Source organism: Meles meles, chromosome 21, assembly GCF_922984935.1.
Source record: "Meles meles chromosome 21, mMelMel3.1 paternal haplotype, whole genome shotgun sequence".
Lineage (NCBI taxonomy): Eukaryota > Metazoa > Chordata > Mammalia > Carnivora > Mustelidae > Meles > Meles meles.
This window is the reverse complement of record NC_060086.1, coordinates 26,477,454-26,544,936: the sequence shown is the minus strand read 5'-3', so window position 1 is coordinate 26,544,936 and position 67,483 is coordinate 26,477,454. Positions and strand designations below refer to the sequence as shown.

Below are 67,483 nucleotides of genomic sequence, written 5' to 3'. Positions count from 1 at the left end.
TGTCTCCTACTCCCACTCCCCCTGTTTGTATTGCCTCTCTCACTCTCTTTCTCTCTGTGTCAAATAAATAAAGAAAATCTTTAAAAAAAAAAAAAGAAAGAAAAGAAAAGAAAAGAAAGGAAGTTCCCAAAAGTATCCTGGGGAGAAAAGAAGTCACAAAAATGGATTAGGAGTCACAGGGCCTTTGAAGTCCTTATCAGTTATGCCGGAAGCTGTATTACGGGCCATGTCTGCAAGTGTGAGTGAAAATAATTTCCAACCTAAGATTCTGTACCCAAAACATAAATCAAGTATGGGGTGGAGTGAGAACATTCTTGATACTGTAGGCTCTCAAAAAAATGTACCTCTTCATGCAGCCCTTCCCAAGAATCTGCTAAAGCATGTGCCCTTCACTCTGAGCGAGGCAGCCAACCTGGAAAGAGAAAGATACAGGATGAAGACACAATGACCCGCTGCAGTGAGAGGGTGAGGAAAACCCCCGGATGGCAGTGAAGAAGCTTGCAGGGTGAGAGCTGTGTGGCTGGCCTAGTGGACAACCAATTTTTATAGGAGATTTATCAGAAGAAAAGATAAAACTGAAAGACCACTTGATTCATTTGAATAGACTGAGGAGAGATTTATATTTTTTGGTAATCCTTAGGACCTGAAACACTTTTACAAATAAGTCAGTTATTAATTCCAGGGAAACCAAAATTTTACAGGTAAAAGAATCCTAATATACCGAATGGCTTGATTTTGAACTACAGATGTAAAGACATAATGATGTCTCTCAACATCCTTCTTTTTTTTTTTTTTGAAGTAAGCTTTACACCCAACATGGGACTTGAACTCATAACCCCGAGACCCTGAGATCGAGTCGCATGTCCTACCTACTGAGCCAGCCAGGAGCTCCAAGACACAATGCCCACACCATTTCAATGTAGCCTGAGGGGGAACTTCTGTTTGGAGGGAGGACATACGTGTGTGGGGCTGGGGTGGGGAGGGAGACGAGGAACTGAAGTCAGTAGTAGCTAATACTTGACATTGAAAACTCAAGGTAAGAGTTCACTTTTTTTTTTTTGCCTTTTTAAATTTTTTTAAAATTTTAAAAAATTTATTTTTTCTCTTTTTAATTTATTTTTTTATTACATTTTAAAATCTTTTTATAAACATATAATGTATTTTTATCCCCAGGGGTACAGGTCTGTGAATCGCCAGGTTCACACACTTCACAGCACTCACCATAGTTCACTTTTTTTTTTTAAAGAGTCACTTTTCTTTTTTTTTTAACGATTTTATTTATTTATTTGACAGAGAGAGATCACAAGTAGGCAGAGAAGCAGGCAGAGAGAGTGAGAGGGAAGCAGGCTCCCTGCCAAGCAGAGAGCCTGATGCGGGACTCGATCCCAGGACCCTGAGATCATGACCTGAGCCGAAGGCAGCAGCTTAAACCACTGAGCCACCCAGGCGCCCCATAGTTCACTTTTTATATTCAAGTTTTTGTTTTGTTTTTAAAGAAAGAACTAGGAGAGTTGGAATTGTTGCATCGGAAGAACTGGAGTCAGGGTGCAGTGGGGTTGAGGTAGGAGGCTCAAGCATTTTATGTCAAGGAGAACTCTATGGCTTTTTAAGCGACGTAGGGCTTTGTTAGAAATAAAAGCAGAACACATTTTAAAAGCCTGCAAACTAAGGATGCCTATTATGATCTGAGAACCGGAGTGAAAAGCTAACCCCCACACTAGCTGACGGAAATGCCGAGGTGGTAGGAGGAGGGAGAACTGGGCTAGTTTTACACTTGCAGGTAACGCTAAATGCCTGAAGGCAATGGAACTCTGTTTTACTGGCATTTTTATTGCCAGTGACATTTAACCTTTTCAAATGTCAATTGGCCATTTGTATTCTGTGTAATAGTTGAGTTTGTAATTTTTAAAAATTGTAGAGGGGAGAAAGAGTTGCTATTTTAAAGAATTGCCTGCAGCTTCTTCTGCTCTCTAATGGTATAATTCATCACGGAGGGGGGGGGGTGTGTTTCTTTTCTCAGAAAAGTACTGTAAAAGATGGAGTGGCTATGGTGTAGGACAGAAAAGAAGTAGACATTGAACACAGGTAAGTGAGAGGATGTGATGTATTCTGAGGGAAATGTCATAAAACGTAATGAAGACTGAGACTCTACCATAGTGAGATCCGAAGAGAACAATCAGCACCAGGAATAAATGTCAGGGAATCAGAAAGGAGCAGACCAAGATAAACCACATCTCACAAGCATTATCAGAAATATTGGGGAAGATCTTGGGTTGCCAGTTGACTGGCCAGCTTGAAAAAATAAAGACCTAATCTGTTAAAGAGAAGTTGATCCTAGGAAAAGGAAGACTGACCAAACACTTGGGTTATGTAAAATAAAACTGTGGATAAAAAGATTGACTCCATCTAGAATTTTCAGGTGTGAAAAAGTTTTTCTCTAAATGGTAATCCAGTTTTCTCAAAGCTACTTACTGAAAAATGGAACTTTTTCGTGTTTACTTATGCTGAAACTGTCATCAAACATTTTTATTTGGGCCAATTTCTTTTTTTTTTTTTTTAAGATTTTATTTATTTATTTGACAGAGAAAGAGAGAGATCACAAGTAGGCAGAGAGGCAGAGAGAGGGGGAAGCAGGCTCCCTGCTTGATCCCAGGACCCTGGAATCATGACTCAAGCGGAAGGCAGAGGCTTTAACCCCCTGAGCCACCCAGGCGCCCCTATTTGGTCGGTTCTGGAGTTTCATTCAAATTCCACAATTTGTCTACCTGTTCTAGTAGAGACACTATCATGATTTGAAAATTGTGTATCTTCCCCACACCCCCTCCCCCCACCAAACTGTAATAGCCAGGGGAACGAGGCTTCTTGTTGTTTGACCTCCTTCCTGGCATGAGACCACATACAGCAAATCTGTTTTTGGATGGAAGCTTCCTCTATCCCCATCAACGTTGTAGCTTATGCTTCAGGTTTCCTTTGTGCAATTTCCATCATATTGAAATGACCACAATGGGAGTATTCCTTGTGTGCCTCATAACCTACCATTGTCCCTCCAGAGCATGAGGCGTTCATATTGCCCAAGGTCGTCTATTTGTACTTCCCAAGCGGCCAGTTCCTTTCTCAAGGAAGAGAATTCTGGGCATCTGTCTTTAGTTCTTAAAAGCAAACACAAAAACAAAAACACAACTTTTAAGATGTGGCATTGCGGCAAAATTCCACATTTCTGGCTGTCTCCCCCTCCCATCCTTTCCCTGGACTCTAGCACTGATACAGTTTCCTCCCATGTTCACTTTTCATCTAACTTCTTTTTATTAGTTTTAAGTTTCAGGACATGAAAAGGAATCAGTCTACCAGATCTATTTACAGGTCATTAAGCCAAGGTTAAAACAGATTTATAAATATTTACCAAAAATCTAAAGTATCAGTGTTTCTGCAAACACTATTTTGAATTCTAAAGGTATGTCCATTCTTTTGCTAGTGTCTCTTACTACTCTAGACTTTAAAAACAAAGAACTAAATTATAAAAGATCCACACTGGCCAAGCCAGCTTCGTAGCAAATTACTAAGTAGCCACATTTCTGGGTGGAAAAGCAAGATTCATTCTGGTGTGGATTTTCAAATGGGATCACTGTCGAGCAACCAGTAGTTTTTTGGTTTTGTTTCTGAACTATATAAATTAGCAATAGCTATTCTTTAAAAGCCCTTTTAACATGATCTTAAAAAATCTCAGAAGCCTGTCACAAAGGGAAGCCTTGAGGGAGTGTTTAGACTACATTACTGAAAGGAATTCTCATGAAATCTCTGAACATTCCTGTTAACCCCATTTTTCATATTAATGTGCTGAACCGCTAGTCACACACAGCAAAGCCACGTTACCCTTTAAGAATTAAGTGGCTTACTTTATTCAACTTTTTCATGATCATTTGCAATTCTTAAAACTAATGAAAAACGTTAATGCCAAAAGGACCTGTTTGTGATATATAAAAAGAGAAAGCAGAGCACACTATATATACACGTACCTATGTATTAGTGAGACTTTGTTAAGAGACCAGCTGAAATTGGCTTACATAAATAGCAGTAGTATAAAAGGGCTCAGAGAAGAAAGAGCTTGCTTCAAACCAGAGGTTTTGTTCCATGTAGTTTTGTACAGTAGAACAGCATTCATTAAAGGAGTTAAAGACAGGAAAAAGTGGACAAAACAGATGGGGACACTTGCACAAATCAGGATGAATAAACCGTTAACTAGCTTTCTAACTCTGAAATCCCAGGCTTACAAATTTTGGAGGGGATTTAGCGCTCTTCATTTGGCATGCTGAGACTAGCAGAGGAGTTATTCTTAGGTCCCTGATTGTAAGGCGTTGCAATATCCCTGGCACACTGAAGCATCTGGTTACTGGAAGGATACTATCTTCCAAGTCTATAGTAGCTCAAAAATTATTTTCCTCCCTTAAAAATGTTGACATAATGCTGGTTTCCAGGAAGTTTGCAAAATTTAATTTCAGGCTAAAAAAAGTTCCTTCATCTTATCAATTCAAACATTATATGCAAGGCGTGGTTTGGCTTCTGGAATGCAAACCCCACATTGGTTTTGAGGCTCTTCAGTCCATTGAACAAGAAAACCAGAGCCCACAGAAAACAACTGGAGTGTCCTCACAGCACATTCAGTGATGCTATTCCATCTCGGCTGTGTATGGATGGGGATGGCAGGCACTGTGAGGGAATAGTTAAAAAAAAAAAAAGGCAAGGTAATTCTTGAACAGTGGGTAGGAAACCGAGACAGGCAGAGGAAGAAACTCCAGCCAGACAAAACCAGCCAAGTGTAGAAGACATGTAGATAGACAGCACTTCTGGGGTCCAGCAGAAGTGAGTGAGTCTCAACATGTTATGTCCCACTCCTCTCTATGTGGCAGGGGTGAGGTGGACTAGTTAGGCACCCAAGGCTGGACTGAACCTTTATAGGCAGTGGAATTCCCTGCTCAAAGTAGTATCAGATATCAAAAGCTAGAGTTTTTGAGGATCAAATAAATATAAGCACCTAGGGGCGCCTGGGTGGCTCAGTGGTTTGAGCCTCTGTCTTTGGCTCGGGTCATGATCTCAGGGTCCTGGGATCGAGCCCCGCGTCGGGCTCTGCTCAGTGAGGAGCCTGTTTCTCCCTCTCTGCCTGCCTCTCTGCCTACTTGTGACCTCTCTGTCAAATAAATAAAATATTAAAAAAAATATATATAAGCACCTAGCACAGTGCCTGGCAGTTACTTCTTAAAATTTCTTTCAAGGCTTTAATTTCACTAAGCAGCCCATTCAGCCCCCTTATTGAGGTTTGGGAGTTAAGCTTCAGGAAGATGGAGAAGGGGGAGCAGGTCTGGGGTGTCTTACGGTGGAAATGATGGGGTTCAGGCAATCACAGAAAGGAAAAGGCGGTAGGAAGAGTGAGGAAGGAGTTAAAACCTCAGGCCTAAGTAATGCCAGTAGAGGATGGAGCTGGGAGACCAGGCTGTAGATGAAAGATTGATTTTAAACTTAAGAGCCAAATGGCCACAGATGACGAACTCTGGAAAACTGTCATAGGAGTGGACTGCTGTTAAAGTGAAGTCCATTGAGATTAAGATTAGAGACCAGGGGGCGCCTGGGTGGCTCAGTGGGTTAAGGCCTCTGCCTTCAGCTCAGCTGGGATCGAGCCCCACATCCGGCTCTCCGCTCAGCAGGAAGCCTGCTTCCTCCTCTCTCTGCCTGTTTTTCTGCCTACTTGTGATCTCTGTCAAATAAATAAAATCTTTAAAAAAAAAAAATTTGGCAACAAAAAAAAAAAAACAAAAACAAGATTAGAGACCAGGAGCCTACCTAGGGAAGGAAACTGACCTCACCTGATGAAGTTAATGCTAGAGTCCTGGGGGCTAAAATCCTCAGTGAATGTGGGAGATACAATCTGTATCTGGGGTCTTAGGGTAGCCTAGCTGGAGTACCTCTAGAGAAGTGGTCGTTATGTGTTGTGTGGGGTGTGGTGTGGCGGGGCCACAGGAGGGGCACAACAGACGCCTTCATCCCCAGTGACAGAGCCCTCTAAAGGAAAGTTGTTTCATTTAACTTACTTTAACACTTATTTTGACAAACATAAAACAAACTTAACTCGGTCCTGGATGGCTTTCATGAGGTCAACACTTATGACACCCACATTAATCTCTTTAAATCACTTTTCTTTTAAATATTAAAAATTGCATTAAAAACTCTCAATATTTTTGTACACTGTCCACATGGCCCAGTCTGGAAATCCCGACAAGGCATGGACACAGGAGATTCATAGAGGCAAGTTGCTAATGTAGACCCCCTTCCTCTTCCACTAACAGTCCAGGGGTACCTAGGACCACCCTCAGACTGGACCTGGTCTCTTTTCCTCCTCCTGCTGTCATCTTGATTGCTGTTTATACAGCTGTTTCTGAGATACCATTCTTACCCAAACGTCCCAAACCCTTCCAGTAGCTTTTCAATGCCTACAATAACTTCTGAACCCCAGCCACAAAGGAAGAGCCCATCAGTTGAACCTAGTGCTCCTGGACCTGCTGCTGCTTGCTCTTGTCAATGCGGCAGACCAGACGCTCAAGGCTGTTTTAGCTGGCATTTTATCAAGGAATTTAACACTCATTTATCAGGGTTTCAAGACGACAGAACCATAAATCACAATTCCTCACGGCTAAAATTTAAGTCCAAACTTTGAATTACTCTATGTATTTACGACCCTTGATTTTTTCCAACCAATTCTCTAACTAATCCTGATTTATTTCTGATCACCTGCCACCAGCCCACTGATGAAGTTTATCTACCATGTTTACTTCCTAATTTTGTTTATTTGCTGCAACATATACTACAGACTCAAAGGCTATTTTAAATGAGGAAATGGAAGGGGGAAGAGACATGACACACTTCCTTCAAAAAAAAACCACAAATATTCGACATTTGAAAAGTTTACTGAAAACTTTTATTGTAATCAAAAAGTGACATAACGGGGTTGTAATGAATTCAGCAAATCATTCTGCTGATATTTTAGAACTGATACCAGCTTTTGCCAGGCAATTAAAAAAATTCAAATGTGAAAATTTCACAGTACAGTAAACTCCACCCCAACTAATTAATGGTGGTTAAAAATAATAGGCCCTAGCAAAACCTCTCATGTTACATGGTCACAACTCACAATTCTGTACAAAAGTTCGTGTTATAAAGCTCTGATGTAAAAATCAAATAATCAAGCAGCAATATTTTAAGTGCAGCACAGGGTCTTCCATATCATTATTTACAAGGCTTGAATCTCTTTACATTATAACAAAATTTAATACAGATGACTTAGTAATTAAGTCAATTTTTAAAATCTGTCCTTTTATACAGGGACAGATTTCGCTTTTTGGTCATCTTTCTCCTTCTCTTTTTCTTTATCTTTGCTCTTCTTTGACTTCTTTTTCTTGTGTTTGTGTTTTTGGCTTTTTTCCAATTCTACTTCAGTGCCCGCATGCTTCTTATGCTTCTTATGTTTTTTATGCTTCTTGTGCTTTTTCTTTTCCTTTTTTTTCTTCTTCTTCTTGCTGTCCTGACTCTCTGCAGAGCTGGCACTACTGCTGTGGCTTCGGGTCTGGCTTCCAGAAGGGCTATGACTTCGACTTGGACTAACACTAGGGCTGCTTTGGCTCTGGCTCCTGGCTGTGCCTATCTGGCCGCCTGCTGCCGGGTCCAGGCTGTCTTTTGCTTTCTCCACGACTTTCTCCTTCACTTCCTTAGGAACTTTTCCCGAAGTTTCCTCCTCTTTCACAGACACATTGCTTTCACTGTCACTTTCATTATAGTCTGGTTCAAAAGCAGCTTCATCAGTCTCTCTCGTTAAGTCGGAGGAAAGTCGGGAGGAGTGACTTAACTGCGGTTTCGGCTTCACCGCATTCTTGTCAGTCTGCCCAGGAACTTGCTCTTTTTCAGTCTGTGGGTCTGGTGGGTTAAGCACATATGGTAATTTATTGCCACTTGACTCTTTATTGTTCCTTGCTTCTAATGTGTGCTTCTCACGATCTTTACAAGGATTTTTATCTACAGGTTTTGTCTCTTCACTTGGGCGTTTTGTATCATAAGTGGCTTTGTGATCATGAGGTTTTTTCTCTCTTGAGGGACTGGAATTGCTCTTTTTGGAATCTCCTGTTCCTTTTTTGGGCAACTCTCTCTCCTCCCTTGGCTTACTTTTCTGTCCAGATGCAGAATCTTTACTTCGAGAAGGAGAGTCTTTCCTTCTTGTTAATTCATTTCTTTCCTCTCTACGTTTGGAACTTGAGTATTCTCTGTTGTCATAGTCAGTTTTTTTGTCTCTGTTGGGGGTAAAGTCTTTAGTTGAAGAACCTCGAACGGAATCATGCTTATCTGAAGTTCTTGTCTCTTTGGAAGATTGAGACAGACTTTTAAAATTTCCTTGTTCATTCAGACGGTCCACGTTACTATCCTTCTCTGGCTGAGTGCTGTTCTTCTTCTTCTCAGGGTTTTCCTTCTCCAACACTGAATGATCTCGATCTTTGGTCTTCCCCTTTTCACTGGATGCAGAGTTTTTTGAACTTTTGATCTCATGCTGTGTAAGTTCATGGCTCACTTCCTTGGTGAGCTTCTGAATTTTCTCTGATGACTCACTTTCTTTTTCAGTATACTTGACTGTATTTAACGGTTTAGTGCTGACATTTTTAATAACACTGGCAGGTTTTCCTACACTTGACACAGGCTGTGTGGTCTTAACATCTTCTTCTTCAGATTCAAAGTCATCTTTATCCCATTTGGACTGAGGAACCTGAATCATAATAATAACATCTTCAGCAGGAGCGGTATTGTCATTATTATATTCTTCCATAGTTTTAATGACAGTTCGTTTTGTATCTGTTTTCTCTTCAGATTTCCGCACAGGACTGCCTCCAGTTGAGCTCGTACTAAAAAAAAAATTAAAATGCTGTTAATCTGTGATGAATTTAGTGAAGAATTTACCTACTACTGAACTAAGTGTAAAAAGGCTAACTTAACCATAGATGTCCTTTTAATGCTCAAAAGCCAATCCCCTTATTCTGATAAGAGATTAAATGATTTAAATGCAGGATTGTGTAAAAAAAAAATGTGGCTCATCCACAAAATTTAACCACCTTCAACTCCTTTCTTTAAAGACAGGAATTAACCAGCCTAACCCCTTCTTAATTAACATATTATGCTTCAGAAGTACAAGCACTGATAAAATTAAATTCTTTCCCAAAATAAGCATCCACACCCAACCACCCATAATCAGTTACCTGGTATAATCCACAAGCGTTGAGCTTGATCCCTCGGCTCCAGCTACTTTTCGTCTGACCTTTCCTTTGACTTTTTCTTGTTTAACTTTGCTAGATGTTGATTCCAATTTTTCAGAGGGTTCTTTTGTATTAGATACATTTTCTGTACTTCCAATTTTCTTACCAGTTTCTCTGTTGAGCTTGATTTTTTTGGCTGGGGCAGTTGATGATGAAATTTTGTCTTTCTCAGGGGTCCTATCCATCTTTTCAATATCAGGTTCCATTTTACGCTTTGGTGACGGTTTCACTATTTCAGTTACTTCTAGTTTAGAGATTTTCGTTGAAGAGGATTCAAAATCTTTATCTGTACCCTTTTCTTCAGTTTTTCTTTTTCTTTTTTCTCCCTTGCTGTCAGGTGGCTTACTTTTTTCACTAGGCTTCTTGGTCTTTTCTTCCTTATTAGTGAGCTTTTCTGATTTGACATCTTTGGAGTAATCCTTCTTTACTTTTTCCTCTTTGACTGGTTTTGTCTCTTGGTGTTCTTTTGCCGACTTAGAGTGAGCTTTCCTGGGGGTACCAATGATCTTTTCATCTTTTTGGGAGGAAGATGATGATTTAGCATTGTCAGTCTTTGGAGTCTCCTCTTTGGCTTTTTTAAGTGGAGGTTCAGATCGAGGAGATTTTTCACGCTCTCCGTCTAGTTTTTCTTGAGGTCCCTTAGCAGGTTTTGCAATGTTTTCCTTTTTTGACACAGTAGAACCATCATTTTTTCGTTTGGTCTTATCACCTTTTGCTTTTGGTTTGTCTTTCTCCCTCTTGTCTTTTTCAGACACCGATTTAAAAGTGATAGATTCGGCATCCATTGGTTCATCTCTAACAGGTGTAGCATCATCTCGACTTGGGAGAACAAACAATGAGTCTGTTTTATTTTCTTCACCACTTGTAGGTTCTCTCGATTTTCTAGAAGTTTCTAATAACTCAGGGTTTAGAAAGCCTTCGCTTTCCTCCCCCTTTCTTCTTTTCCTATGTTTCTTATGTTTGTTTCCTTTACCATCTCCTGGAGCATTTTCACTCTCTTTCTCTTTTGACTTTGTGTTGTCCTTCTGATTGTGACTGTCTCTTGTTGAAAGCTTTTCTGGATAGTTGCCACCTAAATTTCGACTTCTATGACTTTGTCCACCAGCATAATCTTCCCTGCGGCCTCTTGTGAAGGGAGAATTCCTGATATTAAGAGGCAAAAACCTCTCTGGAGAAAAGTTCTCTCTATTTGCTGATGGTCTAGGCTGTGCTCCAGTAGCATAACCTATTTTATAATACTTTTCATACCACTCTCTATATTTTCTCTCCCATTCTCGGTAACGCTCTTTTTCAAATGGGTCTCTAAAGTCAACACTCCTCCCATAATAAGCTTTCATGTCATAAGGTGGCGGAACTTCTCTGTATCTATTAAAATATTCACGTTCGGTTTCCCCTTGAGGCACATTACGTTTATTGGGAGATTGTCCCCTAAATGCTTGAGGAGATCTTGACCGTGAATGATATCGTCTATATGGGGGTGACCTTGACCTAGATCGATGATATCCATGAGATCTAGACCGTGAACGGTAATTTCGGCTCTTGCCTCTGCCTCTTCTGGGGTATGGAGGTGATCGTGAATAGGAACGAGAGTGTGAGCGGCTAAATGATCGAGAATAAGAACGTGAACGTGTTGAACCAGATCTTGACTTAGAGTAAGTATATGAACTTCTTGAGTATGATGAACCACTATAGGGAGATTTAGACCTAAAAACAAAAACAAAACAATAGTTGATAGTTGAGAAATATATACAAAATAAAATACAGACTCAGATTCTAGCATGCTATCCTCACGGTTCCATCTTTCTTTATATCAAATTTCATCTTAGATGATTAAAGAGGCACAGTGACCTCTACTGGAATGGAATAAAGTACACAAAGATCAGAGCAATCACTTGTTACAAAACAAAAGTGAAATCTTGACAATTAGAGAGTGAAGCGCATTAATGTACCGTGAGTTATATGAGCCAATTAACTTAACATTAAACGAAATGCCAATTAAGTTTAAATTTTACTTCCTATCTGATTATTTAAGTAGGAGTACTTTCTTTGTCCTATGTTGGCCAGTAGTCTAGCTTTGAAAGGAACCACATTTTAAATGTAAGCTTAAAAAATAAAGTCTTTTAAAAACAAACTTCCAGGGAATTTTTATAATTCAGTTTTTCTATTGGTAAATCAATTTGTATTCTACCACTACTTCATTAATTACACAGGTTAATGTTCCAGCAAGAAGCTGTCGCCTCAGGTAAAAGGGTCCTCGGAAATATCCTTCGGCTATTTCTCTCTTTCCTTCCACAAACATTTCCCAATTATTTCATGCTACAAATAACTTTGAGGGACAAGGGTGATTTAATCCCCGTAACTGCTAGTTCTACACAATAGAATTTACATTGAGACATTTTAATAAACAGATATTGGGAAATAAGCTACATGTCCATTTCTAAAAACCTAGACCGAATCAGAAAAATTCCGTAAGTGCAATGTTATTTATATCCATAGCTAATCCCTGGATATTCAAAGTCCCATTTGTAATTCTGTTGTGAAGGCTTGCAAAACACTAACCTGGAAAATGAGCGCCTACGCTCCTTTTGAATCTTTTTGTATTCCATCAATTCCTTAGCAAAATCATTTGTAAACTCATCTAGCTTGGACTTTTTCTTTTCCCTAGTAAAATAAAGTTAAAGAGTGAAAGTTAACAAAAACCATTTAAGAAAACTAACAAGACAAATGTAATTAGATCATGAATGAAATGAATGAAATTGCCATTAGTTTTCCACTTTAAAACTATAAATAACTAAGAATCCCTGAGGAAGTTGCTTGTATGGCTTTGGTTTAATTTGTAGGTGATTTTTCTTGTACTAACTGGAAACACTAGAAAATGTTTCCAAAGATACCTGGTTTAATGTTACATCAGAAAATGAAAGTGCATGAGAATTTCAAATTAAAACACTCACTCTTCTTTTAGCCGTCGTTGCTCTCTATAGAATTCTTCCCTGGACAACGGGGGTGCTTGTGTTGTTGGGATGGTATTTGAGTGAGCTGTCTGCACTCCTGACGATACCCAAGTTGTCGATAAATTGGCCGGAGCTGGAGGAAAGCCTGGAGGAGGGACACTATAGCCAGCAGGTGGCGGCTGGCCGGGAGGAAACTGAGGAGAGAACTGTGGAGGAGGCACACCTGGAGGGAGAGGAAGTGTATGGGGTGGGGGCGGGTACAGAGGAGGGGGTGGCACAGGCACAAAAACTGGAGTTGCTGGTAGCGACGGGCCTTGAGTTCTCTGTGATCTTTCGCTGTGGTGTCGTCCGCGGTTTATACTTCTGGAGAAACAAATTCCAAGATATTATTCCTTCAAACGAAAATCACCTGAGAAAGACAAGTAAGCCTGTCTTTTCTGTCCATAATTATCTTCAAACTTACAAATGATGGGACAGGAACAACTATTCAAAATAAGCATAGGAACTTATTTATATGAAAACATAATTAAGGTCACTTGGGGACCCAGATGATACAAGTTTACAGGGCCGTCTCCCTATGGAGACACTACATTTAGAAGTTCTCTTTTATGAAGTTCAGATTCATTATCACTCCACAATGATCTTTTGTGACTTCCTAATCTGTCATTTCAAGGAACTGACAAGGTTAATGCCTCTCTGACCTAGACCATTCCAGAATGCCTTTCAGACCAAAACTTTCAATGAAGAAAAACCACTTCCTATAATCCTTTGAGACAGGAAGTGTGGAAAGGATCCTTCTAAGTAGTACTTCAAAAATACCTTTGATATTTATGATTTCATATTTCACCTGACATTATATATACCATGAACATTTCTCAATGTCACTAAAATGTCTTTAGAAACACAGTTTTAAATGGTTTCATGGTTTTTTTGTTTTGTTTTGGATTTAAAGCACTTTCCATTAACTGGTTACATTTTTTAAAAACCGGAGGTAGAGCTGACACGCTAGGTTTCTTTAGTTCCAGGTGTGCAACACAGCGATTCAGTAAGTCTGTACCTTATGTGAGGCTAACAGTGTAACCTACTATCTGTCACCATAACCCACCATCACTATACCATTGATTATACTCCCTATGCTCTACCTTTCATCTTTAAGAAAATAAGTATGACTCATGACATTTGTAATTAACAACTAGAAATCTCCATGTTTTATTTCTAAGGGTTGGGCGAAAGTAACAGTGCTAGCCAAAGTTTCTGAATTGTCCCTCATTGAGGAAATAGTGGCTTCTTTAAAAGGTGGGCTTCTTTCCGTCAAGTTAAAGGTTTTTTAAAATTATAAATAACAGCAGCAGCAGGGGTTTAGATTTTAAGCCTCTTTTCAGAGTCTGAATTAGTAAATATTATCTTCTATTAACAAATGATCTAGTAACAAAGTTATTACTTAGCAATTCTCAACAGAGCACTAGAAGATACCCTTAATATATTCTTGTTATAGAGTTAATTTAGAGGCCCTTTACCCTGGTGGCGAGTGTGACCTAGATATTAAGACCAAGGGCTTACTTCCGCAGAATAACATTGCTTTTGTCTGTCTTGGGAAAGAGCCCTGAACAATCTCTTTGTCTCTTCTTTTAGAAAAGAGAAGGTGGGAGAAGATTCACACAATGGAGTCTAGAAGAGAAATAAATTCAAGTCTTCTTCACGCTTGGGAGGTTAACTAGTTAACTTTCATCTTAAATTAAACTGGCACCTTAAATATTGTCTGGGCCTTAATGACTCCCTTCGACCCTCAAAAGAGTAAATGTAAGCTAATACTCTGCTGTGTGCTGGGAGAAAATAGTCAATGGGAAGGAGTATTAAAGATGTAGCCTAAAACCATCATTTAAAAGACTAAATATAATCTGTTCTTCTCTAGGCCTCAAGGGCAACTCCTGAGGACTTACGTGAGATAAGCACAGACCAAATGACCTCCCTCCCCTGCCACTGCTGTGCTTTAATTTCTTTGAGTCATATTTTTCAGCGGGTCATCAGATTACAGTTTTTCAAGATGTTTAACAAGCCTACCTGTAGCAGCTTCTCTCCCCCCTTCTAATTTGCTGCGGTGGAGAAACCAGATATCCAAGCTTATTGGAACTGTGTGGAAAGATAAAATGGGCTTGAGTATAACACATGATCTCTCAATGTGTAGACTTTAAGACACATATTTTAACTATTTTAGAAACTTTCTCCTCTCCCTGATCCTCATTCTGAAATCTGTTCCAGATAGAGGAGATATGGGCAAGTATGACATCTACTTAAACTATTTTTTTCATTAACTAACTATTGTGATAATAATTAAACCTCAACGTACAGTATTTTTCATAATATGGTATTCCATTTAGCATTCTACAAGTGACTGTGAACTTGCTACAGAAGAGAAATAGAGCCCTTTTATCTGCTGGGCACTGCACAACTGAGGAGTAAAACTGCATGGCCCAAGGTCATGTAGCTGTTAAGTGCAGGGGCTGGGATTCCAACCCAAGCCTACCTGTCTCCAAATCCTGTATTCCTTCTACTGACACAATCTGCTAAGTCCCTCACTTAGCATACTTTTGAAAATGAAAAATCTAACTTACCTTTCAAACAAATAGATCTAAGTTTTAGATTATAAGCCAGTTTACATATAAATATATCAGTCTGTTTATATAGATTATAGAAACAGAAATGATTATATACATAAAGACCATTCATAAGTAAATACACTAATTTTTAATGCCACAGACCATCATCAAATACAAAGATCAAAATTCTACAGATTTTAATATGCAATAAAATTTCACAAACACAGACCATTCAAAATGAGAAATTCTGTGTTTGGTAGCCTTAGTATGTGTTTACTCAAATCAAATTTCAAAAATCCATATTAAGGTTAAGAAAAAGTTTAATCTATTAGCACAAGTGATTTACTATTTAAAATATGCTTTCAAAAGAAATACTTTCTTTTTCCTTTTCTCTCTTTTTTTTTTAAAGATTTTATTTATTTGACAGAGAGAGATCACAAGTAGACAGAGAGGCAGGCAGAGAGAGAGAGAGGGAAGCAGGCTTGCTGCCGAGCAGAGAGCCCGATGCAGGACTCGATCCCAGGACCCTGAGATCATGACCTGAGCCGAAGGCAGCGGCTTAACCCACTGAGCCACCCAGGCGCCCCCAAAAGAAATACTTTCAATTACTTCTTATCATTCATTAACTGAGATTCTGTCAAGATCACCATTTGGTAAGACATGAAAGTAACAAGAATTGGTAAGATTTTATATTTTACCATTTTAAGAGGAGAATTACTCATTCTTTTAGAAAATAGTTTACCTAATCTTGAATTTATGACACTTTACATAAAAACTATGTTAATATGGCACACAAAAGAGGAGTTTTTTGTTTTTTTTTAAATCTATTTATTTGACAGAGAGAGATCACAAGTAGACAGAGAGGCAGGCAGAGAGAGAGAGAGGGAAGCAGGCTCGCCACCGAGCAGAGAGCCCGATGCGGGACTCAGTCCCAGGACCCTGAGATCATGACCTGAGCCAAAGGCAGCGGCTCAACCCACTGAGCCACCCAGGCGCCCAAAAGAGGAGTTTATAATAAAAAATATTATCAACATGCTAGATTCTAATTCCCAACACCTAGTTCAAAAGCAATCATCTGGAGATTTTTAAACATATACTTACTGTTCCCAACCTGGTCGACCACCACCTGGACGGGCAGTATTTATTCTTACTGGACCTTGGAAACAAAAACAATAGGTAAATATGAAACCGCATGTTAAGTTACAACTGTTTTGAAAGAAAAAAATGTTCAAACCAGAATTTTACTTACCAGTTGTGGGGATCAACTGTCCATGCAATAATGACTGTCCAAGCAAAGATGGGGTTCCAAGTACAGGCACCTGGTAACCCTGCAGGAAAAAAACATGAATAAAATGAAACAGTTAAAGACCCAACAACAGACCCAGAACAACAACAGTAAGACAAATCTCCAAATTTAAAAGCCAACCAAACCTACCTTTTCCTCCATAAGAGCAGTAATTGCAATTGAAGAGGCCCCCTTTGAGTGCTCGGGTGCAAGGGCTGCAGCGGGCAGTATTTTACTATCAGAGTCCCTAGAAAATAATGTAGTTTGCAATATATTAAGAAGTCATCAGAAATGGAGGATTATGAGTAAAAAAATTACATATTATTACTAAGTCTGTTTGCCCACCACCTACATTAAGGTGAGTTAAATCAAAGTTGATGAGAACTTTTGAGGAAAGTGAGAGGACTGGACCTTTACAGAGTTCCTCGAACACACAGTGGTAAGTAAAAAAAAGGAAATCTCCATAAGCAGTCCCATCTATGATAGCTATGATAGAAACCAGTTCGGTTGTAAGAATAACAAAAGCTTAAAAAACAAAAAACAAACAAACAAAAAACCCCAGAAAGTCAAAGTGTGGGACCTAAAGAAGACAGGATTAAGAGTAAATTCTATTTCCAGCTCCACTAGTGAATCAAAGGGGTGATCTTAGAAAAGCCAATGAACCCTGAGACTCATTCCCACTGTTAGTCACAGAAAATCAGTGAGAAGTCTTCCACGTACATGTAAAGGACCCAGTCCTCAAGATTTTTACTTCAGGAGGTCTGTACAGACCCCTGGCATCTATTTTTTTTTTTTTTTTTAAAAGGTGGTTGCTTCTTTAAGAATTTATAAGCCATTGGACTACATGGTCAAAGGTCCTTTTTGTGTCTGAAATGGTAGGATTTAAGTGAGTTTTCATTGGTCTTCTACCTAATTTTGCTCCAAAACAATTCTACCGCCACCAATGTTTTATCCCCTCTACCGATCCAAACTGTGCTTAGTTCTGCTCAAATCGACTCTTTCTAATACCACCATTATGACCACAAGTGAAATCTCTTTATGATTTGACATTTAATAAGGGTTGTTAGCAACTTGTACAGTCCTTCACCTTGGGATGCTTAATCATTTACCGAGTGAATCTCTTTCATTTGCCTGTTCCTCCAATAAGAGTAGGTCATCTGTTACAAGGAAACCTTTAGAAGAGGGTTACTTTTTTGAGTCCCCCACCTTACTGAGCATGGTGATTCACAAGGACGACACATACTGCAGGCCACTACAAGTGCTAGAGCAACATACAATAAAAAAACTGTACTACTGATCTCACTTGTTTCTGAATCATGAGAGCTGCACACAGACTTACCGGAAAGGTCCATCTGATTTTTCTGAGTGGACTGATATGGACACTGTTGCAGTTATATCAGGTACAGGAGCTGGGGCAGAAGATGAATTTCCAGGCACAGGAGGGGCCAAGGAAGATGGGTTAGAAGTTAATGAAGACATAGAAGGAGCTGGGTGAGTTGATGAAGATGTCACTGGAATCATAAGAGGATCCTGTTGTCTTGATATTGGAGATCTCATCAGAGGTTGTAGGTTCCGCTGGATGAGTGGTCTCGGAGATGGTCCTGGGGGTGGTGGTGGAGGTAACTGTTTTCGTAGTCTTTTCGTATAACCAGTTTCATTCTTGAAGTTATTAACCGCCTATAGATACCAAACAGAAAAATGCAGGAAAATGTAAGGCTGTATTTACTCAAGTACAGTTTAAACAATCAAAAATTCTTAAAAATTTTTCAGAAAAGGGATATGAAAATAGTTACCTGTCTTAAGAATTTATTGGCAATTAAAGCATCAGGAGAGACATCATTCTGATGGCAGGTTGGACATGTATGATCATCTGATTCCAAGAGTGCTGTTCTTATACCTATGTCAAATATTTTAAGTATTAATAAAAGCAGAGTACAAACTCAGTGTTTAGAGAATGAATTACGAAGACCACTTATAGCTAATCGGTTACATTTCTGTTTCCAAGTACATATCACTAATAATTTCTGAGATTAAGAAACTTAGAAGTAAAACCTCTTGCCTAATAGCACTCCTTTTCTCTAACTTCTACCTTAAAAACAGAAGTCATGAATATAATTTCAACAAACATTTAAAGTGAGAAAAAAAAGCACTCATTCCTTAATACTATTCTCTTTGTTTAGCCAGTAGTTGGAATACTATAGGGGAAAATAACAGAAATAAGGTATGGTCTAGAAAGAGAAAAACTTTACATGGCTAAGAGGCTTTTTAAAAAGCCTCACGAGGAAAGTACAGGATAAAAACCAGAAGTGTTATACAGGCAAGGAGGTCAGCGACACCTCCAGCACAATACACATAAATAATGCTAAATTACAGATTCACTGACTATGCTTTAGTGTAGTAAAAAAATCCAGTAATAAGTGGTTTGTTAATCTAAGACACACCCTGAAACAAATTGTAAGTGACCTCTTCTTTACCTTGGTCTTCACTAAAGAGGACCCCACATAAAGATTTTTGTTCCAAAGCTATGTTTAGAAATGAAAAAGGCCAGAGGAGAGCACGCCACAGAGAAGCAGTGAAATTTTCAGAGGATGCCATTTTCATCTGGGTTAAGAAGGGGCAAATTTAGAGTAAGTGGCCGAAAAAAACCCAAATGCTAATATAAATGATCAGAAAAAAAAAGTCAGGGACGCCTGGGGTGGCTCAGTCGGTTAAGCCACTGCCTTCGGCCCAGGTCATGATCCCAGGGTCCTGGGATCGAGTCCTGCATCAGGCTCCTTGCTCAGCGGGGAGCCTGCTTCTCTCTCTGCCTCTGCCTGCCTCTCTGCCTGCTTGTGCTCTCTCTCTCTGACAAATAAATAAATAAAATCTTTAAAAAGAAAAAAAAAGTCACAAGTCACCACATGGCAAATGCAGGTGAGATCTCAATCACACTTAGGAATTTTAGAATAAGAAATAAGCTATTTTTCACAATCCTCCAGGAAAGGGATTTAAGTACCATTTAAAAGTACTTTCAGAATATCTAAGGCCCAAAAAGCATTCAAAATTTTGCATACCATTTAAAATGTACAGGCAACAAAAATCCTACATTTCATAAAACCCCAGTACAGTTACCCTGATGAAGGTACAAGAGGTGGTCCATTCTAATAATTAATAGGACAAAGAGATTGTTGTTTAAAAAAAATGCAGCAACAAAAATGGTTCTTGCTATTAAATGCTTACTTATGAACTGACCAATTACTGACATTTCCTACTTCATTATTAAAACCTATAATGTTGCTTAGAGCCTCTCCAAGTAAATACACATATTATAAGATCTATGTCTTTGAAAGTTCAACGTTTCTTACATTCATCGCAATAACTGTTTCCACAGCAGGGAATGACAACAGCATCAGTCATAATATCTTTGCAGATGAGACACAACAATTCATCTGGGATAGGATCATCTTCTTCTGAAGAAGAAGATGGCTCCTCTGGTAAGAAAGGTGGTTTTTCTTTCTTCCCAATTGCATATGCTTCTCTGTAAAAGAAGGTTTCTCTGTTTTAACACTGTTAAGAAGGCAAAGTATTTCCAAGATATGAACATGTTCTACTATACCATAATGGGAACTTATAATTCAGTTCGATGCTACATTTGTTTACACAAGTATAATACCTTCCAAAATAACGGAGTATTATGAACATCCTCCCTCTAAACAGCAAAAAGACATAAAACAAAGTCCTAAACAAGTATAACAAAAAGAAACAAACACTATAAAGCTGGCTAACAGAATCTTTAAGAATCCACAACTCTAGAACGGAGGACTGGAAAATAAAGGGACATATTCGGTGCCACAGAATGATGTTTAAGTGGCAGAGACAGGATTTGAACTTAGACACGACAACACCCTAACCACAATGTTCTCTGTCCTACCACGTTACTTGAAAAACAAACAAACGAAATTTCCCCTCCACGGTCCAACAGTACCCAGAACATGTGACGGTATTAGAGCGAATGCCATACCACAGGAAATAGAAATTGGTGCTGACATTACACAATTAAGGGGGATACCTCAAGGGAAACAGGACGCTACCAACCATACCAGTATCTAGAAGTAGACTACAAAACCAGTGATCTACTTATAATCAGCATTTTAAAAGAGAGACTTATCTATTTATAGCCAACTAAGAAATATTAATGACTTAAGTGATCAAAGTATGTGTTACAAAAACATAAAGTAACACTTCAATCATTTGGGGTCCATTTTTTGGTAGAAGTGCATTCTGCAGAAATGTTGTATATTTAATATATCAAAAAGAAAAAAAACAATACATTATTCTCAAACTTGTCACTATTTCGAACACCCCCATCTTCTCTGTAATCAGGCATATTTATAAAACACAGGAATGCCTACATAAATTCTTTCTACCTCATTTAGGAACAGAGTGTGTCAGTCTCAATGCTGGAAATGAAAGAATCTCAGCTGTACGGAGTAGGGTACCTTAGGTATGTTATTTGTGTTGCAGTTGCTCCATAGACATCACCACGATTCCAGAAATAAGTATCAATTTGCTTATGCCCCATTGTTCCCAATTTGTGAAAGAGGAGTCTCCCACTGCCCAAAAGAGAGAAAAGAAAGAAAAAAAAAAAAAAGAGGAGAACAGAGGATAGAAAAAGAAACAGAAGAAGAGTCTGAGTTGCTTATCAGTGGTGTTAGTGGAGAGGGTGAAAGCTTCATTTAAAATATTTGGGCTCCCATTTTCCCCAGTATCTGCTGTGTGTTTGGCACAAATGGGCTTTTGTATTCCAGCATTCAAAAAGCAATGAAGTTAATTATTAGTTAGGGTTCACAAGGGTGGTGTTATTCCAACACAAATTTCTATTTAAATACTTTTACTTGTATATATATTAAGATGAAGCAGTCTGCTCTTCAACTGTGTCTGTAAAAATCATCCATTTCAACCTAAGTTGTTTGGAAATATGTATGAAATGTCTGAATTAGAAACAGAATAACAACAGACTGCTCTAAGATGAACCACAAAACACAGGATGGTGACGGAGAAAAAATAGATGGGGGTGAAACTGAGAAAGTGAACAGGGTTGGGAGTTTAGGAGAACATTCATTCCTATCCGTGAACTAAAACGAGGCACGTATTACTGAAGCGCATACTTGAAACCACTCTGTCTGCTCCATACCATTTCCACAGCATGGCCATCTTTCTCCCATCACCCTCACCTGCTCACTACACTGCATTTCAACAGGACGGCATGAAGCTGAAGAAAACTGTTCTGCATTTTCCCTGTATCACTACGAATATTGCCAGCTGTTCTCTAAATTGACGTTTCTCAAGATATGTCCTGAGGACATGCTCACTTCATAACCCACTAGAGGAGTGGTTAGAGAATGCAATCCAAAGGAACAATTAATACCGTGTTCTGTATTACATGATTTCTCAGCTGCCCAGGGCAGCCAAAAATGTACTTATCAGTAAGAGCAGGTAAACTGAGAAGTTATCTAGTTGAACCACACCACTAGGTTTCCACATCTACCCATTTCATTAAAATTGACACATAAAGTAAAATCTGAAAACCCACTCAAAATAAGCATGAAGCTGTAGCATATAGCACTGTAGCTCTTCTAGTGGCTTATAAAATAAACCGTATTTTAAAATCTTTACACTCCCATGGTTTGTTCAAACTTGTTCAAGAGGACTGTTTTTTATTTATTCTTGACACTTATATTTGCCTTGACACCTTGTAGAACGTTTATGCTTAATTAAGCCTTTTGCTTCTCAAAAGGATTAAGGTATTTGTCTTCTTCACTTAAAAAATGTAGGTAGCATATAGATTATGTGGGAGTATGTATGTGAATGAGGAAGAAAGCAGGGTATGACAGAAAAAGAAAAAAATCAGAAGACTACAAGGGAAGTGGCACTCAGTGATAACAAAAAACCCCAAATCCATTTTAAATTTGCATTTAATGGAGCAGACTGCAGCCTTTCATTCTTCACGCAGAAATGCAACACATGAAGACTAACAGTATTGCTATACAATGCTCACAAGTAATCCAAATAGCCACATTACGAGCCCAAGACTACACAGAGTACTGGCGCCTGGCCGGACAGCGGCCTCACAGATCGCACCTAACTCGCATACTTACGCATCTATAGTTGGTATTGCGTATTTTCCAGTATTGGTAAGCATTGCACCTTTCATGTTAGGATCTTTCACCTCCATCATAAAACTTCTGGGAATACCAGTGCTCTTTTTAATCCTAGGACCAGATTCAAAGTTTTTATCCTATTTGGAGGGGAAAGGAGAAAGGAGGAAGAAAGCAAGCAGTTACATTTATTTAATATTAACTAACATGCAGTACTCATTAACTGCTTCTGTTATTTGTAGTGCTTTACACAAATGACCTCATTTAATCTTCACAATAGCCACGTGAGGGAAATACTGCTAGGAGCATCTCGGTCATCCAGAGAAGAAACGACAGGCCTGAAGCCTCAAGTAGCTTGCCCAGGCTCTTGCCCAGCTATTAAGCGGCAGAGCCAGGGTCTGAAGCCTGGCAGTTTAGCTCCAGAGCCTGTGCTCATTTGCCATTGTAATAGAGAAGGCAGTATTCACAAGAAAAATACAATGGCTAAGAAATAATTAAGAAAAATAAGGTGTACCAGGGTTTCTACTTTGGACTTACCCCATTTGTTGGGCAATTCTTAATATAATGGCCAGGTTTACCACAACGAAAACAGGTATAAGATGGAGGTGGTGGACCTAGAGGTTTCTTCATGTAACTGAAAGGGAAAAAAAATTACATGTACACAAAAATTTGAAAAAATGCTTGATTGGGGGGGAACCCACCCCAAAATACCTATTAATATGAAGCATTTATGGACTTACTTGATTGGGTCGTATTCATGGCCAGATTGCGACATCATTGCTTTAATTTTATCTTCTTCAGAAGCATTGGCTTCAGCCAGATTGGCAGTCTGTTTAACAGGTAATTATTTGACACACACATTAGAAACACATTTAAGACCACACAGCCAAAGACAACACCACTCATCCTGTAAAGAGCAGTATCTAATCTTGCATAAAACCTAAAAACTATTTACATGTATAACCTAGAAGCGGCACCGGGAGTTCCTTAGGTCATTACATGACGTTTGGGTGTCTGCAGCGCTGAGGAAGGTCGTTCTGGGGGCACTCAAACCTTAGACCCTGTTTGTACCTTACATTAAGATTTGCATATGACTCCTCTAAGAGTTAAAAACAGATTACGGAAACACTTGATATTTTAAATCTTAATAATTCAAGTGTCACAATACAAAGACTTAATAATTACAACTTGGAGGTAGGGTTGTGGGTAGAACAACTGAACATATTATGCAGCTGTTATTAAGCCAGAAGGCTCTTTAAGTAGTAGCAACAGTTTCAAATTAAGTGCAATGCACATGCAACTGAGCACTCGAAATTTTAAATCCAACTCTCCAAAGTTTTATGAACTTCATTATACACAGAAGAGTCTAGATATAAGCAGGGTCTAAGAGAGTGAGTCCTAGTAACTTTAATCTTCAAGCATCTAGCACTCACATCAGCCATTCGTTGGGTTTTATCTTTACATTCATCCACAAAACAAGCAACCAGTTTTAACATTTTATTTTAATTTTATATACAAAGAATGCTTAACATTAACAGAGCTTAGAACAACAGCAACATTTACAGAAAACTGGATTACAGATGTTGAACAACTAATTTGTTTGAACCCAAACATTAATTTACAAATAGTTAAAAAAAAAAAAAAAATCCCCCAAACCTCCAAAATTCCCCAACTGCTTCCCACAAAGAAACAATGGTAGGAACAGACCAAAACTCAAATATGGTCCTTACAGCACATAAGAATTAAAACCATGAACTATAAACTGCTTAAGAGGTTAACTCTATGCTACACCACTTTGCTTTTAGAAATTGTGAGAGAGGATGGGTTTCAGCCCACTTTGTGTCTCAGAATCATCAATTTTAATGTTTAGTTTTCCCGGAACAAGAGCTTAAAAGCTTATTTGTTACTAGGACATTTTGGGGGGATACATTCTAGGGGAAAAGGACACAACCTCTAACAAAGCCAAGGATAAGATAGGGACAGCACTAATGGAAAATCCATCCAACTCATTAGGTTAATCTTTGTTACTTAAGTTTGGTTTTACATTTCTGACAGTAGGGAAAAAAGATTTTTGGAAAACTGGAAGACTTCCTTCTTGGTCCTAAAAAATCTGTCTATTCTGTAATATATGTCTTCTTCCTTTTTTTTTTTTTAAAGGCATGATTTGCAAGCTACATCTATTATTTTAAAAAGTAATCCATCACTAGTGCTTTCCCAAACAAAAGTACACATTGTTGAGCAGAAAATGCAAGCAATTTTATCGCAAAACACGGCATATACAATTATTTCAGGAGGTAACAATTTGCCCCTCTGCCAAACATACACATTGGTATATTCCTGCAAACAGCTTTATACATTTACACAATTCATGTAGTCTGTGTTCAAACAAATTAGGTTGTTTAAAACTTTTTCTAATGCAGACAGACTACAAGTCTATAGCATAAAGAAACAATTGTAACACATTTAAAATGTTGACCTTCATGGGATCAATTCAAATATTCAAGAAATAACTGTGCAATTGTCCATGTAAAGGAAAGCTTCTATTTTGGCTGCTTAAAGAAAGTCCACATAATTTACAGCCAAAACCAGGAAATTCCTCCAGAACTTTGTTAGTTTCCAATGTATAATTAAACAAAATGTATGAGGGAAAAAAAAAAAAGTAAGGGTAGCTTCATGTGTTTCTTCGGTCTTGAAGATGAACAAACACTCCAACATTATGGTGAGGCTGCCAAAATACTCCCCCTATCTTCTCAAAACAGCAACTACTCTTTACAGGATAGTAATAATGTGTACAATGTTTTCACAAAATACATCCTCCCCCAACCCCTTGTCAAACAACTGTTCCACATTAAAAAAGAATACGATGTTAGAAAAAGATTTATATTTTCAAGAATATATATATATATATACCTTTGTAAGCTGGGCCAGAGAAATAGACGCAGAAGAGTCATCAATCTGTTCACAAAAAATTAAACACACATTCAAGTTCCACACTGAAAACATCTGAAAGTGATCATTTAGTCCCTACTGCCACTTAATGTTCAAATACTGGGCATTTTCTTAGAAGTTTTCTAAAGAATGTTATTATTTCCAGTTTTAAAGCTGAAACTGTAGCTTACCCCGCTTTACCCTTCTCTATGTATTTCACACACAGTAAAAGGCTAAAGTTGAGGGGTACTCAATTACAAAGAATAAAAGAAGAACAGGGTAAAGAAAAATGTATCACAGAAAATGTGTTCAGAGCAGTGACTAAATATTAAAAAAGAGTCCCATGTCTATCAATGGTCTCTAAATCAGATAATGCTCAAGACAATGTACACTAGATGAGAGAAGAATAAGAAATCTAACTTTTCTGGAATGCCATTATAGAACACTGTAAAAACCAGAAGCTCTTTAAAGGCTCAGATAATTGTTTAATAAAACAGCTCCCACATAATTGCTACTTTTTTCTCTATTTCTGAGCATGTACTGTTCATTCTGAGTAAATTTGTTTATTCTCCCATAAGAAAGAGTAAGAATGGCTTCTTGCCAAAGAAACCACAGCTTTATCAAGGAAAGGTGTTAAGCCAAAAAAAGGGAAACCAAAGGTAGCCTGTGACAAAGGCAAACAGGGCTCTCATAAAAAGATGGAATTTAATGTGTGAAGAAAGTTAATCAAACGGAGTAAGCATTATAAGCTGAAGGATATAAGGATTTTAAAAATGTATTTTCAAATGGGATATTAAAAATTTTTTTCACTTATTTGCTCCCTGAAGTGATTTTAGTATCACTTTTTTTATGAAAGTGTTTATGTGTGTGTGTACATGTGTACACGTGTACACACACACACAAACACATTTAGCATATAACTCTAAAGATACTATTTCTCTGTGAGTGTGCCAAAATGAAAACATTATTAGCTTCCTATGTAGTAATCGGGTTGCTTATTCAACAGGTTATAAATTTCTCATGCATTTTGGTCAGAACTCTTGTTTAAAATGGAAAGGATGTAACGGGATGTCTGGATCAGAGAAAAACAACAACAAAGTGAGTCTCTGTGAAGTATTTTTCAAATATTCCAGAAAGCTAAGAGTATTAAAATAAAAGCAGCATGACTGAGAGCCCCAAATAGAAATGTTACAAGTTTCAATGAATTAAGTTCTTAGCACAATGCCCACCACAGTAGGAGTTCAATAAATAAAAGTAATGTTGGCTAAATTTAAAATATATCTTATAAATATCTTAGAGTTTTAAGAGTTAGTTTAATGGCTATTACTACTGGGATGCTTATTTAAACAAAAGGTTCTTAGCTCCCCACTGAGGGGCGGCAGAGTTCATAATGCACTAACTCCACATTCCTAATACACAACCATATAATCCACCACCGTGTTCTTATTCTCATCTAGCTTTTAAGTGCTCTTTCGTTACAGAACTAATCTCAAAGGGAAACTTAAAGAGAAAAAAAAAATACACAAATAATCTGTTTTTATCGAGAATAAATTCTGATCATCTGTTTTGAAGAGGGTTACATTTTATATCAGCTAGGAATTATTTGAATCTAAGTAACAAGAACGGAACAAATTACTGTCAAGCATCATCTATGTTTCTAACCAAAGAAACAAATTAATACCTTTCAAAATAAATCCATTACTATCTAGAATATTAATACTGATCACTTCTTAAAAAAAAAAAAGCAACCATATTAACTTTATTATAGCTGGAACTAAAATACTAACACTTTTTGTTCTTCCCATTCCTAAAACATAGCTGTCTTTTGGTTCTTACGCTGGGCTTTCTTGCCGTGTTAGTTTTCTGCCAACTTGTTTTAGTATCCTATAAAGTGGTTTCAGATACTCAATGGCATCTCATCACTTTTTTTCCCCAACTATCACTCTAGCACCTTAAATACCTTAAAATCCACGAGGAAGTAAAATTTACTAGAAATTGAGAAAGGAATCCAATCATTTCCTGAATACAGCAAGGTACTAGAAATTAAGAGAAAATTGCTGACAAGAAATGGTTTAAGCATGACCAGAAATTTACGTGTCCTAAGCATCAATAAATATTAACTAATGATTTAAAAAAATGCACCATGTTAAAAAAACAAACAAACCTGGTCTTAAAAAAAACTGATCAGTGCATACCGTGGACATCATTAAAATTAACCCACTTCCCCACATCTAATTTATGGCCTTGCTTCTGGGAGAAAGAATCTGAAATTTTTTTATGCCGCCCATACTTGCTTGAAATTAAAGGCTCCAACAAAATGCAATTCTGATATTTAATAAGCAGGAAGAACATCCAGCTTTGCAGCACCAACGTGGAAGGATGACTAAATAAAACAAAGCTAAGGAATATGGATAGAAACAGCCATCCTTGATCGCAATTGGCTTAGGTTACCAAAAATGTACACACATTTACTTTTGTTAACTAGAATTAGAAACCTCGTTTGGTGGCTCTATCTTGGCTTTTGTGAATGTGTACAGTAACAGGTGATTTGTAAAATGGGCATTAATTATGCTTCATGAATATATTCTCATCCTAAATGCCAGCAAATCTACCCCAAGCAAATAAATGATGGGGATATTAAATTACCTAGTGTCTCCATTTCAGACATTCTACCTAAAAATTAAAGCCACTTTTAAAGTATCCCAAAAAAAAAGGAAAAAAAAAAAGAAAAAAAAAGAAACCTAAATAAGCATAAAATAAACTGCTTCTTGTAAGTGTAATACAGACATGCCAGGGAACACACAAGGCTAAAAGAATGTTAACTTTATTTATGAACATGTGATTTGTGTTTATACACATGCTAATAAACAAAAAGGAAATAACTGTTTTCAAGAAATAAAACTTCATCTGAATTAATTTAAATACTATATAAAAGTACTTTATACAAAATGTGTTACATTAACTACTACAGTCACCAGGATAGTCACTCTAATTTGTGCTAGCATTTGGATACATAAAATCAGTTTTAAACCAATCACCAGCAAAACAGAAACTTGGACAGTTTTTTACAGCATTATGCTTTAAAAACCAAAAAACCAAACCAAAACAACAACAACAACAACAAAAAAAAAAACCAAAAAAAAAAAAAAAAACCACAAAAAACAAAAAACAAAAAAAAAAACAAACCAAAAACCAAAAAACCAAAAAAAACCCCAAAAAACAACAAAACCCAAAAAACCCCATATACCCCGGGGATGGGGCGGGAACCCCAAAACACTAAGTTTTGATCTTTGAATCACCATATTTAGTTCCATGAGAACTAAAGGCCATATACTTTAGAGAACAAGTCCAAAATTAAGATATTCTATATTATCATGTTTAAGATGCAATGATCCAAGGTTAGTGAAATGCCTGATACACAATTAAAGATCAGTACTATTTAAAAAGGATAAAGTGAAACAGCAAGCAATACCCTTGAATTCTAAATCAAGATTTCAGACATCTTGTATTGTGTACAGATCAAGCCTCAGCAGTAAAACGTTTCGAGAACCATCAAGTTTACAGAACCCAATTACTACAGCCCTATGCTCTGAAACAAATCTGTCACCCCACAACTTAGGAACACTGTTGCCTTTTACTTAAAACCTCCAAGTCAACAGGGTGTCATATTTAAGCTATGATCATAAAAATTAAGATGTTATCCCGGTTAAGGGGAGTTACCTCTGATGAGCTACAGCTTTCAATTAGCTTACAATTAATGCAGCATTTAATATCTTTATGAGAAAGAGGGAAATATTTCAATTTGGAGAACTAAGCAGGCTGGAAGTGGAAGACCTTGTAGTAAAATTTAAAAACAAAGTACTCAATTGTATAAATCATCAAGGAGACATTTACAAACTCATGGGGGCCCAATGTCAGGTCTTACTTTATAGTGGAGATATAAACAAAGAATAAAAGCTTGAGATTGCCAAACAAGACAAAACTAAGTAATATAGCTGCATCAACTCTGGAAAGCTCTTTTCTGTATGTGTCTGAACTTGGAGAAAGCATCAAACTTTAACATTAGCTTTGCATATTGCTAATGCATTTTTTAAAAGCCATCCATCAGGCAGGAAAAAAAAACTAACAAAAACTAAGTGATACAACGTGAAAAATGGCAAAATATACACTCCAAACATTTTTTTTTATTGCAAGAAACAAAAAGCACACAACAGCCTGTACATACATACAAAATACTAACTATAGACAGACAGATGTAGAACATGTTATCATGTTCATTAGTGTAAAACCTACACGAGCTAAAAAGAATCATACATTAACTGTACAACACAGTGTCATACAGGGAGGATGCTATCATATTTAATATGTAACAGTGTTTTTGGGGGGCACAAATTACCCATTTCTACAAAGTGTGCAAATTATGCCACATATATCCATATTCAACTGAGCTGTCATCAAAATACATTTTATTTACAATATGTACTATGATCAGTTGGATATTAAGTTCTAAAAGATTTACTTCACTGCTACATTATAAAGGTAAAAGTAATGTGTAGAAAAAGTGTGAGATTGTGTTTTTACATACTGCTTTTGAAGTTCCCATCACTGGTTCAGTTCGACTTCTAAAAAATAAACAAAAATGAAAATAATATTAATTATGAGCAGTTATTTATGGATTTTTGTGCTAAAACAACTTAATATATATATCTCATCACATATCTTTATGAACACAAATTTCTTTGGTACAAAGATTTAAAAACAACCAATTTCCTAATATGTATACTACTTTGATAAATCTTTACCACCGCTAAATAGTTTAAGACCTATTTGTGGCAAATAAAATAAAAGTCTATACTAAGAAATTCTAGAATAGGTGTAACCTGCCATTTACAACAGATGTTTTCTCACAGGTAGTATGAAGGTCTTTTGTTAAGAAACATTGTAGCTGTTTCTTAACAGACTGAGCAACCAAGTTACATTAATCCTCCCCCTTTCTTAAGATTTTTATTTATTTATTTGACAGAGAGAGACACAATGAGAGAGAGAACACAAGCAGGGGGAGTGGGAAAGGGAGAAGCAGGCTCCCTGCAGAGCAGGGAGCCCGATGTTGGGCTTGAGCCCAGGACCCGGGGATCATGACCAGAGCTGAAGGCAGCCACTTAAGGAATAAGCCACCCAGGAGCCCCTCCCTGGTTTTTAATAGGTAACAAATAAAATTTTCATGTATCAGCTCTTCTTTTTTTTTTTTAAAGATTTTATTTTGACAGAGAAAGATCACAAGTAGGCAGAGAGGCAGGCAGAGAGAGAGGGGGAAGCATGCTCCCTGCTAAGCAGAGAGCCCCATGCGGGGCTTGATTCCAGGACCCCGGGATCATGACCCCAGACGAAGGCAGAGGCTTTAACCCACTGAGCCACCCAGGCGCCCCATCAGCTCTTCTTAAATGAAGACCACTCACTGCGAGCATTTATAATGGGCACCCCTGAGAAATTGCTGTGCTCCAAAAACTAAATTTCAAACCCAGAAAGACAGGTTGATACTAACTTTAACTTCTTATAAGTCTCAAAACAATGACTGAAGTTTAAATAAGAACTAACTTCAAGAAATACGCAATAGTCTGACAGTTTATTAGTTCAAAGAATGAGCTTGATGGTTGTGAGGAACTGAACAAATTGATTTTTTAAAGTACATACAAATAAAGCCTGAGAAGAAATTCTTTTAAAAGTTCTTACAGGAAAAGGGACAGGGGTTGAGTTGTTAAATACAGTACTTAAATGCTTAATTGAAATTTATGCTATCCTGACTACAGAGAAATGTTAGTATGCATCTGAAAGGAGTTTCTAAGTTTACATGCGATTTGCAAGTCCTGGGATAAAAGTGAAGCATTCATTTTCTAATATTTGCTCAATAAACTCAGAGGCATTTTATGAGGCAAACAGATTACAAAGGAAATCTCACACATAGTCAACACACAATTTTAAGAGGCAACTTATTTTCCCATGTACTTCAAATAATTCTCTCCCTAAAAGTTTCTTAGTATCAAAAAACAAAAACCAAAAAACTCAATGTTTACTGTTTTTAAAAAGCATTTAAAGTGTAATTTCACACTAAATACTAGGAATTACTTCCTCATTTCTTACAATTACACAAAGTTAAAAGCACATAATTCATTTGGTTTTTGTAAGAAAAAGAAAGTATGCAAGTTTTTAAGCTGTTGTTATACGGAAGATATTACACAAAACGATCCCCAAGTGCTAGGACATGGAATATAACTTCATAGCAAACCAATGACTAAGTTTAGAAAGAACACTTGCCCATATGAAGTAAAGCTCCAAGAAATGACTATTTTACCTCAATTCCAAGAACACATTCCATTTCCTATGGCTGGCAAATTCCAGAATTTTTCACTGGTCAAAAGCAGAATTTGCCAAAATTTCAATTAAGGCTACCTAACTTCTAAGTGGAAATCACTACTCTTTTCACATTATTATAATTCTAACACCTTTAAAATTGCAAGGAGGCAGGGAACATTAAAAGATATGTTTTAATCCTGTGTCTTTTGTGAATTCCTTAAGCTCTAGACTGGTGCTAAAATACTGCTGTGTTCTTACTCCAATAATGGAGCTCTACCATGGGCCAGGCACTGTTTAACTCTTCCAACTCTCTTCTTGAGTTAAATACTCATATCCCTATATTATTTTGAGAAATCTATTTTGAGGCTTTAGATAACTTACCCAAAGTCACAACTGGTGTAAAGCAGCTACTGGAGTCAAACCTAAGCCTGATTCCATAAATCCTGTAAAATCTACAGCTTCCCAACAAAAGCCCCTTATTGAGAAACAAATGTTAGCATTACTGAACACTCTGGATGCCGTCAAAATATTTAGAGCAAGGCTTTTAATATACTTATATAGCAAAAACTTCTTCCTGACAGCTCGTACTACTAACTACAGATTAAGTTAACCGGGGGAAGAAACTAGGAAGAAACAAACCCATCCCCACAGTTTCAATGATTAAGAAGATATACTTATTAAGGTAATGACTTCTATTCTAAAATACTTCTTTCTCACAAGATAAAAAGTCTATTCTGAGGACTTAAATACATGAGATCTGAGAAATACTTACATAACATACGTCTTGCTTGTAGATTTAACTCCTCCAATAGGAATTCTTCTAACAATTACAGATGAATTCTTAGGAATTAGAGCATTATCATCAGTATATTCTGTAAAAAAGATAGAGAGTTGAATTTCTATTTGGCGATTTGGAGAAGTCAGTCCTCAAGAATTAGAAAACTTCAGCCAAACATAAATTTTATGGAAAATGAACTTAAATTTAAAAGAACATTAATCACTACATGTTCCTTGCATCTGAATTACTGATACTGTCAGAACAAATACAGAGACTCTCTTCAAAGGACACCAAACACTGTCAGCAGGTTCTCGTCTCCAGCGCTCCTACTTTTGTGGAACCCCAAATCTCAGTAACACTGTTATTCTTTAGTTTATTTAACTAGTAATGCTAATCATCTAAACTATGAGAAAATGGTGTTATTTAATTATTTAACAATTATTAAGTTGTTATTTAAAATGTCTCTCCTAGCCCCTCAACCTGAGTTATTACTAAAAATGACAGACTAAAGAAATTAAGACATGTTCTGAATAAAGAGTTTCATAAAAATAATTAGTAGTGGGATGCAACTGTGGATAGAATATTGATTTAAGGCCTTTCTAAGGAACACTTGAGACTTAAAGAATGAAAAGCTAGAAAGATATGCAAAAAAGCTGGACAAAAAGTGTTTCAGATAGAAAGAAAAGCATGTGGAAAAAAATAAAGTCCAGAACAGCTGGATGATAATGAAAGGGAAGAATGATGAATAGAAAAGTACAGATCACAAATGGATTTATATTTTGTTTATAAGTACAAGAAGTCACTGAAGATTTTCAACAAAAATGATGAGAATTTGATTTACATTAATAACGAACAAACAAGATAACTTTGGTGTCTATGTGGACAATGAACCCACAGGGGAACAAGAGTTGAAAGAGGATGACCAATAAGGAGGCTGCTGCAAAGGACCAGTAAGAAATGATGATCTGTGCTGGTGTGTGACAGATGAAGAAAGGGAGAGAATCAGAATGTTTTGAGGTAGCAGTGATAAGGCTATCAATGGATTAAAGGAGGGGAGGGAGATGAAGGAAAAAGAGCAGTCAGTCCTAAGAAACTGGGTTCCTGGCTTAAGCCAACTGAAAGAACAGTGATGTCACTGAGAACAAAAGAGGGAGGATGAATGGATCCTATTTTTCTACTCTTTAAACTCCCTATTACTTGCAATACTTCTGGAAGAATCAAATTAAGAGAACGTGGACCAATTAACTTTAACTATTAAAAAGCTTTCCTGAGGAAGGAATCTGTAAAATTACTAAAAAGAACAGGGAGATAGATATGAGAATGTAACCATCTCTCCTAATCACACAATCAAGTATCAGGGTTCACTCTTCTAAGATTACGGAGTTTACTTGCTTCAGTTAAGTTACTCAGCACCAAGTGGCTGACTACCTCTGTTCTTCCAATTATTTCAATTTATCACACAATGTATTTTAATATACTCTATTAATTTTAATCATAACATTATTAGTTACTTCCTGTTACAAACTAAATTGTTCAAAAATGGGTTCTTATCAGTATATTTCAAGTAGCAAGACTGTATCTCACAGGCATCCAATCAGAGCAATTCAATTTCCTAGACCTGTTAAAGAGACTATCATCATTACCTTGATACTTCATGACAGTTCCAAATTTCAATCAAGATCTGAGTAAGAAAAACTGAAAGATGGGAGATGTTCAAAAAATAAATTCTAAAACAAAACTTGGTGTCAAACATTTGACAAGGACTTTCTGAATATAAAACAACTCTTAAAAGCATTCAGGGTAGCTTTCCAAGACAACTTATTAATTTGATCAGCACAGTACTGTGTCAGACTAAAAGTCACGTGCCCCAACACCAGATGCTCTGATTGACCCTTTTTTTTTTTTTTTTTTAAGATTTTATTTATTTATTTGACAGAGATCACAAGTAGGCAGAGAGGCAGGCGGGGGTGGGGGGAGCAGGCTCCCTGCTGAGCAGAGAGCCCAATGCCAGGGCTCCATCCCAGGACCCTGGGGCTCAATCCCAGGACCCTGGGATCATGACCTGAGCTGAAGGCAGAGGCTTTAACCCACTGAGCCACCCAGGTGTCCCGCTGATTGACCTTTTAAGTACCCGAATTACACTGGTTACTTCCTACTCTTAAACTACTTTACTAAGTAGGCTGTTAACTTCAAAAGACCCTTTCCAGGCGCCAGTGTGATTTCTGATCCAAAAATATAAAGACCATGGATTCCGGAATGAAAAACAAGATGAATGTGATAGATGGAAAAAGAGAAGACTCTTCAAAAATACTTCATTCTCAAAAAAAAAAAACAAAAAAAAACTTCATTCTCAGCTTTCAAATCTTTCACACTTAAGTTCAGAATGAAGGTTTGTTTTGTTGTTGTTGTTGTGGGTTTTTTTTTGTGTGTGTTTGTTTGTTTTGGAGGTGGGAGAGAAGGTGAAAGGTAGGGAAACAAGTTTATATGGGAAATCTGTATTAAAAAATATAGGAAGATCATTCGGGATTTGTTTTGAAAGGAGTAAGATTCTTAAATATAAAACATAAAATTCTGACCCATGCATTTTGAGGTAATCAAGATTTAAGGGGCCTAAACACGGACAGATTCCCCAAACTCTAAGGAATGTATTTACAGACATGTGATATACTAGGTAATCTAAACATTAATTCGAACAAATTAAGTGATCCAGTTCAGCATCCTTCTCCTAGGCAATCGCTTAAGTATGAGGCTGTATTTTGTCCTCTCTAATTCACTGGATGGTGCTAAAACCCAGCCCACTCTTACTCAGCTGCCTGTGACACTGGATGCTATTTCCTGTAAAACTCATTAAGTGACTGTCCTCTGCACGTCTATGTATTTTCTCCTCCCTTAATTTGAGGAGTGCTCAAAATGCACATTCTCTCCCCAGAAACTCCTTCTCTTAATCTAACATCAAAGCTTTCTTCAATATAGACTGTCACACAAACATGTAAAAGAAAATATGCTGCTGGGCAGAACACCTCCCTGGCTTCAGGGTTTGTAAAAATAATACATAATTTCCTGGCTTAGAAAAAAAATAACACAATGTCACAAAACTCTTAGATTTTTGGGAAAGATGTTGATCAACTATAACTTACTCCAATCTAACAAAGTTGTATTCAATTATCAGGTGGAGAAAATGGACCAAGTCTATGATAAAATCATTTAATACTCCAGAAAATGTAAAACCTGCCTAAGTATAGGACTAAAATTGCCTTAATATTCTTTACTTTCGTATGTATTTTTTTCCTCTCATTTATAAGTGTCATAAACATATCAGTATGTCCTGAAATTCTTATGAACCCATCTATCCTACAAAGTGTGGCTGCAATATTTAAGGGACACTTTTGGTGACCTTAAAGAAAAGAGTATTTTCTTTAAGGCATTTTTTTTTTTTAAAGATTTTATTTATTTGACAGACAGATCACAAGTAGGCAGAGAGGCAGGCAGAGAGAGAGGGGGGGAAGCAGGCTCCCTGCTGAGCAGAGAGCCTGATGTGGGGCTCAATCCCAGGACCCTGGGATCATGACCTGAGCTGAAGGCAGAGGCCTCAACCCACTGAGCCACCCAGGCGCCCCTCTTTAAGGTATTTTCTTGAACACTATTTTAAAAAGCTATTTGACTGTTCATGATGACCAGCAATTTTTCTTCTCCTTAAGTAGAGGATTCTACACATAATTGTAATCACAAAAGCTTCATATGGAGTATCCCTCAGGTATGACACTTTAAAAGGGGGTGGGGGCAGTGGAGAATATTCCTTCATGTGTTACCATGTACGTAAATAAAGTTCGTATTTAGTATTTTTGAGTCATGCCAGTAATGCCAGTCCTTAATGTAATACAATTATACTTATATCTGGATGTAAATGGGAAACAGCTCTTTTACATGACAAGATTCACTCTATTAAAAACTATAAACTAGGGGCGCTGGCTGGCTCAACTGGTAGAGCGTCTGACTCTTGGTGTCTAGGTTGTGAGTTCGAGCCCCACGTTGGGTGTAGAGATTATTTAAAATTAAAATATTTAAAAAACAAAACAAAATCCAAAACCCCATATAGGCTAGAAGTGAGGGACCACCCCTCCAATTTCAACTAAAAGAACACAAGTCACACCTTAAGAAAAATTCAGTGATCCATAAAATACCCTAAGCTAATTTGAACTTCTTTATTCCTTCCCATCCCAGACTGATCTACTGAAAACTACACATCAGCATTACAGTACCAAGAAAAAGAAACCAAAACAAACACAGAACCAGAATCTGCAGACACTATTTGTCACACTGTCATTTCTAATGTTAAATTCTCAACATTATTAAATGCTTTTAAAAAGGAGAAAGAACTTGAAGATTCCTGTCAGTGACTTGTTTGAAACTCATTTGGTAGCAGCCTACTATTCTCCACATACTAGTAACATAATCATGTAAAGCCTAGCAATTACTAATTTAAAAAAAAGAAAACCCTTTACTAAATTGCTACTAAATTTTAAGAGTAACGTGATGAACTAAGAGCGCAACCATTTAATTACTGTATTACTAATTCTGGAATTTACACACAAACGTGGTGACATCAGAACACATCAGGTTCCAAAAGCAATTCCAACATTAAAGTCTAGCTGGATTAAATCCTCAAAAGTGAGGACCCCTGCTCCACAAGACAGGCAACTCCAAAATAAAAATAAATTAAGTACAAAAGGACTGGAAGAAAAAGGAGTACACAAAACCTGTCACTGAACCCCAAACCACTGTCAGCCTAGAAAGTTAGGGCAGTGTCTCTACTGCTGCTTTAACAAGTAAAAAGCCTCCATAGGCTCTCCTCCCCTCTGATGAAAAACAAGCTTGAAAACGCCACAAGGCAAGCCCCCCCTCCCCCCAGAACCAGGATGACACCTCTCACCCTCTCCCACCGAAATCCTCATTTTAAATAACATTTGAGAAGAATAAACAGACTTCCACGTTTTCAGATTAGCCTGTTACCGATGATCCCACCTACGCAGACATCACACAAGTCAGTTAAACTCCCAGGCCGACCGCTGCAACCCCGGGGTCTCAATGAAAGTTGCATCAAAAGTATTAGAATGAACAGGCCCACAAGAGACGTAATGGCGGTTAGCCTCCTGCCAGGCAACCAGTATCTAGCACAACTACTATCTATCTTCAGCCAGCAAAGCGGGAGCCCATGTGGCTCTTACCTTCTTTCGTCTGCGCGTTGGTGATCTGCAGGTCGCAGTCGGCAGCTTTCAACTTCTCTCTCCCCATAATCTGCTTCTTTAAATCGCAGAGGGAGATGTGGAGCCCATCAAAGGTGACGGTATCATAGTTGAGTTTAGAGGAAAATTTATAATGCACACAGGACATGGTGCCAAAGGATTCCTAAGGTTCAGCGAGGAGACGTGGACACTCTCAATATATGTATATTTATAAACTTAAGAGCAAAATATGTACACACACAAAACACTCAAAAGACACCGAAGGACCCTAAGGCCTCAGATTAAATACCCCCCCCAACCACAAGCAGGGGTTCGTAAAAACAATAATCCAGAACCCCCCCCGCCCCCCCGATACTCAGAAGCACTTCATACGGGAGGAAGCGGACGAGGACGGGGAAAGGGGAAATCGAGAATCCGCCAACGGGCACAATGTCACCCGGCTGGGTCCCCCTCGCTCATGCTAAGGGCCGGCAGGAGACGGGGGGCAGGCGGTGCAGTCAGTAGCGGTCAGTCCACACGTTAGAGTCCGAATGACCCCGCGGGGTCAGGGGTCCATAGCGAGGCCGCACCTCCCGGTTGGTCTCTCTTTCCGTGGATTGGGGTGACCCAGGCCCCGGGAGAAGGTTGGGGGAGAGGGCCTAGGCCCGGAGTCCACGAGCGGCCTCTCGCCTCCTCCTGGCTTCCGGACGACCGGCGTCAGCTTCCCCAGGCCCAGGCCCCCCCCACACGCAAACCCCTGTCGCCTGCTCCCCGGAGGCCACGAGCGGCCCGCGGCCTAGGCCAAAAACGCGCGGTCGGCGGAGGAGAGGCCTTCCCGCAGGCCGCCCCCGGCTCCGCCTCCCCCCCGCCGCCGCCGCCGCCGCCGCCGCCTCAGACACAAAGCCGGTACTAGGCCTCAACTAGGCCTCGAAGCACTTCCTCACCACCCCGGGCCCCAGCCTGCGGCCGGGTGGCTTTGGCGGACCCTGGGGACGCCGCCGAGGCTCCCCGACGCTTCCTCTCGCCGTGTGCTCCGCGCTTCTCTCGCCTTTCGCTCCCGTCGCCTTTCGGCCCCGAATCGCAAGAGGAGGCCCGGAAACCGCCGGGCAACGCCAAAGGCTTCGGGGCTCTCTTTTTGTTTCGCCCCCCTGCCGCTCTCGGGCCCTCACCCAGCGCCGGCGACACCTCCAAGCCAGGCACTATGGCGGACGCGGCCTGGCTTCGGGCGAGCGCCCCACTCCGGGGTCTCTTAAGCAGGGATTGCACGGGCGGCGCGCGCGAGGCGGGGCTGGCGTGCGCGGATAGGCGGGCCGGGAGGCGGGGCCCGCGGCGTCACAAAGCGCACCGGCCCGCCCACGTGACCCCGCGCTTTGTGACTCGGAGCGCGGAACCTGAACCAGCCGGGAGAACGGAAGGAACCATCTGCCTCCAGAGGGAGGGGGGCGCCGCGCGGAGGGCCGGCTCACCGGGCGGCCCCGGGGCGGGGTGGTGGTGAGCTCGGATTTCAGCTGCTACCGTGCTTGTTAGTCTCCGCCGCAAAGTGGGGTATCCAGGGTTGGCTGGCTAACTCCCCTTCCCCGCAATCCCCACCAACTCCCCCAGTTCCAGTAAACATTATGGTTGCTATGCATTGAACTATGGTTGCTATGCAAGCGCCCCCTAGCCTCCCCTTCCAACAAACCAGCCGCCTTCAGCTCTTCCTAAGTGGAAATTCTGGAGCAGCCCCGGCTAGAACTGACAAAACCACCACTATAAAGATTTACCGAGCTCTAACTGTGTGCTAGGCCCAGGACTGAGCCCTTTGTAACACTGCCAGGCTCTGGAGCCCAGTTGTCGTGGTTGGAACCCTCGCTGTGGGGGTCAAGATTTAACGTCTCCGTGCCTCAGTTTCCTTGGCTGTAAAGTGCAGTTTAACATTGTACTCGGTCTACGGGTTTGTTATGGATTAAATGAATGAATATGTTTCCATTGTTTAGGAACATGCCTGGCGTACGGTTCAATATGTCTCACATGTAGCTCAGTAAATGTCATTTTAACAACATCAGTATAAAAACCCCAAAGTGGTCAGCCTTACCATTATCTCCGATTCATAGACGAGGGAACGCAAGCTAGCAATGGAGAATTTTCCGAAATCTCAGAATCAGGGGAATGCCTGCTTTGTAGCAGGGTCCGAAATCCCATTCCTAATTGTAAAAGAAGGGAAATATGCCAAGACCCCCCTCAGGGGAGTGGAGATTATTTTTTTCCTTGGGGGCATAAAGAAGTTATTATAGCATCCATAAAATTCATACTATAACAAAATTGCATTCATAAACTGTAATAATCACTATAATTTACAGTGCATTTTCCTCATCCTCTCTGGATTTTTACTGGCTTGGGCTCAGAGAAGTTAGTCACTGAGAAAAAGATCACACAGCCATGACAGAGCCAAGTTTGCCTGGGACTTCCTAAATACATACACACAGTCCTTTCAGAAGGTGGTTTAAATCAATCATCACCTTGTCAGGAAAGTGTTCCTAAGGCGACTTTATTCAAATAGGATGGCCAACGTTCTATCTCTTCCTCTTCCTAATTTTCTTCCAAGTATTTGTTACTACCTGACATGTCATATATTTCCTTTTTAATTTTCTGTCCCCCCCCCGCCCTTCCCCCCACACAGCTGATAACAGGGATTTTTCTCTTTTGGTCATGCCATATACCTAGCTCTTAGAACCCCTAGCCTTAACAGAGTAAGCACTCAATTAAGGTGTTGAATAAGTAACATTTTTATGTGATCTACAGAAATACCATGGCAGTAAGATTTTGGCAGATCAAGGCAGTCCCGGAGACACAAATACAATTTAACTCAATCACATCATCAGCATCAGTGCTTTCCACATATAACAAATTTCTCCCACCTTTCTCTTTGGTAACTAACCCAAATGTTCCTGTCTCGGGTCCACTTCATAATGGCTGCTTTTCTTGAAAAACCTGTGTGAACCAAAGGGGGGAGATTACATCTACCGGAAAGAAAAGCGGGACAGGAAAATGGGGTATTGCATTGGTATTCACCCCTCTAAAGTGGTAAATCTTTCATTGGTCTTTGGCTAATCCCTTCACACTTAATTCAATGATAATTTAGTCAGTCTGCTGGAACTCAAAGGAGGCCACATCCTCAGAATCGAGTGAATTACAGTCCTGCCAGAGATGAGTATGTATCCTTGGAAAGAATACAGTCAGTGATATGATTTGGTCCAATGGTTCTCCTCAGTCAAGAGTCCTTTACAGAGTCCTTTTTGGAGCCCTCACGCTGTATCACATCCAACAGGTCAAAATTCACCCACAACCTGCATTAAATGAGGCGGTGATGGGATTTAATTCAGTTGCTTGCCTCCTTGACAAAATGTTACGGTTTGGTTCCTTTCGTGAAATTCCTAACTGAATCTAAACTTTGTAAACTTCTGTTGGTGATACGGAGTTGCCCTCCCTGCCGCTGGTCCCCTTACCCCCACGCCAATATTTGTGTAAGCCCTGGAAAAGCCTTTGGTACTGCACCTGCTTTTCCAGACTTCTTTTTGTAGCAACTCCTGAACTCCCACTTCCTAGAATTTTAAACCTTTGTCACTCGCAAACCCACTGTATCCTCACATCCCCACCAAACACATTCATAATAGATCTCCTACCTTATTTTAGTGTGCCGACATTTCCATTTCGGAGAAGAATTGGGAGACCCAAGACAGCCTGCCAGTCCCCTGCAGGGCACTTGTGTTAGTCTCCAGGCTCCGGAAGTTAGAATGAGATCTACCCAGCCCAGGTGTCTTATACTCTTATAATCTAATCCCACCAAGTGTCCCAACAGCAGGCAAGTCACCAGAGTGTGAGTTTGGCCTCCACGTTCTCAGCCCAAATTCAGAAAAGATAGATGGATCCTTTATATCACTGATGTATCTTTTCCAGATGGTTGATTGCCTTTATATTTTCTTTATTTAATAGTGAAACCTACAAAAAGTTTTGCATTTTTATGTAATAAAATCCATCAGTCTTTTTTCCTCATGGTTTTTACCTTTACTTGTATGTTGTAAAAAGTAGTTCCTAGGCACTCAGCAACCACTTAGATTTTTATTTGCTTATGTTACCTTACAGTTATGTATGGGCATCATGATTTTACTTTTTTAAACATTTTAAAAAATTTTTATTTATTTATTTGACAGACAGAGATCACAAGTAGGCAGAGAGGCAGGCAGAGAGAGAGAGAGGAGGAAGCAGGCTCTCTGCTAAGCAGAGAGCCCAATGCAGAGCTAGCTCCAGGACCCTGGAATCATGACCTGAGCTGAAGGCAGAGGCTTTAATCCACTGAGCCACCCAGGCACCTGGCACCATGATTTTAAATTAAACTCTGTAATCTGTTTGAATTGGTTTGTGTATAGGATATAATACAAAGTGAAGACAATTTTCTTCCTTTTTAAATTGTGAAATATATTGTTAATAAAGGAAAAAAGCATAAAATATGTATTTATGGTTTGGTGCAAATTACACATGTGTCTTCTTTTTTTAAAAAAATTATTTATTTGACAGAGAGAGAGATCACAAGTAGGCAGAGAGAGAGAGAGAGGGAAGCAGGCTCCCTGCTGAGCAGAGAGCCAGATGCGGGACTCAATCCCAGGACCCTGAGATCATGACCTGAGCCAAAGGCAGTGGCTTAACTCACTGAGCCACCCAGGCGCCCCTACACATGTGTCTTCTAAGGGGAGTTTCTATCTTCTGTTTTTTTAACTATATTTTATGGTAATTTATGACAGAGTGAATGATTTTAGTTTTTATAAGATTTTTGCAACATTTTACTTGAAATTTTTCATCTTCTCTTCTTGGTAACATTTTACTTTTATTTATTTATTTATTAAAGATTTTATTTATTTATTTGACAGACAGAGATCACAAGTAGGCAGAGAGGCAGGCGGAGAGAGAGGAAGGGAAGCAGGCGCCCCATTGAGCAGAGAGCCGGATGTAGGGCTCGATCCCAGGACCCCGGGATCATGACCCGAGCTGAAGGCAGAGGCTTTAACCCACTGAGCCACCCAGGCGCCCCTACTTTTATTTTTTTTAAAGATTTATTTATTTATCTGAGAGAGTGAGCATGAACAAGCAGGGGGTGGGGCAGAGGGAGAGAGAATCCTGAAGCAGACTCCCCACTGAGCAGGGAGCCCCACTTGGTGGCTTGATCTGGGACTTTGAGATTATGACCTGAACTGAAATCAAGAGTCAGCAGCTTCAGGGTGCCTGGGTGGCTCAGTGGGTTGAAGCCTCTGCCGTCGGCTCGGGTCATGATCCCAGGGTCCTGGGATTGAGCCCCACATTGGGCTCTCTGCTCCGCGGAGAGCCTGCTTCCTCCTCTCTCTCTGCCTGCCTCTCTGCCTACTTGTGATCTCTCTCTCTGTCAAATAAATAAAATATTAAAAAAAAAAAAAAGAGTCAGCAGCTTCACCATCTGAGACACCCAGGAATCCCCTTGACAACATTTTAAAGCACATTTGATTTGTTTTAAAGCTAAAGGTTACTGATTGATCATATGAACTGATTTTTTTGTGAGCAGCCTGGTTTCCCCATTATTCAGTCATCCATTCATTCAACACTCATTCAACTTGCCAAATTAAGAAGGTTGGCCATACCATATGTGGGAGATGGGGATCAATGGGATCCCCTATGATCACTGGGGGGTTTGGAACAGTAATTTTGGAAATGATTTGGCAACCTCTTGCAAATTTGAGCATTCTTGTACCCTATGAATCAGTCATCGCACTCCTTGTTATATATACCCAAGGCAAAATTTAACTCATGGACTTGCATGAGCATTTCACGAGAGCTCTCGTCTCAGGAGCAAAAAGCTGAAACAACCCAAATGCCCTTGAGAGGAGAATGATGGTCTATCCAGATGGTGGAGTATTATGCAATAGTGAAAAGAAATAAAATAACAGTAGGTGTGACGACATGGCAATGGGATCCTTTTAGCTGTTCTGGAGTTAGAAAAGCAAGTCCCAGAAGCTGACATACCATACCCTTCCTATGAATTTCAAAAACAACTCAAAGCCAACAATGCATTATTGAGTGAAGCAGACAAATGTAATGCATCTGAAAACTGGTAACTGGGACACACAACATTCGGGACAGGGGTTACCTCTCAGATGGCAGAATGAGACAGGTGAGGAGCCCCGAGGGGATAGGAGTTAACCAGCAGTGAGCTAGCTCTTGTGTGGGTTCACACTAGTCATTGGTGTACTGAAAATGGACAAATCAAGAATACTTACACTGAGAGGGAATCACGTACAGAACAATAAGAGGTCACGAGATTAGGAGTATGATTAATCCATTGATGTGTCCCTGAGGTTTCATCTCTCCTTTCTTCCCACTGTCAGCAAAGACTCTCAACAGTCAGACAGGAAAAATAAAGTCATTTTCAGAGCAACAAAACATAGGCTAGCTCACTAGACTTTTTGGCAGCCCTGAATGCCGTAACTGTAAATAAAACTCGAGTTTGGTTCTAGTTTTCCTGTGTTGAGATCCGGGACGGAAGGTGGCCTTCAGACTCCTGGGCCTGGGGACCTGGGGCCATAGCCTGCTACCAGTGATCTCTCTTCATCCGATGACTTCTTTTTTTCTTTTTCTTTTTTAAGACTTTATTTATTTGAGAGAGAGTTAGAGAGCAAGAGAGAGAGCACCAGAAGGGAGGAGAGAATAGAAGTAGGCTCCCTGCTGAAGAGGGAGCTTGATGCTATTATTGGAGGGGAGGGGTCGATCCCAGGACCCTCAGGGCTTGATCCCAAGATCTTAGGATCAAGACCTGAGCCTAAGGCAGATGCTTAACAGACTGAGCCACCCAGGCGCCCCTATCCAGGGACTTCTAATTCCACAGCACTGCATAAAGGTGGGACTCGAATCCAGGAATGTTTTGAAGGGGCAGGGCCTCATAAAAGTACCACGGGCATTATATATAGAAAGACACGCGTCACACTTGCTTCTCCTAGAAATTCAAGGGCTCTAGGTAAACACAAAGGAGGAGCAGTAATTGTGTGAGAGAGCCGGGGCAAAGCACAGATCTCTGGCCAAAGCCCTTCTCTCTCAGGTGAATGTGACCGATTTATTCATTCCCCCAGATATGAACTATATGATGAATGACTGGGGATACCAGGCACTGTGCTGGATTCTGGGCACTCCGTGGTGAACAAATCAAAGCCCCTGCCTGCAGGGAGTTTACGAGAAATAAAGGATTTTAGCGGCTCCTAAAGTTGCTGTGTGATTTTGGGAAAATAACTTAACTTCTTTAGGCCCTTGGTTTCCTCCAAGGTTCTGTGTGATTGAGCTTGATGTAGTACTCTGCTGTGATCATCTTGACCATTCCTCATAACTTACATTTCATTTTGCACTGAGTCCCACAAATTATGTAGCTGATCTTGGTTTCTTGACTTGTGAAACAGAGTTAAAATAGTACCTTCCTAGAAACAGAAACCAAGGGTTATGGGAAGGGGAAGTGAGGAGATGATGCTCAATGGGTAGAGAGTTTCATTTTTGCAAAAATAAAAAAAGAACAAAAATGTTCTCGAGATGTTGTATAACAATGTGATTATACTTAACACCATGGAACTGTACATTTAAAAATGGTTAAGATGGTAAATTTTCTGTTATGTGTAAAAAAAAGGACCAAAATATAATACCTTCCTTATGCAGTTGTTAAGACAGAGTCTGGCACAGAAGCACCAGGTAAATGTTGTTTGGAAAATAAATTTAAGGAACACCTGGGTGGCTCAGTCAGTCAAAGGCTCAGTCAGTTAAGCCTTTGACTCAGGTGATGATCTCAAGGTCCTAGGATCAAGCCCCACATCGGGCTCCCTGCTCAGAGGGGAGTCTGCTTTTCCCTCTCCGTCTGTGGCTCCCTTTGCTTGTGCTCATGCTCACTTGCTCATGCTCTCTCTCTCTCTCTCTGTCAAATAAATAAATAAATAAAATCTTTTTTAAAAATTAAAAAAAAACTTAAGTGGCAAATGCTAGAGATGTTTATTTGCAGTTGAAATGCTTCCATCTTGGATAAACAGAACAAAACAAAACCTATGGCTAGCATTTGCCACACATTTCTTGTTCACCACCCTGTGTCAAGTACTTTTACAGTAGACTTCTTTAATTCCCCTCAAGAACCTGTGAATAGGTCCCAATACTATCCCTATTTCATAAATGAGGCAATGAGGTTCAGAGAGGTGAGGTCATGTGCTTGAGGTCACAGAGGAGCCTGTTTAAAAAGGGGTGTGCCTGAATGGGAAGGGCATCCTCTTAACCACTGACTCTGTTTTCCTGCCAAGGCTTCTTTCGGAGGGGCGCGGGGAGGGGTGCCCTCCCTTCAGGTACCAGGAGCAAAGCTGGTCTGCTGCCAACAGACTGCCTCCTCCCTCTGTCTTCCACTTAACCCCTACTGTCTCTGGACCTGTGTTTTTATCTTGTCTCTGCTTCCAGATTAAGTTCCCAGACCTCGTTGTCTGCCTCCTCTACGTCTTTCCTAAGGCACCTGGCAGGTGCTTGGTAATTATTTGGGGAGCCCAAAACCAACTCTTGATAAGTGGTTCTGCTTGGCTTCTCCAGCAGTAACAAGCTTGGTAGATTAAAGCAGGACAGTGGCCTTGAATGTCCCCCCATCCTCTCCAACCTCCCTTGAGGAAGTGCATATGGGGACACCTTTCAGGCTTCGCAGGTGCCCCTCCCCTGCTCTGCCTCCAGGATCGCTGGTCTGTTAGACTGGGCTACGTGCTTCACGAGTATTGTCTCATTTCACCTTACCATGACCCTGTGAAGTAGGTCTGATTCCTTCCTTGATTTTACACGGGAAGAAAAACAGGCTTACAGCGGGGAGCCCAAGGTCACACAGCCCAGAGGTGAGGCCAGGGTCAACAGTGGAGAGGGATGGAGGGAGCCAGGATTTGAACCCAGTTGGTGAGTTTGCTATCCCTGCCAGGTGTTGCCGGTGGTGGTATCTGTTACACCTGTGACCATCTCAGGTGCACCCTTTGCCTTCGGTTTGCTGGCTTTGCTCCTCGAGGACACTGGTCGGGGGAGTGCGGGGGCTGGGAGGAAGCACTGATAGCAAAGGCTCTCATTCATCTCCTAGATACTTACGGCGCGTTCTAGACATGGGTCCTGACAGGCTTCTGCACTTGGGACACAGCAGTGACCATGGCAGGCCAGGTTTTGCTTTCCTGGAGTTTCCATTCTAGTGTTCGATACAGTAAGCACCTAGACAAGCAGAGGGAAATAGCTATGGAATGTCATAAGTATTGTTTTATACGAATGGAATTATTTTATTTTATTATTTATTTATTTGTCAGAGAGAGAGAGAAAGAGAGCATAAGCAGGGGGAGTGGTAGGCAGAGGGAAAAGTAGGTTCCCCACTGAGCAGGGAGCCCGATGCGGGACTCAACCCCAGGACCCGAGGATCATGACCGGAGCCAAAGGCAGATGCTTAACTGGCTGCACCACCCAAGCATCCTGAGTATATATATCCTGCCAGTATTATGAAGAAAATAAAACAAGGTTAGCATGATGGAGAGTGATGGGGGAGGGTTGAGGAGGTGGTTGTCAATCAGATGGCCTCTGTGAGGAAGTGACATTAGAGTTGGCATTTGAGTGATAAGAATGAGCTAGCCGTGTGAGCTTCTAGGGGAAGAATGTTCTAGGTGGGATGAAAGGCAAGTGCGAGAGTCTTCAGGCGTGAGCCACCAGAGTCGAAAGGCTGGTGTTGCTCACTGTAGATCATGATAGGGAATGACTGGGCTCAGGCCAGAGAGATTAGTAGGGGCCAGATCATGTAAGACCATAAAACCCATTTAAACAAATTTTGATTTGAGAGAGGAATGTCCTAGAGGGATATGAGAACTCAGGGCCATCTTGTTTTTAACGTTCAGGGCAATGCGACTATGGTTGATCCCATGGGTTCCTGCGACGCAGGTTAGAGCTGAACTATGCCTTCTGATGCAGCCCAGGAGTATTCTAGTCTCCTGAAGGGGCTCCGGATAACATGGTGTTTTCAGGTGGTTTATTTCAAAGACAGAGATTGGGTGACGCATCCGCCATGGTTCAAGGCGTCTTTCCCAGTGGTCCCATGACTGCGGATGTGGCTTCAGACTGGAGGAGAAGGATGATCCCAGGGACAGCCGTCTCTTCCTGCAGCTCCTGGAACCTGTTCCACCTGTCATACAGGCTGATGGCATGGCTCTGTCAGGAATGGGTCAAAGGTAACCCTAATTATCTAGTCCTATGACTTGGTAGAGAGCCAGTGAGTCAGGACAAGGAAGACAGGGAGGGGAAGGGAATGTCTGCATCTCGGCACTGACTGTGCCAAGGCACAGAGCTTGTTCCGAGCGCAGAGCCTGGAGAGTCTGACTCGACAGGTCTTCGCAGGTCGTGCAGGTGATTCCGAGGCACGGCCAGGATGAAAGAGCCACCGCACTCTAGGGTGCATGTGGCCGAAGGCACGGATATAGGCGCCACATAGCCTCTGCGCAAAGCCCGGCTCTGCCACATGCTGCCAGGAGGGGCACTGAACAAGTGGCGTCTGCCTGCTGTACTCCGGTTTGCTCATCGTCGAATGGAGCTGATTGTAAGAGCACCTCATTCCTAGGCTGTTGCAAGGAATAAAACACCCAGTGGCGGTTCCTGCTCAGAGTAAGCCCCATGTAAACATCAGCCTTTGCTGTGCGACTTCATTGCCCTTCAGAACCACCTTGTAAGGAAACTATCATGATTATTCAGATTCACAAATGAGAACTGAGGTGAAGTGACTTTTCCAAGGTCATAGCGAAAGTGTTTTACTTAAAAAAAAAAAAAAAAAGGAGAAAAGAAAAGAAAGAAAAAAAAAAAAAAAAACAACCAGGGAGCCTGGGTGGCTCAGTAAGTTTAGGGTCTAACTGTTGATTTCAGCTTAGATTGTGATCTCAGGGGCGTGAGATCGAGCCCAGCGCCAGACTTCATGCTGGGTGTGGTGCCTGCTTGAGATTCTCTCTCTTCCTCTCCCTCTGCCCCTCACCCCACTGTCTGCGGGCTCACACACACACACACACACACACACACACACACTCTCTCTCTCTCTCTCTCTCTCTCTCTCTCAAATAAGTAAATCTTAAAACAAAACACCAAAATACAGTTCATTCCCAAATGTTCAAATGATCTGGGATTCAAAGGATCCGTAGCACCCATTGCGAGGCAGGCAGGAAGGAGAATAACACCTTCCTTGCGGGGTTGTCTGGAAGGTGAAATGTGGTAGTTCAAGAGCAAGGCAAAATTCCTCTCCCAGTCATGGCTGGGTAACTCCTCACAGACGGGTCTTGCACAGATAACAACGATAAACTCTGGACGAAAGGCCAAAAAAACCAAAAAACAAACAAAACCCACAAAACCCTCCACAAAGTCAAACTACCTGCAGACCCTGGAGAACGATCAAAAAACAAGCTAGTGCTAGAGAGGTGTCATCACTTGGAAGACAGGGACCGTACAGGCTGAATGTCCTGTTTTCAAAGGCAGGGCACATCTGTGCCAAGAGAGGGTGGCCAGAACTTCCAGGATACCTGGTTTTACCAGCCTGGGGAACTGGAGGACAGGGTATGTGCAAACACAGCCTCTGGATGCTGAGTAGCGAATCCTAGAGAAGGAAGATCCAGGAAAGGGGAGCCCCAAATTCTATGTACGAGCTCTGCCCACATCTCTAGCAGAGCACTTGAATACAGGGCTAACGCTAGGCAAAGTGAGCTGATGACCTCAGCGGCTGCTCACCCCTATGGAGGCAGTCTGCAGTTTAAGTTTAGCCACATTACTGCCCACTTTAAAAAGAGAAAAAAAAAAAAAAAAGAATGAGACAGGCTGTTATATGTGGATACACGGTGGAAGGGTATTCAAAATTCATAGTTAGGTGCAAAGCAAAGACTGGGGTATAATATGCTTCCAAACTATGTGTGTGTATACATATGTATACACACGTGTTTGTATATGCAAACGTATATACACATAGATGTATATACCAGTAATGTATATACAGGTCAATGTTTAAACATGTAAATGTATATACATATACATGTATCCATACATACTTGTATGTATCTAGAATATTTCTGAGAAGCAGAAAGAATCTACAAAGTCATAACAATGATTGTTTTCTGGGAAGGGTAAATAGAATTGAGCAGTTGACCTAGCGATGTACAGAAAGCTCCACTTCCCCCTGCCTTTTTTTTAAGGTCAGATTTATTTATTTATTTTTTTAAAAGATTTTATTTATTTATTTGACAGAGAGAGAGATCACAAGTAGGCAGAGAGGCAGGCAGAGAGAGAGGAGGAAACAGGCTCCCCGCGGAGCAGAGAGCCCAATGCGGGGCTCGATCCCAGGACCCTGAGATCATGACCCGAGCCGAAGGCAGCGGCTTAATCCACTGAGCCACCCAGGCGCCCCTTAAGGTCAGATTTATTGAAGTATAATTTACATACAGAAAAATTCACTCCTTTTTAGTTTACACCTGTCTGATTTTTGGCAAAAACATCCGATCACGAAGCAACCACCACAGTCAAGGTATAGAATGTTTCCATCAGCCTCCAAAATTCCTGTGTACTCCTTTGCGACCATCGCTCTCTGCCCTCAGCCCCTGATGCTCATTGACCTGTTTTCTGTTCCTACAAATGGGCCTTTTCCAGTTTATTGTGTAAAATAAAATTATATAGTATGTTGCCTTTGAGGCTGGCTACTTTCACTTAGCATATTGCATCTGAAATGCTTTCATCTTTCTGGAATATCAGCCATTCATTCCCTTCTGTTGCTGACTAATTTTCCATTGTATGGATACACCATGGTTGGTTGACTCATCCTCGAATATTTGGGTTATCTCTTGTTCTGGCAATTACCAATACCACTGCTACAAAATTAATGTGTAGGGTTTTTCCACGAACATAAGTTTTCTTTTTTTAAAATTTAAATTCAATTAATTAACATATAGTGTATTATTAATTGTAGAGGTAGAATTTTATGATTCGTCGGTTGCATGTAACACCCAGTGCTTGTTACGTTAAGTGCCCTCCTTAATGTCCATCACCCAGTTACATCATCCCACTACCCACCACCCCCTTCCAGCCATCCTCAGTTTGTTTTCTAGAGTTGAGTCTCTTGTGGTTTGTCTCCTTCTCTTATTTTGTCTTATTTCTCCCTCCCTTCTCCTATGTTCGTCTGCTTTGTTTCTTAAATTCCACATAGGAGTGAAATCATATGATGATCATGTCTATCTTTGACTGATTTATTTCACTTAGCATAATACCCTCCAGTTCCATCCATGTCAGAGCAAATGGTAAGATTTCATTTTTGATGGCTGAGTAATACGCATTGTATATGTATACACCACATCTTCTTCATTCATCTGTCAATGGACATCTGGGCTCTTTCTATAGATTGGTTATCGTTGACATCACTGCTATAAACATGGGTGTACACGTGCCCCTTTGGATCACCATATTTGTATCCTTTGGATAAATACCTAGAAGTGCAATTGCTGGGTCATAGGGTAGCTCTGTTTTTACCTTTTTGAGGAACCTCCATACTCCATGAACCTTAAGTTTTCTTTGGTATTTTGGTATTTGGTATTTTTTGGTATTTCTCTTTGGTAAATACCTAAGAATGGGTTATCAGACCAGATGGTAAGTGTATGTTTAACTTAACAACAACAACAACAACAACAAAAGCCAAACTGTTTTCCAAAGTGGCTTTATTTTGCATTCCCACCCGCAGTGGAGGAGATGTCCATTGAGTCCTTTGCATTGAGTCCAAAGCATGACAGCTTTGTCAGCAAATGACACTGTCAGTCCTTTTTCCTTTTTAAAGCCATTCTAACAGATATGTAGAAGTATCTCACTGTGGTTTAAAAAATTTTTAATTTATTTTTTAAAAGATTTTATTTATTTATTTGACAGAGATCACAAGTAGGCAGAGAGGCAGGCGTTTGGGGGGGGTTGTGTGTGGGGAGGAAGCAGGCTTGCCACTGAGCAGAGATCCTGATGTAGGACTCGATCCCAGGACCCTGGGATCATGACCTGAGCTTAAGGTAGAGGCTTTAACCCATTGAGCCACCCAGGAGCCCTGTCCCTTCTTGTGATTTTAATATAAATTTCTCTAGAAGTCAATGTTGTGGAGCAACTTTTCATGTGTTTATCTGCCATCCATGTATCTTCTTTCCTTTACAGCATTATTGAGATATAATTCCTGTACCATAAAAGTTACCTTTTAAGCTTATACAATTCAGTGGTTATGCAGTCATTACCACCATCAATTACAGAACATTTTTTTCACCCCCAAAAGTAACCCTGAACGCTTAGCTGTCATTCCCCATTCCTACCGGCCTGACTTCTCTCTCTGCCCCAGCCACACCCCAACCAATAATTTACTTTTCTCTATTGATTTGCCTATTCTGAACCTTTTGTACAGATGGTACCATATGAGGTCTTTGGCGTCTAAAGTTCTTCACTGTTTTATCTTCTGATTGAATGTTCATCCCCTCTTCGGGAGAGGATGCTGCTGATGGCTGCCCCCTCGTGGAATCCTGCAGGACTGCGTCTACCGGATTGTGAGAAAGCCCCTGGGCGCGCTGAGCTCTTTTCTTTGCTGCAGGAGGGCGAGGCCTCCGCTCAGTCGCTCAGTCTTAGCAGCTGCTTCCCCTGGACAACACACACACGGATAATCCTCAGTAAAGAAATGACATGCCTACCTTGACAAGTATACTCTTGGGGACTGATGGAGGTCAGCCTGTACCATCCCAGCTTTGGTTACTCGTTAGGCTTGGCTATCAGACTGAAAAGGCACTGCAGGCTTTAATCCAGTGCCGTTTCTCAACCTCAGCGCTACTGACATTTTGGGCTGGATAATCTTTTGTGTTGGGGCGGGCGTGGCGGGGGTGGGGGTGGGGGGGCGGCTGTCCTGTACGCAGTAGGATGTTTAACAGCATTGTTGGCCTCTATTCCTTAGACATCCTTCCCCTAGTGAAAGCCCCAGGACCCGTGTACGTAGCACGTCTTGTCCCCTCACGCACACAGCTGCAGTGACAAGAGCCAAAGCGAGCAAAAACCACCCTTAGGCATAGGAACCTCTGCCTTGATTTCCTCCCCCATCTTTGATGCTGTGTTTATCCGTGGGCTGAAGCCTTGCAAGCAGACTCAGAGAGCCTCTGACACATGGGGCATTCCCACAGAGCCAAAGAAACGGTCACAGCACTCCCTGTTTATCTTAAATCTTTGTTTTCCAAAGAAACTGCGCTGGGAGAGCTCAGACACTGACATCATGGTTGAGGGCGGCGGTGGGGGGGGGGCTACCTTAGCCTAGGCCTGAAGCTAACCAACACTTTACTTCTCTGCATAAACCATCCCTGGCAAATTAGAGTTTGTGTATTAAGTGCTTCCCCTCCCTGCAGAGATGCTGTTCATGCCCTCCCCTCCCCACAGAAACAATACGAAACAAAACCAGGCCTCTGTCTGCCAGGACCTGCCCAGCCTCAGGGGATCCTGCTTTCAGCTCCCCACTCCCGGATCCCTACCTCCCAGATCCCTACCTCCCAGATGAACTTCACGGGGGCCATTGAAAATCTAGGCTTCTGGGATGCTGGCAATGTCTTACTTTGCCCCTCTGCTGTATATCACGTATATTGTCCTGGTTATGAGGTTATGGTACATTGACTATATCTAGAAACATTCGTCAGCATGCTAGAGACATCCTGAAATGTTCCCCTAAAGGAAGAGTCTGGGGAAAATTTCACAGGCCGCGATTCCCCTCCAAAGACACCAAGATTCTTTCAAGACTTGCGTGGCTTCTTACATGGCAAAGTCGTCTAGAACATTGGCAGCTGCTGGAAATGTACTGGGGCCAAGGAAATTCTGGAAATCTCAAAGAGTTGCCTTTTCTACTTGAAAAATCCCTCAGAGATCCTTACTTTACCTTCCTCCCAGGACCCTAAAGTAATTCAGGAGAAACAAGCTGTCTCTTGTTTCTTGTCTCCCACAGTTTAGGTTGCTTAAAAGGTAAGTCGTAAACTTGAATTTACTGATGGCCCGTGGGGACCCGGTACCTGGAGTAGAGTTGTCTCCAGCAGAATTCCTCCAGAAGCAGATCCCGCAACAAGGTTGAGAGTACAACTAATTTATTAGGCAACTGATCCCAGGAAGCTCCAGTTGGTGATTAGAGTCATGAGACAAGGGAGGGAAGGAAGCCAGCCAATTAGGAGTGTTTTATGGAACAGGTTATTGCTGTGGGCAGCTAGGGTGTGAACCCTGCCCGGGGACTCTGGGAGATTGTGTAGAACATCCATCATACAGTCATCCTGACCACAAGTATGGATCCATCCACATTTTAAAAACAGATTTATTTATTTATTTATTGGGGGAAGGGAGAGGCAGAGGGAGAGAGACTCTCAAGCACACTTCTGCCCAAGCACCGAGCCCTACTTGGGGCTCAATTCCACAACCCTGAGATCAGGACCTGAGCCCAGCTCAAGAGTCCAATGCTTAACCACGTGAGCCACCCAGGAGCCCAGTCCACCCATTTTTATCAGCATTTGAGGGCATGCCCAGCCTCTCCTGCCGGCGGACCAAGTGGCCTCGGTGGCCAGAGTCCCAGGCAAAGAATTGTAGTTGCTGGCGCTGGAGGAGACTAATGTGACAGCTGGTCACCTAGATTCCCTCATGTTTCATATTAATTCATTCTCCACTCTGTGTTGTCACCTGTCCTTCCGGGTGGTGGCCCATCCTCACCATTTCTTTAAAAAAAAAAAAAAAAAACTCCAAAAGGAGTGTAGGTGGGATGAACTCTCTCTGCGCTGTTTCAGTTAGTCCTGAGGCCATGATTTATCTTCATTATCCATTCTCAAGTCTCCTCAACTTTTGGCCAGCAACTCTCTTCTTATAAAATTCCTTTAATTGAGGTATAAGTCACAAACTATAAAATTCGCTCATTCACAGTGTACAGTGTCTTGGTTTTTAGCGTACTCACAAAATTGGGCGACCATTACACTTGCATCATCCCCGAAAGACACCACTAGCTGTCCCTCCCCCACTTAGTTCCCCCTTTGCCCCCCACCCAACACCTGGCAACCACCCACCTACTTTCTTGTCTCTGTGGCCTTGCCTCTTCTGGAATTTTCCTATCCACAGAATCAGTTGATGTGTGGTCTTCAGTGTCCGGCTTCCTCCTACTGGCATAATATTTCCAAGGTTCATCCGTGGGGTACCATGGATCTGTACCTCTTTCCTTCATGGCTGGATGATTCTACTGCATGAATATACTGTTTTATTTGCCCATCTAAGATGGACACTTGGGTTGTTTCCACCTTTTGACTATGATGACCAATGCTGCTGGGAATATTTGTGTATGAGTTTTCATGCAGACAGGTGTTTTCACATCTCTCGTGTCTGTACCTAGGAGTGGAATTGCTTCGTTACATGGTAACTCATCATTGAACTTTTTGAGAACCTGCCAAACTGCTTTCCAAGGCAGCTGTACTATTTTGCATTCCCACCAGCGATGTCTGAGGGTTCCGATTTTTTTCACTTTCTCACCAACACATGTTCTCCTTTTTGATTATGGCCATCCTGGGGGGGTGGGGGTAGGAAGTGCTATCTCATTTTGGTTTTGATTTGCATTTCCCTGAAGACTGAAGATGCGAAGCATCCTTTCATGTGCTTATTTTGGCCACCAATTTTTCTTATCTCGTGGCTTAGCCCCAGTCTTCATCCCCGGGGCTCTGAGCCCCCAGTTTCCATGCCTGGAGGAGGCTGGGGTTGCTGTAATTGCCTCCTTACAGTGAAAATTGGGCATGGGAGCACCAAGGGGGCACCCCAGCAAATCCTCTGAGTTTCAGAATCCTCCTCTCTGTCCTCATTATGTAGCAGCCATCCTATGTCCTGGTGATAATGGAAGTCAATTAGCTCAGCTAATACAGTAACTGCTTTTTCTGTCTGCTGGGCTACTGGCTTAAGGAGCCCAGGGCGCCTGGGTGGCTCAGTGGGTTAAGCCTCTGCCTTTGGCTCAGGTCATGATCTCAGGGTCCTGGGATCGAGTCCCGCATCGGGCTCTCTGTTCAACAGGGAGCCTGTTCCTCCTCTCTCTCTCTCTGCCTGCCTCTCTGTCTACTTGTGATCTCTCTCTGTCAAAGAAATAAATAAAATCTTAAAAAAAAAAAAAGGAGACCCAAATGACGGAGTAACAGCTTAGCTTTAGGTAAGAGGAATGGTTAGTGTGACACCTGGTGGGAGCAGCCCTCCCCCTAGGAATGGGGGCCTTTAGTTCAGCAGAGCTTAAAGTTGCAAGGAGAGGAAACACAGATTCCCTAAGTGGGTCACTGGGAGTGATGGCGGAGGGGTAGTGATGCTATTCTTGGTTCTCAGACCCATGCATTATAACTTAATGATTAGGGACACATTGCCCTATAAATGGCTACTGGGGCAAAGTACATACTGCGTCTGGACGGACAGCACTTAACCACCGTCCCTCCTCAGGGTGTCATCCCCAAGCTGGTATCTTCGCTGTGCTTTCAAGAAGCCATTTCAGGGCGCCTGGGTGGCTCAGTGGGTTAAGCCGCTGCCTTCGGCTCAGGTCATGATCTCAGGGTCCTGGGATCGAGTCCCACATCGGGCTCTCTGCTCAGCAGGGAGCCTGCTTCCCTCTCTCTCTCTCTGCCTGCCTCTCTATCTACTTGTGATCTCTCTCTCTCTCTGTCAAATAAATAAATAAATAATCTTTAAAAAAAAAAAAAAAAAAAAAAAAGAAGCCATTTCAGGGACACCTGAGTGGCTCAGTCAGGTAGGTGTCTGCCTTCGACTCAGGTCATGATCCCGGGGTCCTGGGATCGAGCCCTGCATCGCACTCCCTGGTCAGCAGAGAGCCTGCTTCTCCCTCTCCCTCTGTCTGCCTCTCTGCCTACTTGTGCTCTCTCTATCTCTCTGTCAAGTAAATAAATTAAAAAGAAAAATCTTAAAAAAAAAAAAACCAAACAAACTCCTTAAAAAAAAAAAAGGAGGCCATGTTAGTATTCTATTAGATAGGCAGCTTCTGAGTGAAATGGAATATCATGTCCATGGTCGCCTCTCTGTCATCATAAAGCGGGAGTCCCTTGACTTTAAGAGTTTGTTACCCAAGATCCCATGAGAGAAAAACCAGACACTCTGGGAACCTTCAGTTACCAGGGCCGGCCAGCGGGGGCATGGAAGGTAGACTAACTCATGCTTGGACTCTACACGGATCCTGGTAGGGAGACATCACTGCCCGCTCCAGGATAGAAATGGTCCAGGGCAGTCAACTTGCCACCCACTGACTGACTGGGTTCTTCAGGGACGCCGCGGTACCGATGGTTTAGTGTCAACAGATGGACAGGACAAAGGTCCAGCAGCAGCAGTGGGCAGATCAGCCCTGGTGGGAAAGAGTGTGTGTTGTGAGTCCTTGCCAAGTCTCCAACTCTGCCACTTTGTCATTCAGTTCAAAGGCTCACTGAGACGACACAGTCATAGCTGAATAAAGAGACCGGCCCATCTCTAAGATGAGTTGCTCTGTCCACCCCATTGTCCGGTTGCTTTCTTTTGATGGCTGCTCTGGGATGGTTATGGACCTGAGGCACAAGGATCCACGTGCTTGGGGTTTCTCCCACAGATCCAGCTACATCATTCTGCCTCAGTATTTGCCTGATATTATGATCTCGCTCCTTCAGGGCTGCTGACCCATCATTTAAGCCATTCGCTACCGCCAAGAAGTCAGCGTATGTCCTTAGCACGGGCTGCTTCCTACTTCTCACAGAGTTGATGACGGGGTCTGCCGCCTGGATCTCTGCCCGGTCTTTCAAAGCGGGGATGTAGTGCAGGAGAAACACGTTTTCAGCTCACACCAATATACTGAGCCAACCTATCCATGAGCCTGGCTGGGATTTTCTCTTTCTCTAGCAGGTATGTAGGAAACCCTTCCTCAGGACCAGGCATGAGCTGAGGAAGAGTGTCAGAGCAATAGAGGTGGGTACAGGGAGATCTGGGCCACATGTTTGTAAAACCTAACTGAATCCCCTGGACCTGCTCAGGACTGATCCCAAAGGTGTCATTCCCACGGTTCCATGAATTTCTGCCTCGCTTGCCCAATTTTATGACCTGGTGGGCCCAACAGTAGCCAGCTCATGATGGGTGTCCCATGGTGAGGCAGTCGGTCTCTACTAGAGCCCCATAGCCTGCTAGGAGCTGCTTTTTCAAAGGCTTAACAGTCCTCTCCTGCACATGGCACAGACTTTGTCCAGAACCTTAGGGGTCTGCAAGTCTCCCACTGGGGCTTGCTGGAGATGCTGCACGGTCTCACTTTCTATCACGGACACCTCTAGGCCACGGGATCTGCCATGTTCTAGGGCTCAAATTGCAAATCCACTTGTACTGTGCCAACTCTAATGCAAAGCCCTATTTTTCTCTGGGCGTAGGTCTTCTTAGTGATATGAAGGGCAAGGTGCAGTGTCCTTTCCTTTACCTTGGAAGAGACGCCTTGCTATGCCCCAGACCGGAGGCTGGAAGGAACACTTGGCCCATGCAGCAGCTCCTGAGTCTTTGCAGGGTTCATCTCCTGTCTGGTGGCATGGCAAAAGGTCCAGAGATTTTGCACTTCCTGCTCCTCAGGACTGAGGAGCATGGCATCCTTAGTATAGCGGACCAGAGTGATATTCTGCGGGATGTGCAGAAGATCAATGTCCCTTGGGACGACATGGTGACAAAGAGTAGGGGAGTTGGTATAGCTCTGGACCAGGGGAATTTTTTTTTTTAAAGATTTTATTTATTTATTTGACAGACAGAGATCACAAGTAGGCAGAGAGGCAGGCAGAGAGAGTGAGAGGGAAGCAGGCTCCCTGCCGAGCAGAGAGCCCAATGTGGGACTCGATCCCAGGACCCTGAGATCATGACCCGAGCCGAAGGCAGCGGCTTAAACCACTGAGCCACCCAGGCGCCCCTGGACCAGGGGAATTGAATGACTTCTAGGATCCTCCTTTCTTTTCTTTTTTTTTTTTTTAAAGATTTTATTTATTTATTTGACAGAGAGAGATCACAAGTAGGCAGAGAGGCAGGCAGAGAGAGAGGAGGAAGCAGGCTCCCTGCAGAGCAGAGAGCCCGATGCGGGGCTCGATCCCAGGACCCCGAGATCATGACCTGAGCCGAAGGCAGCGGCCCAATCCACTGAGCCACCCAGGCGCCCCTTTCTGATGGGGACGGAAAACAACTCGTCTGCCGCGTCAACGGATGAACTCTTTGGAGAGGGGGGTGTTTGTGTTGGTGAAGGTTTCCAAAGAGCAAGGGGCAGCCACTGAGGGGTTTTGATCAGGGGAGTGATATCATTACGTTTGCACTGTAAAAGGTCACTTGGGATTCTGTGTGGGGGATAGACTGGACGAGAGGTCAATCATAGATACCTTAAAAGCTCATATGTTGGGGTGCCTGGGTGGCTCAGTTGGTTAAGCGTCTGCCTTCAGCTCAGGTCATGGTCCCGGGGTCCTGGGATCAAGTCCTTGCTTTGGGCTCCCTGCTGAGTGCGGAATCTGCTTTTCCTTCCCCCTCTGGCCCTACCCCTGCTCATGCTCTGGCTCTCTCTCAAATAAATAAATATTCAAGGAACAGCTAAGAGAAATAGCAAAAGTCTAGCCCAGCTCTGGACCCTAGGTGCTATCCTTGTTGAGCCCGTTTTTCTCTTACTAGCCGCCCAAAGCATCCTCACCAGTATGGGCACTCCTAGGACGTAGATGGGGAGGTGTTTGGGGTCACCTGTGTCACTACATAGAGAGCTCCCACCTTCAGAAGAGGCTGACACTGGAAAACTGAGCCATGAGGTTTGGAAAGACAAATTCCCAAGGCTATTTTTTGAACACCCACAGCCGCCGTGCTGGCGTATCCAGTGACGCGAGCCTCCAGCTCCCCCCGCCCTTTATTTTTAAGCCAGTTTGAACTGAGGTTCTGCCATTTGCAACCAGAGCCCTGCCTCTTACAAGGTTGCACCAGAAGGTGTGGGAGGGGAATTGCTCCTGCCGTAGGATGGGAAGAGCAGCAAACCCTGGAAATGGAGCAGGCTCCGAGGGAAGCTCTGACTTGACTTTGCCATTTGTTAACATATACGTCTGTAGGAAGATCGCTTTAGGATCAGCTGTGGAAACCAGCGAGGGTTGAGTCGAAGCCAGGTGCTCTAACGTAAGAATCCAACGGGCTCAGGAGGAGATGGGGGAGGCACAGCAGACACCCCGATGCCCTTGGCATTCACCGTTCCATTTCACGACTACACCCTTCTCCAAGCGGCTGCATCTCCGCCCACTGCTTCCTCCTGAACCGGGAGGGCTGGGGAGTGATTGCCCTAGGGCAGCCACTAGCTTGTTAGCTGGATGGGGGAACTCTAAGAGGGTTTTACACCATCTCCCACATGTCCTCAGGGGGCCAGAGCCCCACTTGCCCACAGCAGTAACCTAATCAGGAAAGCACCCCTCATTTACTTCTTTCCTTCTCCCCTGTCTTACTTTCTGTGATGGATCGAATTGTCTCCTCCTGAGACCTAATGTCTGCGTTGAAACCCTAACCCCTAAGGACCTCAGAATGTGACTGTTTGGGGGAGGGGGGTATAGAATCTTTAGAGAGGTGATTAGCTATTAGTGTGGGCCCCCATCCAGTCGGACTGGTGTCCTTAAAGCAGAGGAGATTAGGACACACAGACATACCAGGGGTGGGGAGGGGTGTGCACACAGACAAAAGACCAGGTGAGGACACGCCAAAAGGTGGCCGTTTGCAAGCCAAGGAGAAACACCTTAGCGAAACCGTCCCTGCTGGCCCCTTGATCTTGGACTTACAGCCTCCAAGACTGTGAAAAAATAAATAGTGTGTAAGCTCGCTCCACATGGAGTATTTTGTTCCGGCCACTCTAGCTGACTAATACACTTCCCCAATCCTCTCCCAGTGCTTTCTGAGATCACTCCCCAAATAAACTCCCTGCACTCACATCCCATCTCTGGCCACCAGTGAGCAGACTACGTGGTACACGGAGCTCTACAGATCGAGCTCCGACACCCACAAGTCAGGCAGGAGGTGGAAGAGGATACCGTTCAAAGTGTGGGATTCAGAGTCAGGCAGAACTAGATTCAAGTCCTGGCTCTACTATCCCTTGCACGAGCTGCTTAACTGCTTTGAAGCCTCAGTTTTGTCTTCCGTAGAATGGCAATACAATGGTACCCGCCTCGTGGGACCGCCGTGAGAATGGACTGAGAATGCACGCGAACTGCTTACTGCCAGGTCCTACTCAACAAACGATGGCTGACCCCAGGGGCGCTAACATGCAGCAAACCCAAGCCCCCCAGCCCCGGGTAACCGAAGAGGCAGCTCAAGCTCCCAGCTGACTGCAAGCAAGCCCCCCAGAGGAGGCTCCGTGGATGGAGTACGGGGACAGAATCATGACATCCCTGTCTTTGCTGAGTTTCTAGTCCAGATAGGAAAGTCCAGCACCCTGAAATGAGCTGTTTCTGTGGCAGCGGTTCTCATTTCCTAGAGAGAAGATCATTTGAGTGGGGAGCAGGGGACCTCCATTCTGGAAATAACTCCTTAGTCTCTAGGTTCCTGAGGGCAGGGATCTCGTGTTTTGCTTTCCACCGATTGCCAGAGTCTAGGGTAGTACCCAACGCAGATAGATAGATATGCATTGAATGCGGGACCTAGTATGACTCTGGGGGTGGGCCCTTTAGGTGTAAAAACCTCTGTCAGGGTGTTTGGGTAGTTGCAGTGATGTAAGCAATGGGCTTTGTAGGCAGGATTATCTGTCTGAATACAAATGATGGTTCTCTCCAGCCAGGCACCGTGCTTTGCGGACAAAGAAGGTTCTGGAGCCAGACAAGTTTGGAGGCAGATCCAGCCCTGCCACATTTCAGTGAGTGGACTTCGCCACAGGATGTAACTTCCCCGTAAATTAGCACAATTCAGCATTTAGTGAGCTCTCCATAAAGACTGTCCAGTAAAGCCCCTCACCGGGGCTCAGCCTTAGCCTTTCCGCACTGGAGCGGCCACGACCAACGTTGTGTTGTTTTCTATTTGACCACTAGAGGTCAGGCTAACCCCAATGTTCAAGGCCCCGCAACCCAGAGCCTAGAGGCAAAAGCAGACGTGAGCTGGGAAATGGGACGGATGCCTTCCAAGGTGTGTCTCTGTCCCTGTTAATCAGCACTTGGATTTTATCACTTAGGCTGAGAGGATGGGGAGTTCCCTCTTAGGGCAAATACAGTTCAGTTACTTCTGAGAACTCAGGACAGGCATACCTCTCCTTCTTTTCTGTCTGTGGTTCTTTGGGGGGTCACACAGACATAGGTTCAAATCTTGGCACAGCAACTTGTCAGGTGTATTATGGTCTGGGCAAGTAGGCCCCTTGCTGAGCCTCAGTTTCCCCCTCTGAAAGACCTAGAACCGTGTTCACAGGTCAGTTTCCATCCTCTCTGACTCCTCTTCTGTCTCCTCTGGAATGTGAATTTCTAGAGGAAGAGTCCTTCTTGTTTAGTACATTCTTTCTGATGGCTCGGGCAGGGCCTGGCACATAGTAGGTGCTCAGGAAATAGTTATGGATGGTTGCCTGAGTCTCCCCACTGTATGTCCCTTAAAGTGGAAGTTTCTCTCCTCTATTCTCATGGAGAGTGCGTGATTTCAGTCATTTCCTAGTGACCGTTAGATCATTCATTCATTCATTTATTCATTCATTCCCAAACACTGCTGTACATCTATTCTGATAAGTTCTGGGTCCACAAAGGGTGTAAGATGCTTGCTCTTGAGAACTTCAAGTCTACAATGAGGCCTGTTGGTAACAATAAGTTCAGATCTCTGTGGTCTCCCTGCTGCCTTAAATGTCTATGGATGTTTCCTGGGTACTTGACCCTTTCCCTTTAGAAGCAGAACTCTCTGTGGCCTCATCTGCTATGGGGAGAGTCCCCAGGGGCTAGACAGCCTCAGCAGGTGCCTCACAAGTGGCAAGAACTGGGAGAAGATGCTCTGGAGAGATGGCCATGCACAGACTGGCTGGAGTCCGGGCTCCTATTTGAATGGAGAGGCAAAGCAGAGCCAGACTTCCCCGGTCCAAGTAACCTGCTAATGCTCCTAAAATCAACGGCTCCAAAGCCAACCACACTCAGATATTTTGTACATAGCCTTAGATCCTAAAATACAAATGCATGCATTATAGCTAGTCACACCTGTTTGTTACAGAAGTCTGCAGGCTTCTCTGTAAATTAGGGGGAGTCTGGGAACTGCAGGGGAAAATTCTCATTACAAAGGGGTGTAGCACAGGTCCCAGAGGAAATAGCCCCAGGGGACCCCTAACCACTAGGAATCTGGAGCTCCACCATTCTTCGAGAGCCATCTGAATGTTCGGTTCATTGAAAGGTGGGAGGTTTGACATCACCAGGTTGATCAGATGGACCTCTAGCATTGACCGAGGCACATATGGGCCTTGCTCCTGGCAATAATCAATCAGCAACATGGCATCTACCGCTGTCCTTACTGGACCAGGTACGTGGCCTTTCAGCCATGATGCTGGGCAAGAGCTCACTGGTAGGTAAGAGCAAACACTTTGGTCACCCTTGCTAGGGGTCAGGCATTGCTCCAAGTCCTTGTATAAATTAACCCCCACGACAGCCTTGCAAGGTGGGCAACTGTTATCAGCCCCATTTCCAGAAGAAGAAAGCGAGTCGCACAGATCTAAGTCATTGGTCACAGGTCACCACCCCTCCCTCCCTCTTGGACGTTGCAAAGAGATGAAGGCAATGCTGCCTGTGTTTAGTCTGGAGTATGACTTTCTTTGGCCTTTGATCTTACAGTCTCAGCCATTGTTTCCATTGTTCTCTGGTTTGCTGCTGACAACTTTCTCCCTAAGGCAACGGGTTGGTGACTCATGTTCAATTGCTTGGGGGCTGGGGTGAGGAGCTGCCTCAGAGTAACAAGAAACTGAATCTATCACTTCTGTCTCTGTGTGTCCTGCTCCTTCACTCATTCTAGTTCCTATCAGCCTCAAGCCTTGGCGATGGGGGTTTAAGACTCTGGGGCCTTCCCAGAACTGCCCTTTTGGGTGGGACGCCCTCTCCCTCCGCAACTAATGGAAATACAACGTGGGCCACACATATCTTTTGAAACTTTCTAGTAACCACCTTGAAAAGGTAAAAAGACACCAGTGACCTTTATTTTAATAATGTTTTATTTAAGCCACTGTGTGCCTAAACTATCGCTGCTTCCACATGTTCTCAGGGGACAAATTCATTACATTCTTTTCTTCATACTGGATCGTGGAAAGCCCTGGTGCGTATTTTATACTTACAGTCATAGCTTCATTTAGACTTAACTACATTTCAAGGGCTCCGTAGCCACATGTGCCCTGTGGCTGCTTATTGAATGCAGCAGCTCTAGAGTCCAGGGAATGTCCATTCTGGAGGGACCATGCTAGGGCGGCTGGGGTCATGGATGTCAGCAGGTGGCTCTCCGTCCCAGCTCAGCGTTGTTCTCCAGCTTAATCTCTCCCGGAGAAATGAGCTGTGCTCTCTTTTAGTGGAGAACATGCCTGTGGTTTGCAGATTGCAGGATATTTTCTGGAAGGCAATGCTAGGCCCTGACCCAAGTTCGCTTAACACATGGGGAGCAGGGCAATATTTATTCAAGGAAGAACTACTTCTTGAAAACTTCTTTGGTTCAAGATCCCATTTAAGTGCTGTTCAAGGTCCTGGGGGAATGGGAGCAGATTGTCTCTACAGAGAGAAGATTTCAGCAGGTCCGCAGAGAATTTCCTTCAAATCTTCAGCTGAGGGATGATCACGCGTGCCTGTGAGGACACTACCAGAGGAGGTCAAGGAAAGACACCCCCCCCCCCCATTAGAATCAGGTGGAGCTGACACGGGGTCAGGCACTATTTGTGTCCTTATCAACCAGAAGGGGAAGAACACCAAACACTCAGGATATCAATCAGAATCCTGACAAAGATATTGCCTCAGTAGTCACCAAATTAGCCCTAGACTAAAGACTGTTCTGGACCAGCTCAGCAATCTTAAAAGCAGGCCTCAAAAGATTCAAATTGTTTGCAGTAAGTAACTGCACTATCCTAAAACAAAACCCCCAAATATTTAAAGGAAAACAAAAAATTTCAGCGCTCGGCAATGTGGAAGTTACAATGTCTGGCATCCAGTAAAAAATTACCTGGCACACAAAGCAGGAAACTCTGAGCTATAACGAGGAGAAAAATCGATCAATAGAAACAGATCCAGAAATGTCACAGATGATGGAATAGACAAGGACATTAAAGCAGCCATTAGAAATACACTCCATATGCTCAAGAAGGGACAGGGAAGCATGAGCATGTTAACAGGAGGCGTGGGAGATATAAAACAGACCCAAATCAAACTTCAAGATCCGAGAATCGCAAGGAAACCCAAGCAAATCTTGGCTCCCACACTTGCTGTGTAACCATGGGCAAGTTAATACATCTGTCTGAGCCAGATTTCCTCATCCGATGCATAGAAACTAATGTATATCGAGCATGTGTTCTGTATCAGGCACTGTTCTAAGACCTTTCCATGACAAAACTATGTAGGTGCTGTTATTACGGCCTCCGTTTTACGGATGGGGGTAACGGAAGGATGAGGCACAGAAAACTTACATAACTTGCTGAAGCTGGCAGAGTACAGAACTGGTTGATCCAGGATTCAAACCAGAGCCCAGCCTCTTGGCATCCATATGCTTCTGCCTCTCTCAATGCCATAAGACTGGGGAAATGATTGCATTTGCTGCATAGGCTTTAAAAACTTTTAATTTCATGTTTTTTTTCCCCAGATTTTATTTTTAAGGGGTGCCTGGGTGGCTCAGTGGGTTAAAGCCTCTGCTTTGGGCTTAGGTCATGATTTCAGGTTCCTGGGATCGAGCCCCGCATCAGGCTCTTTGCACAGCAGGGAGCCTGCTTCCCTTCTTTTCTCTCTGCCTACCTCTCTGCCTACTTGTGATCTCTGTCTGTCAAATAAATAAATAAAATCTTAAAAAAATTTTATTTTTAAGCAATATCTGCACCCAATGTGGGGCTCGAACTCACAACCCCAAGATCAAGAGTCGCATGCTCTACCAACTGAACCAGCCAGGTGCCCCTAAATTTTCAGTTTTATTGAAATACAGTTGACAAATAAAAATTGTAAAGGTGTACGTGATGATCTGGTATTTGTACACGCTGTGAAAGGATTTCCCCCACCGACTTCCTGAACTCACCCATCACCTCACAGATTTATCCTTTGGGGAGCAGTGGTGAGAACATTTAAGATATACTCTCTTAGCACATTTCAATTATGCAAGAATACAGTGCTATCAACTATGGTCACCACGTTTTACATTAGATCCTCAGACCTTCCTCATCTTACAGTTGAAAATTCATTGGCCCTTTGTGATGGTCAAACCAGACAGTGCATGTAAATGGGTTCACTTAGCACAGAGTGTTTGTTCAAAGGAAAAAGTAAACGAAAGCCTCAGGTAGATTCAGAATGGCTGGGGTAGGAGAGGTAAGATCTGTCAGGCACGGAATGAGCAGTAACACTGCTACCCACCAGCCGCGGGACGGAAGGTTCAGGAGGTCACAGCCTGCTCCGGCCTGTCTGAAGGGACTTTGCTTCCCTCATGTCCCTTCGATATCTTGCCACATCTTGTGCTCTTTCCTTGGACAGGAGGAAGTGAATGAGGAGGTACGGGTTCCTTCTCTTTTCTGTTTTACAGGGGATGGGCCAGTTGTGGTCAAGGAAACCGAGCAAAGAAAAGTTGGTACTGAAGGTTCTTCGTGGTCTTTGCTCTTTTTTTTGAGTCACCCAAATGGCATATTTTTGTTTTGTTTAAGGATATTTTCAAATCTCAAAAGAAGCACACACAGGCATGTTGAGTAGTAGATGGCCCAGTGTGACGGAGCTTCCAAAGCGTTCTTTGTTGCATTCCGAGAGACTGACTTGGTTCTGGATTAGGTTGATGGAACTTTAGTTTAAGCTCTGATCGGATATGATATTTCCTGTCCAGACTGATCCCTGGGACCAAGTATTAGAAAAAAAGCAGATCTCCACGTCACTAAGGCTGTAGACATCAATTAATGGGTTGGGATTATCTTTTTTATGTGCCTATTTGTCTGAGTAGCTTTTTTTTTTTTCAAAATTAGGTTACTATCAAAATGTTACATTTATTCCTTCCAAGTTCCTTTTATTATCTCTTATGACAAAAATTATATGTTCCTTGTAGAACATTTAGAAAATATAGGAAGATAGAAAGAAGGAACCACATCACAGGGAATCCAGCATGCTTTAAATTTGATGTCTATTTCTCCAGCATTTAAAAAATGTTTATTGGAAGAAAATGAGGTCGTACTCTTGAAAACTGATGGATCATGGATCTCTTCCTCAGCCATGGTTTATTCTTCTGTAACATAAATTTTTTTGAGCGGATCTATAATAAACATACAGTCAGGTTACCATTTAATGCAAATTTGAATTACACAGTTTGAAATAGTAAGATATAAAATATTAATTAAACTTTGTTTTATGGGCAAAATCTGAAATAATGTGAATTCTGCTTTGCATTTCATTTTTGTGGGAAATTTAATCTTGCATAATGTGAGTTTTGCATTCTGTGAGATCTTCAGCAATACAATCCCTTGCATAAAATATGACTGTCCTCTACTGCCACTGATTTAGCCAGGAGCCCTGCTGATCATCACTTATTACCGCAATGAGCTTCTCTGAAGATAAATCTTTGCACACATCCATAATGATCTCTTTAGGAAAAATTCTTAGACATAGAATTGCTGGCTCAGGGCTTCGATGCACATTATCAAAATCTTGTCCGGAAAGATGGT

General features: G+C 41.9%; 1 protein-coding gene across 2 annotated transcripts; it reads right to left on the bottom strand.

Moving 5' to 3' along the window:
* Window positions 1–6,941: 6,941 nt before the first annotated feature.
* RBBP6 (RB binding protein 6, ubiquitin ligase) lies at window positions 6,942–38,849 on the bottom strand. 2 transcript variants are annotated; one of them, XM_045992750.1, is made up of 18 exons: window positions 37,591–38,849; window positions 32,360–32,459; window positions 29,822–29,858; window positions 25,219–25,263; window positions 23,049–23,137; window positions 22,846–22,942; window positions 22,309–22,448; window positions 19,516–19,688; window positions 17,965–18,068; window positions 17,511–17,848; window positions 16,322–16,418; window positions 16,136–16,214; window positions 15,988–16,042; window positions 14,351–14,419; window positions 12,290–12,652; window positions 11,898–11,999; window positions 9,282–11,042; window positions 6,942–8,930 (listed from the first exon to the last, which is right to left on the bottom strand). In XM_045992750.1, exons 1-18 carry the CDS (start codon window positions 37,754–37,756, stop codon window positions 7,361–7,363), a joined length of 5,385 nt encoding a protein of 1,794 aa, XP_045848706.1. In that variant the 5' UTR covers window positions 37,757–38,849; the 3' UTR covers window positions 6,942–7,360. The 2 variants fall into 2 exon arrangements, with proteins under 2 accessions (XP_045848706.1, XP_045848707.1); XM_045992751.1 differs by lacking the exon at window positions 11,898–11,999.
* Between the last annotated feature and the right edge of the window lie 28,634 nt (window positions 38,850–67,483).

Excerpts from the sequence above, each read along its gene's own strand:
- RBBP6 (XM_045992750.1), bottom strand. The coding sequence starts at position 37,756 with ATGTCCTGTGTGCATTATAAATTTTCCTCTAAACTCAACTATGATACC. Across the intron at positions 22,449-22,845 it reads AGAATTGCCCAACAAATGGG|GATAAAAACTTTGAATCTGG; the intron begins GTAAGTCCAAAG and ends CCCTCCAAATAG. Across the intron at positions 16,215-16,321 it reads CTGCTCTTATGGAGGAAAAG|GGTTACCAGGTGCCTGTACT; the intron begins GTAGGTTTGGTT and ends TTTTTCCTGCAG.